The sequence below is a fragment of the Rhinolophus ferrumequinum genome, chromosome 9 (assembly GCF_004115265.2).
Source record: "Rhinolophus ferrumequinum isolate MPI-CBG mRhiFer1 chromosome 9, mRhiFer1_v1.p, whole genome shotgun sequence".
Taxonomy (NCBI): Eukaryota; Metazoa; Chordata; class Mammalia; order Chiroptera; family Rhinolophidae; genus Rhinolophus; species Rhinolophus ferrumequinum.
The window spans coordinates 16,234,198-16,294,141 of NC_046292.1; the positions used below are offsets into that span (position 1 = coordinate 16,234,198).

At 47.0% G+C, this 59,944-nt stretch overlaps 5 protein-coding genes across 5 annotated transcripts; 2 read left to right on the plus strand and 3 right to left on the minus strand.

Annotated features, from left to right (window-relative positions):
* The first annotated feature begins 3,773 nt into the window (after positions 1 to 3,773).
* PITHD1 (PITH domain containing 1) lies at positions 3,774 to 10,352 on the plus strand. Its single transcript, XM_033115675.1, has 6 exons — positions 3,774 to 4,277; positions 4,965 to 5,008; positions 5,384 to 5,461; positions 7,985 to 8,089; positions 8,779 to 8,887; positions 9,423 to 10,352. Exons 1-6 carry the CDS (start codon positions 4,080 to 4,082, stop codon positions 9,522 to 9,524), a joined length of 636 nt encoding a protein of 211 aa, XP_032971566.1. The 5' UTR covers positions 3,774 to 4,079; the 3' UTR covers positions 9,525 to 10,352.
* A 1,458-nt stretch (positions 10,353 to 11,810) lies between these two features.
* Positions 11,811 to 16,909, plus strand: LYPLA2 (lysophospholipase 2). Its single transcript, XM_033115674.1, has 10 exons — positions 11,811 to 12,593; positions 14,019 to 14,121; positions 14,386 to 14,417; positions 14,549 to 14,614; positions 15,098 to 15,145; positions 15,239 to 15,309; positions 15,455 to 15,528; positions 15,607 to 15,708; positions 15,792 to 15,965; positions 16,051 to 16,909. Exons 1-10 carry the CDS (start codon positions 12,394 to 12,396, stop codon positions 16,099 to 16,101), a joined length of 921 nt encoding a protein of 306 aa, XP_032971565.1. The 5' UTR covers positions 11,811 to 12,393; the 3' UTR covers positions 16,102 to 16,909.
* A 64-nt stretch (positions 16,910 to 16,973) lies between these two features.
* GALE (UDP-galactose-4-epimerase) lies at positions 16,974 to 21,411 on the minus strand. Its single transcript, XM_033113229.1, has 11 exons — positions 21,337 to 21,411; positions 19,550 to 19,675; positions 19,284 to 19,399; positions 19,090 to 19,203; positions 18,670 to 18,846; positions 18,301 to 18,414; positions 18,132 to 18,198; positions 17,970 to 18,055; positions 17,786 to 17,863; positions 17,469 to 17,583; positions 16,974 to 17,332 (listed from the first exon to the last, which is right to left on the minus strand). The coding sequence occupies exons 2-11, from the start codon at positions 19,668 to 19,670 to the stop codon at positions 17,274 to 17,276; spliced, it is 1,047 nt and encodes a 348-aa protein (XP_032969120.1). The 5' UTR covers positions 19,671 to 19,675; positions 21,337 to 21,411; the 3' UTR covers positions 16,974 to 17,273.
* Positions 21,412 to 22,987: 1,576 nt separating this feature from the next.
* On the minus strand, positions 22,988 to 37,771 carry HMGCL (3-hydroxy-3-methylglutaryl-CoA lyase). The gene is made up of 9 exons (XM_033115356.1): positions 37,644 to 37,771; positions 34,368 to 34,451; positions 32,163 to 32,270; positions 31,346 to 31,441; positions 30,089 to 30,237; positions 27,694 to 27,757; positions 26,055 to 26,243; positions 24,633 to 24,758; positions 22,988 to 23,681 (listed from the first exon to the last, which is right to left on the minus strand). Exons 1-9 carry the CDS (start codon positions 37,701 to 37,703, stop codon positions 23,580 to 23,582), a joined length of 978 nt encoding a protein of 325 aa, XP_032971247.1. The 5' UTR covers positions 37,704 to 37,771; the 3' UTR covers positions 22,988 to 23,579.
* Positions 37,772 to 44,787: 7,016 nt separating this feature from the next.
* Positions 44,788 to 57,877, minus strand: FUCA1 (alpha-L-fucosidase 1). The gene is made up of 8 exons (XM_033115626.1): positions 57,467 to 57,877; positions 54,704 to 54,838; positions 52,912 to 53,049; positions 51,089 to 51,194; positions 48,659 to 48,859; positions 47,007 to 47,194; positions 45,777 to 45,876; positions 44,788 to 45,554 (listed from the first exon to the last, which is right to left on the minus strand). Exons 1-8 carry the CDS (start codon positions 57,829 to 57,831, stop codon positions 45,414 to 45,416), a joined length of 1,374 nt encoding a protein of 457 aa, XP_032971517.1. The 5' UTR covers positions 57,832 to 57,877; the 3' UTR covers positions 44,788 to 45,413.
* Between the last annotated feature and the right edge of the window lie 2,067 nt (positions 57,878 to 59,944).

Genomic DNA, 59,944 nt, shown 5'->3' on the forward strand with positions numbered 1-59,944 from the left:
CTGTCTGGATTCAAATCCTAGTTCCACTACTAACCGTGTGACCTTGGGCAAGTTGTTTAGCCAGTATGTGCCCCAGTTGTCTCATTTAAAATGAAGCTAATAATATGACACCTGTAATTATAAAGATTAAAAAATAACAGAAGTAAAGCCCTTGAGACAGTGCTTGGCACATTATTAGTGCCATATGGTTGTTAGCTATTATTGTTACTATACTCTCAATTTGCCACAAAGAAGAATTCAAAAGTAACAGAAAACCAGTTAGTTTCTTCCAGCCTAATTGAGACAGGGGACAAGGAAAAACGGATACAATTCATCAGTTGTTGAGCTACCGAATTGTTTGCAGATAGAGTCTGGAAGTAAGAGAAAGAAAAATACTGGAAGCTTTTCCTAGCTGCCCCCAGAGTAGTCCTAGAAGTCAGTGAGAATTTGTGCTCAGACATCCCTGCAACATAGTGCAAGAGTAAGCAGGAAGCAGAGGCAAAAAAAAACATTATTCCCAAATCAGAGCTGAACTACCTTGTAAAGGCTGGTTTCTTCCAAATCCAGCCTCCTGAGCAATTGCCGTTTCCCATCTAACCAGACGGGGGCGCGGAGCCAAAAGTCTTGCTCTTGACAATAATAATAGACACTTTAACCTTTTCTTATCGAACAGATGTTGTTCCAAACACTTTTTCATGCACTATCTCATATTACCCTAATAATAAAACCCTACAAAGTAGGTACTTTTATTATTCCCATTTTATATATGACAAATGTGAGGCTTAGAGAAGCTAAGCAACTTGCCAAGCAGACAAGTATTATACTCTTGCCCCATTCCCCAATATTTGTGGGAATGGGGCAAGAGTATAAATGGAAGCATACTTGAAAAGTTATAAATGCACTTTATAAAACGTTAACTAAAATATAGCCTATTCTGCTACCTTGACAAATAAACCTTCACAATGATCTGGGAGGCCACATTCAAATCTCTGAGTCTCTTGGAACTCTGTACTAGGTGGTTGGTGGCAGAGGGGGGTGGGGGAAAGCAGGACCCTAGCCCCGCCTGCCTTTCTCTTCATACCCTTAAATATGTTTCCCTGCAAGAGGCCTTCTACACATGCATGCAGATGTCCTAACCTATGGTTTCTATATTGAAAGGGTCCATCAGGTATCCAGCACAATGAATGACTAGACAGCCACAATATCATCCCATTTCAGAATACTAGGGACCAAGAGAAGATCTTAAAAGCTTTCAGAAAGGGAGTGGGGGAAACCTAGACAAAGAATCAGGAATCAGAATGACACTGTACTTCTCAAAGGTAGAAGAAAACAAAGCAATATCTTCAAAATTCTGAATAATTTAATTCAATCCTCAGCCAAATTACCAAATAAATAGAAGAATAAAGCGATTTTCAGTGGTCACTTAACATGAATGGTAGTGTGATAGCCACCTCTAAGGTAACCTCTAATGAGTCCTACCTCCTGGCTTTCACACCCTTGAATATGGCTGATGTATGGGACATTGCAGAAATGACAGTATGTGACTTCTAAGGCTCGTCATAAAAGACATGTGGTTTCTATCTTGCTCTGTCTTGGATCATCTGCTCTGGTGGAAGCTGGCCACCACATCATGGGGACACTCAAGCAGTCCTATGGAGAGGTCCGTATTTCAAAGAACTGAAGCCTCCTGCCAACAGCCTGCACCCACGTGCCAGCCACGTGAATGCACCATCTTGGAAGTGGATCCTCCAGCCCCAGTCAAGCTTTCAGAAGACTTTGGGCTCATGAGGGAGCCAAGCCAGAACCGCTCAGCTCAGCCAGAAATTGTGAGATAAATGTTAATTGTTATTTTAAGCCATTAAGTTTGGGACTAATTTGTTACACAACAAGACAACTAATACAGGTATATTGGGGGGGTGGGGGGGACACAGTATTTTGCAGTTCTTCCCATCAAAAGGTGAAGTCTATTTCTCCACCCTTGAATTTGGATTTGGCCAGTGAAACTTGTCTTGGCTGAAGGGACATTAGCAAAAACTACAGAAGCAGAGTTAAAAAATGCTTGTGCAGCTGGGTCTTCCCTCTCTTGCTCCTGGAACTCTGCAACTCTGCCATGTGACTAAGCTCAGGTAGTCTGCTGGAGACGTGGCCCATTACCTCAGGTGACAGCCAATATCAACTAGACATGTGAATGAGGCCATTCCAAACTATCTAGCCCAAGCCAACCAGCCCAGAAAAGAAATTCCCAGGCAATCTACAGTCATGAGAAATAATAAATGCTTGTTGTTTAAAGCTTTTAAGTTTGGGGATGATTCATTACACAGCATAAGCTAGTTGGATACAACATATTTACTTCATACGCACCTTTTGTTTCAGGAAACTATAGAATGTGCTCAAAGCCTGGTTACTTCCTAACCTCATTTGATTTTGAGCACGTTAATTCAGCCTCAGTTTTCCTCATCTTCAAATTGGAGATGACTTTGTCAAGTTCACATGACAAAGAATATGCTTAGCACAATGACCGGCACACAGTGCTCAACAAATCAGTAAAGGATAATAATGATGAAAAAGTGACAGGAAAGAAGCCAAAAGTGAGCAGAAATCCTGGGTAAAGCTGTGTTAGTCCTGCCGACACTATCTTTCCAAAGAAAGGCTACTGAGTGTATCATTTAATTAAACAAACATTTACTAAGCTTCTACCAGGCCCCTTGCCTGAAACTGTGATGTAAAAGCATGACAATGAGCTATTATGAACCAGAACTAAGTTTGCCTATTTCACAAAGAATTGAACTAGGACTTCAAAATATTTCTGAATGAAACTTGAACATATGGTTATTTTGGTTTGTTCGGCCCCCAGTCTTATCTGGACACTCCAGGGCCAGACGTGAAGGGCAGGTGATATCCAGAACATCCCATAACTCTCTGTACATCCTCTGTCTTTTCCCCTCCCCACCAAGGAGTAAGAACACATTCTATCCTGAAACCAAAATCACGTCAACTCTAAACAGTGGCTTTCAATTCTTTTAACCTCAACCCACAATATGAAAAAGATTTTACATTGCACCTGAGTACACAAACCCAAAACTGAAACAAAAGTCCCATAAATTGAGACTTAAAATGTGTGATACATTCTGAATTTTTTATTCTATTCTACTTTATTTTTTGAATGCTGGTCACAATCCTCTAAGTGGATTTTAAGCCCCATGAATGGGTCACAACCAGCCATTTAAAAAAACTGCTCTGAAAAATCACACGGGGAGGGAACTTAAAGGTCATCTAGTCCAATCCTTGTACTTAACAGGAGGTAAACTCAGACTCAGAGAGGTCAAGTCACTTGCCCAAGGCCACACAGCTAGTAAGTGGCAGTGCTTGGATCTGAATCAAGATCTGATTCAGTTATTGAATTCTTACTATGTGTCAGCCATTGTGCTGAGTTCTTTAAGTGCATCATTTCATTTAATACTCACTGCAGTCCTATGAAACAGATATTGTCATTCCCACGTTACAGACGAGGAAACCAGGTCTCAGGATGGGGGAAATAACTTATTCAGAGTGTCATACCGTTAGCAGACCCAGGACGTGTGTTCAGATCAGGCCATCCATAAAGACCATGCTCTCCAGCGCTAAGCCCGCTGTGAAGAAAGTGGTTATGAAAAGTAGGTTTGTGAGCTCTAAGCACCTAAGCGTGCACATGTGAGGCGGTGATAACTTTGTGCTCCCTACTCTTCAGGGCCTTATCATTGCGCACACTTGGCTCCACCAGCTCCCCAAAACGAGGACGATCTGAAACCCAGCGCCACCATTTACTCGGAACGCCAGCCGAACCTCTCTGCTCTTCCGTTTCCGTATCTGTGAAGCCGGGAGAGCAACAGCACGGGTCTCCGGGACTGAAAGAAAGAGCCAACATTAATTCCCAGGTCCTGGCAGCGCTCGTCAAACGTCAATCCTCTCCGGGCCCCGCCCCTTCCTCTCTGGACGCATGCGCCGCATCGGGGCGCCTTTTACGACGCAACGGCCACGGCACGCTTGGCGGCCGGAGCGGAGGGAACGCGGCGCTAACTGCGGCGACCGGGCTGAGAGGAAGCGCGGGCGGCGGTGTCGCCATGTCTCACGGACACAGCCACGGCGGGGGCGGCTGCCAGTGCGCCGCCGAACGGGAGGAGCCACCCGAGCAGCGCGGTCTGGCCTACGGCCTGTACCTGCGCATCGACCTGGAGCGCCTGCAGTGCCTCAACGAGAGCCGTGAGGGCAGCGGCCGCGGCGTCTTCAAGCCGTGGGAGGAGCGGACCGACCGCTCCAAGGTGGGCCTTCCGGGCCGGGGGCGGGCGAGGCGGGGAACTGCTCGGGGCCTCAGGCCGTGCGTCTTCTCTGGCAGCCTCGTTCCTGAAGTTAAAAATAACGACAGCCCGATTGCCCGGCGCTTCCCCTTGCCGGTCTCCCGCCGGCCCGTTGGGAGCCGAACGGGATCGAGTCGCCCCATTTTGCACAGAGAGAGGAACTGAGGCCGCGAGAAGGAAAGGGCGCTTTGGCTTTACCCAGCCGGCGTTCTGTTCCAGGGCTTGTGTGGGCAGTGCGGGAGGATGGCCCTGAGGGCGTTTTTCCTACCAGTTGACCACTAGTACCAGTGACGGCCTGATCATATCACCTGATGAAGACCAAAGACCAGCCCAGGGCGAGGAAGTGTGTTATCCTGTCTAGAGCATTTACCATTGTGGGGTCACAGAGCCATTTGGAAGTTGTGAACCGGACAGGCCCGGGTCTTTGCACCCAGTTTCAGGAGTAGTCGGCCCTGGAACTTCGTTCATGGGCTCCCCATTAAGAACCCTCTGATTGGACGGTCTGTGGCTATGAAGTGCTGGAAAAGCCAGGGAGGCTGCCTATTTATTTGCCTTGCAGTCCAGTTGTAGAACAGGGTAGAAGATGCCTGAAATTGTAGGCTCTCAGCAAATATTTGTTGCTTTCTCCCTTCCCCTCCCCGTCCCCTCCAGTTTGTTGAAAGTGATGCAGATGAAGAGCTTCTGTTTAATATTCCGTAAGTATCTATGGGTGCTTGCCTCAGGCTAAATAGACTGTACCCAGTTGCTTTAACAGAATTCATTCATTGGTTGTGGGAACAACCAGCTGTTTCTAGACACGGGGTAAATTACCGTGGTGGGTTTGAAGAGGAGTCATCGTAGCTTTCTTGGTGCAGACTGGAAAAGATGTATTTGTTGAAAGATGACTGAGAGGTGAAGGTCAATTTCTTAGAACTCCGAATGCCAGAGGCAGACCTAGCAATTATCTAGCACAAGTCTGACTGACACAGGAGGAAACTGAAGGCCAGAAAGGGGAGGGTCTTGGCCAGGGTCACACTGCTAAGCAGAGATTCAAACCCATGTTGACCACCATCTCTTTTGCATTCTGGCAGATTTACGGGCAATGTCAAGCTCAAAGGCATCATTATAATGGGAGAGGATGATGATTCACACCCGTCTGAGATGCGACTGTAAGTGGCCAGGGCTTAGGCTCTCAAGAAGCTCCTACTTCTCTTTCTGTTTCCTCTGGTAGCTCTTTATTCCAGAATAATGTAATTTTTTCTTTTTACTGGGTCAAAAATCTCCTCTCCCCCTTAAAAAAAAAAAATCTTGGTCCTCTTTTGTATCCGAATATACCTACCTCCCTGAATGAACACGTGTTTTAGAGTAAGCGTCTTTAAGGCCAACAGCGTGTCTCTTTTCAAAGTGCTTGTTGTGGCACCATTAATTCAGAGAGCGTCCTATAAATGCCAATTGTTGATGACTTTGCAGTTTTCTTAGTAACCCAGCTGCAGATCTCAAATGGTCTTGATAGATTCCACTCCTGGGGTTAGCTTCAAAATGTCCCCTTGCTTCATACAGTTGTAATCTTTGCATGGGTTTTGTTGACATGGAATTTACCCCACCTGAATTTGTGTGGCCTTTGGTTAGCAATATTTTATATACTGTCTTGCAACACTGCATCTGTTACCACCAGAGCTAGTATTCCCTTTTTAACAACTTGCCTGAAAGACGGGAGAACGCTTTCAGCATGTTGGAGAAATGTATCAGAAGAACTTGACAGAAAAAAATTTCTTCTGAAAAATTGATCAGTATAAGAGATTTAAGAAATTGACACTATTTTTGAATGTTAGGAACATGAATTTGAAAGCAACTCCACGTATTTAATCATTTTAGAGAACCAAAGTATGTTCGAGTTGATGCTTTTTGGAGACTAATTTATGTGGGAGATGGATTGACTTGAGAAGACTAGACATTCATGTTGTGTTGTGGTAAAGAGTGGGCTCTGGAAGAAACTGCTGGGGTTCAAATTCTGGCTGTATCGCTTGCTAGCTGCACGATTTTGGGACATTTCTTATTTTCTTTAATCTCGATTTTCTCATGTTAAATGGCAATAGTAATACTATGAACCTCATGAGTTTGTAGAGAGAATTAAATGAGATAAAACATGTACAGAGCTAATAATGAGTCTGGAACACAGTAAATGCCCAATTTTGGAAGAGCAGGTGCAAAACTTACATAGCCCTTAGTTCTAAGCACTTTACACATATTATACTTTATGAATCTAAGGTGTCATTGATTGTAAAACGCACCAGTATTTTAAGTACCATTAATAAAGAAAATATTGCCTGTTAAACTATGACATGCCATTGAAAATCCAGAAAAGCTGAGACTTAAACCAGTGAACTTTGAACACAGACTAAATGTTGGATGATATTAAAGAATTGTTAATTTTTGAAAATTGCTATGATAGGTGTTTTTTTTTTTTTAAAGAAGTCCTTACATTTTAGAGCTACATACTGACGTATTTATGAGTGAAATGATATGTTTGGGATTGCTTTAAAATATCAAGCACAAACAAAATGGGGTCGATAGGCAATATCCGCATAATGTGGATTATTGAAGCTGAGTGATATGTGTATGGAGATTCATTATATTATTCTCGCTGCTTTTGTGTATGTTTGAAATTTTCCAAAACTTTTTTTAATATATGTGTCTCAGAATTTGTTCAGTTTAATCTCCATATCAACTATATGGGATATGTACTATGACTATTCCCATTTTACAGATGAGGAAACAGACACAGAGAGGTTAAATCACTTGCCCAAAATTACACAGCTGGTAAGTGACAGAGCCAGTCTTTAAACCTAGGAAGCCTGGCTCCAGAGACACTGCTTTTAACTACAGTGCTGCTATCCTGTCTCTCGTAACGCCCGCTCATAAATGTTCAATTGTCATTATTCTGTGTATCATTCTTAGAAACACTTTGAAGCAAACATTTGTTTTCTTGAATTACATGCATTTTGCTGCAGCTAACATCTAGGCCCCTCCTGTGTGGGTGTGTTAATAAAACACTCTAGATGTTGTGGGGGTGTGCAGCTTGGTCCTTGAGAATTTGTGAGTTATAGAGGAGACAGTGATTTCCTTGAAAAATTTTTTCGCTAGTTTTACTTGACTTTCCAAAAGCCCATTGTGAGTTTGCAGCCTTTTGTGCTTTCAAAACGAAAATCCCCAAAGTGTATTTTTTTAAGAATTGTAAGATGACTCAGTATACAGGATTGTTTTGAACACAAAAAAATGCTTGAGCATTGGGTTACCTGATCTTATCTCTTAACTGTATTTAGTATGTTTCAGCCAAAGTATTTCCCCCCCCATGAATAAGCTGTTTTATTTAAACATCCTCAGCTTGGTCTGAATGTGCTGAGTTGCTTGTTTTCTCCATGCATTTGCTGCATGTGACCTAGTTTGAGCTATCTCTTTGTGCATTGCTTTTCATGTGATCCTAACCCACTCGGAGATGCCATTGGCTTATGTTGCAATTCTCAGCTCTTGTTGGATTAAAGATGTTTGTGTATCAATGCTAGTAAAATGCCATTTTCAAAATTTGATCTTTTGATAGAACCAAAGGCAGTTGAATACCAGTAGGAAGTTTTGAAAAACTGAAAAATGTAACACTGTAACATTTCTTGATTTTTCTTCCCTTTGCTTCTCAGGTACAAGAACATTCCACAGATGTCCTTTGATGATACAGACAGGGAGCCAGATCAGACTTTTAGTCTGAACCGGGATCTTACAGGAGAATTAGAATATGCTACAAAGTAAGCACTGGGCCTGTCTTCTACTCTCTGGCTTCTGAGGAACAACAGGCACTCCCTCATTTTCAGTGAGCATATATGCATTAGCACTTACGAGGCTTGCAGTTTATGTTTGGCCCATCTCCTGCTCTCTTAGTATCAGAAACAAGTTAAAACAGTGGAGTAGGCTTGATCCTTGGCTTGGTCAATTTTTGGCAGAGATTTGGTGCAAGCCAGAGACTTGTTAACTTGTGAGAAATTGGAAGATCTGAATGAGCTCGTAGGATGTTCTTCGGAAAGATGTTTTCAGAATTCCTCTGTGCATAGTTGGCTTACAGCAGGCCAAGGTACAAGTGACCACTTTATTTCTTCACTAGTTCTCCCTTTTTCCAAAGGTGAGGTCAACCCTGAACTTGCATTAGAATCCCTGCTTGGTCATACAGTATTTCTGAATCTTGCACCGTGAGGCCAGGGGCAATGTACATTCTTTTTTTTCTATCCCTGTTGCCTTGGGCAGGATCTGGCAAATGCTCAATAAATGGTCACAGAATTAATTGCTTGTCCAAAGGAGAAGAATGAAACATAAGACCCCAGGAATGTTCTCTGACATTTGCCTGGGTTTTACCACAGTTGGAGCTGGAATTGTTTTTGACGTGGTGAGATACTCATTGAACTCTAACCTGTCTTCTCTCCCCATTCCTTTCATGCTCTAGAATTTCTCGTTTTTCCAATGTCTATCATCTCTCAATTCATATTTCAAAAAATTTTGGAGCAGATACCACAAAGGTCTTCTATATTGGCCTGAGAGGAGAATGGACTGAGGTAAGATGGGGTTGGAAACATTACTGTCCCCTCCAGTATATGTATATATGTGTCTATAGCTGTATGCTCTGGTGGTGGGAGCTTTAAGGAAAGGAAAAGAGCAAGTTTAGACATTGATTGCTCCCAGTCTGTTTATAATTTTTCTTGGTTTCATCACTGTAATCCGTCCATCTCATTTGACAGGCTATAGGTATTTTTAAGGGGGTGAAAATAACACAACTGATACCAATTCAGTTTTTCACTTTAAAATTGTTCCATTCAACATTTTTGATAACCTTTCTTGTTCTAGGCATCGGAGATAAAATGGTAAACAAGCTAGACATGTTCTTTTCATGGTGCCTCCAGTATAGTGGGGAATGATTCTGATAAGTTACAAGGTGACTCATTGGTAATGACGTGACAGACTTCTCAAGATAAAGTATCAGAAAGGGGACGAGATTAGATGATGACTTTTAGAAATGGACCTGAATAAGGACTACTCCAGCGTGTGGTCTGGGGAATGGCCAGGTGACCCAGCCTCTCAATTTTCTTGCAGCTTCGCCGACATGAAGTGACCATCTGCAATTATGAAGCATCAGCCAACCCAGCAGACCACAGGGTCCATCAGGTTACCCCACAGACACACTTCATTTCCTAAGGGCTGGCCACGGCTCCCACAGAGGCCCTGTGTCACTGAAGATATATGACAACCTGTTGGGAAGGACACAGAGATGGGGCTCCAGAGGAGTTGGCTGCCACAGCCTTTGCCAAGCTTTGTCTTTGGGGCTTGCTGCAGAGACCTGGCCTATGGAAGATATCACACCACCAGGAAGGGTTGTGTGGATGCCAGCAGACAACACAGGGCCCTGGAGAAATTGGGTCTTGGGCTGGTCAGCATCTGGCAGTCATGGAGAATGCCTGCCTTTCCAGTCGTTATGGCCGTGGGATTCCAAGTGTGTTGTTTTGTGGCAGGATTTTTGTGTGACTTGCTTTTTTTTAAAAAATGGAAACTATTCCTGGGCTGCAGTAAACTTTCTGAAGCCTCAGCCTTTTGTTTGCATTAGCCATCAGGAGGGTCTCCAACTAGAAGTTCACGTCCCTGCTTGCTCTTTCTCTCTGTCATCGTTCAGCATTCTTGTCAAGTTGCCCAGCTTGGAGTTGTCTGTCATGCATTAGTGTCCCATGGTTATAGCTAGACCAGGACTCTCCTGGTGATGCTTAATTAATAGCGTGAGGAGAAGGTCTTTTTTCCTCCTACCTAGGTCAGCAGTCTGGGGAGAGCATGGGCATCGTTACTATGTGGGTATCCTGGTCGAGGTAAGATTGGGACTTAGGTAAGATTCCCCTTGGGACATTCTTAATGTTTATTAGCTTCTAACTAGTGTTGTAAGCCAAGTGCCAGAATTTGGAGCTCTCATTTCTTCTGTTCATGGCTTTTTATTCACTGTGACTAATAAGCTTCCTAATAAATCCTTGCCAGACTTAATGTTTATATATTCTTTTGAGTTCTTGGTAGTACTGATGAAACTCACCTGGGAACTAAATGGAACTTTGAAATTTGTTACTGTTTTGGACCAGGTAGATTGTAAATGTGACAATTATATCAAGACCAGATCAGTTCTCCAGCAAAGGTCAAGCTTAATTCTGTACAGTAGGCCACTCCTATGGCCACCCACTCACATTTTGTAAAGAGGGAGTTGAGATTAAAAACCTATATTCCATTTCTCATGAAAGGAATAAACTTGTGGAGTGACATTTACAAAAATGAGAGAGAACAGATGCTGGAGCTCAGAAGAAAGGAGGGCGAGGAAAGTTAAGTCAGATGTGCAGTCCGTAGATGGATTCAAGACTTTGGACTCAAATTTTGCAAGTTAGGGTAGCAATTGGAGAGAATTTATCTACAAAGAGAGGATTTCAAGTGGTCAGTATTCTCTCCCTTGCAGAAAGTAGGAACAATTGATAATGGTAATTAGTGTTGAATCTGATCCTCTTGAGAGAATTCCGGTGAGGGATTGGCCCACACTGTTAGGAGGATACGCCCACTGTTTCTCCAGCCTGTCCCAGGTAAAGTCTGCTACACCAAAGTTTGTTGAGCCTCAAAATTTCTAAAATCAACCAGAATGCAAATACAGTTCTTGATGCCTTGAGGGTCCTACCCCTCAGTGACAGCCACAGCCTCTTTATTTCAGTTGGATCATTTTGGAGATCAAAGAAGGGCTATGCTTTAACTTGGGGAAGCAACGGTTAGCAACCTAAAGCAGAATAGCCCTTTATTAAATCCACTGATTAAAGCACTCATCACAGGTAGCCTCTGGGACTGGGCCTCTGAATTTGATGCTTCACTCTGAAGAATTTGCTCAAAGTGCAACAGTATCTCAGGTAACTGGGGGTGCAGGAAGACTTGTTCCTTCTTTCATAAGCAGACCCAATCAGGGATTCCATTGAGAGTGGAAGCTGCTGTGTTGTCTTCACCCAATCATTCCATTTCTGACATCTGGTCCTGGTCCTATGTCCTTGGCTTGCTGTGGTCCTCTGGACCCAAAGCTTTCCTTCTCGGATTCCTGGTATTTTAGGCTCTTTGTGGCCTGTTAAGCACTTAAGACCAAACTGCCTCTTATCCTGGAAAAAAGTGCTTTGTTGAGTTTCCAAGTTTACTGTTTTCTTTCAGTTCAGAGAAGAACTAGTGTAGGTTATGCTGAGAAATGAGCATGACTCATTTCCTGTTTGTGGATGCTCACGTGTTCTTTGAGGAACATGGTCCTTCAGCACAGTCGGCCTTCCCTTCTAGCCTTTCTGTGGACCCTGAGCCCCATTTCCAGTTTACCAGTGCAGCAAGAAGCAAAGGGTGACTCAGTGGTGCTCAAGTAAAGCTCTTTTTGTTTTTAACTGAAGCTCATTGATTTGTGGGATTTTGTGCACGGCGTGCATGGTATCGCTTCTGGAGGGCAGAGACGACACTTCCCATGCCTGTCCAGCTGCCCTGTTATGGCCTGTGTTATTTTCCCAGGGTCCTTTTAGAGTCATTAAGGCCTCACACTGATTTTACAGTGCATAAAGCATTTCCACACGACCTCATTTGAGCCTACCAGCAAAGCTGTGCAACAGGCAGGGTGGTTATTATCACCATTTTATAGCCCAGGAAGCAAGTGCCGAGGTAGCATTACAGTGTGATCCTGAGGTGGTTTCCTTCCCCTCCCTGGGCCTCAATTTCCTCATCTTTAAAATAACACTGGAGGACTAGCTGGTCTCCAGGGACCCTTTTCAGTTCAGCGTAGGAGTCCATCCATGATCCTGGGGTAGGGCATGAAAGCCGGTGGTGGATACCTAAGACCATGATGAAGTGCCGCCCGCGGGGATGGGAAGCTGGGAAATTTTATGCTCCTGTGAGGAATGCCTGTCCTTCCGGATAGCTTTCCTCCAGGAGGCGCATGGGAAGTGACAGCAAGTGGGAGTCTCGGATGCACTGTCTGGATTCTGCAAGTTGACTCCGGGGCTTAATTACGGGGAGTGGCCCCACCGTATCCAACATGGCAGCTCCTATCTGGTGCAAGCCCGACGCCCACTTCCGGGTTCCGTACCGCTGGCCAGGCTACTTCCGGCAGCGCTATGGCTGGGTTCCCGGGACTCGAACGGAAGTTCCGGCGGGGGCGGCCGAGGGGGAAGAGAGTGTCTGTGCGGGAGAAAGAGGAGACTCGCCCGAGAGGTCTCGAAACCCCAGGGAGTGGAGGTACCCTGGTCCTGGCCTGCAGGCAGAGGGAGGGCACTGGAGGAGATCGGACCACAGCGAGGGTCCTGGCGAGTGGGGAGGGTACCGCAGTTATAAGAGATGGGGGTGGGGAGTGAGATGCGAAGGGGCGCTGGCCAATCTTGGCGACTTTGGGGGTAGAGAGGGGTAAGAAGTGGGGGTCCGGGTGTGATTAGAGGGACTTTGTGTCGGAAGTGAAAGATCCCAATGTGGGGCAGGGGTTCCCCAGTGTCAAAGGTAGAACGCCCATTTGTGGGCAGGAGCGGGTCCTGGGTCAGGGTAGAAAATGTCACTAGAGAGAGAAGGCGACCCTTGGTCAGAACAGAAGTTCCCATTGTGGAGAGTGGGAGACCCTGGATTGGGGTGGGAGGGAGATCCCAGGTCGTGGGGGGCGAGGCACCACTCTGAGAAGGGGGGACCCTGGGATAAGAGATGGAAGTTGCCCAGTAGGGAAGGAAGGGGATCCCAGCTTAGGGGGAAAGGTGCATTTCCTTGTGGGAAGGTGGACCCCGGGGTCAGAGGTGAGGAATCCCACTGTGGAGAGGTGCACTCGGGGTCAGACAGGGAAGGTGGAAGCCAGTTGGGAGTGGGAGGGGTGGGCGATTCAGGGAAAGGTAGGTACTTAGGGGCCTGTAGCGGAAGCTTCTGGGGAGTTTGGAGGGTGCTAAAGATGGGGAGGAGCCAGACTGCCTGACATTCTTTTGTGTGTTTGGGAGTCCCAGAGCGTGGTCAAGCTGGGGAACCCATCTGGAGTCAGTGGGCAGAAGCAGCAGCAAGTTGTTTCATTGGGGTGGTGGGGGGCGTGGGGCACCAGTTAGGGGGTCGGTGGTGGACCATCTGTGCTAATGAGCAGCCCCCAGGGGCTCTGGGCATGGCTGGCTGAGCTAGAAACTGCTGTGGAGGCTGGGTGGGGGCTGCAGGGAGGGAGGTTGGAGAAAATGTGTGTGGGGGGGCTAAGGGCTTGAGGCATATTTCCCTGGCATTTTTCTCTTCCTTTCCCACTAGGGCTGGGGAGGAAGGGACCCAGAGGCTCTAGAGAAGGGGGATGATTGGAGAAGCCAGGAGGAGGCAGCTATCTACTAAGGACTGTTGGGGGGCGGGGTGCAGCTGAGGATGCCCTGGTGCCCCTCCCCCACAGCCCTAAGCCCTGCCTCTGCCCATCTCCAGCAAGCTCAGGCTGTGTGGTGGCCACAACCGGGGGGACTCCAGGCGGGCTACCTCGGCTTCTCTGCCCTGGAATGGAGGCAAACTTCCTACCTGCTCTGGCCCGGCCTTCTTGCCTGCCTTTTCTTTGTGCTCAGGACAGAATCCTGGGTGCAGTGGGAGGCTGATGGCCCGGGTAGGCCCGGGTTTGAGGCTCTCCCCCTGCCTGAGCTTGCTCTTGACTACTCCCCCAAATTTGCACAGGCCCCAGCCTGGAGCCCTGCAGTGTATGTGTGGTAACACCATGTCTGTGCCCCTGCTCACCGATGCTGCCACTGTGTCTGGAGCTGAGCGGGAAACGGCCGCGGTAAGGGACCTCTCCTATCCATGGCAACCCCCATACTAGCTGGGGAACTGGCTGGAGGGGTGTGGGAAAAATGGAGGTGGCAGTGAGGAGAAGGGAGCAGCCTGGAGCCTGGAGGCAGGGGGTTAATAACCTGTTTGTTGCGACCTCACTCCCCCCACCCCGAAGTCCTTGGAGGGGGGGGAGGGGTGGCCAGAAGTTGGAGGACAGTGGGGAATGATAGCAAGATGATACCTTCTGTCTTCCCCATCTCTGATTCTTTTCCAGGTTATTTTTTTACATGGACTTGGAGACACAGGGTGAGTGAGCTGGGGAGGGGGTCTCCCCTGGGGAGCCAGGGAAAGGCCCAGTGGGCAGGATTGGAGAGGCCTGTTCTGCCCTCCCTTTCTCCCTCTCCACATTGTTGCCTTTTCTCCCTTCTCTCTTACAGGCACAGCTGGGCTGACGCCCTCTCCACCATCCGGCTTCCTCATGTCAAGTATATCTGTCCCCATGCGTGAGTGTCACCCTAGCAAGGGAGGGGCTGAGGTTGGGAATAGGCTGGGGGGCGGTCCTGCGGTCCCAGGTCTGTTCTCTCCTGACAGCTGCATCCTGGGGCCTGGGCCCAGGACAGTCAGAAGTGCCATTTTCAGCCTTCACTCCTGGGGAGCCCTCAGGAATAGGGTCCAGCCTCAGCCCAAGGCCTCTTAGACCTGAGACCTCCAAGAACCAGGGCCCTCTGTTCCCAATCCCCAAGTACTCACCTACTAAGCCGGAACCCCTTCAACACTGAGTGCTGGGCTCTGCTTCTCCCTCGCTACTGCTGATACCCCAACCACAGCTTCCAGCCCCAAGTGGCACGTTGCCTGGCAACACCTTAAACACAGGCCCTGCCTGTTGGGAGGGGCCCCCCAGGGCTGCTCTGCCTGCTCCTGGACTTACTGCTATGGCTGCCTCATCCCTCTGGAGCATGATAGCCCTTCTTGCTCTCCTTCCCCAGGCCTCGGATCCCTGTGACACTCAACATGAAGATGGTGATGCCCTCCTGGTGAGTTTGGGGAGGGGGGAGAATGGGAGCTGAGAGAGCTCTAGGTGGCTGGCCAGGGTCTTCCAGGAGCTACCAGTGCCTCTGTTTTCCCAGGTTTGACCTCATGGGGCTGAGTCCAGATGCCCCAGAGGACGAGGCTGGCATCAAGAAGGCAGCAGAGAACAGTAAGGCCCCACCCCCGCTTCCTCCTCCCTCCAGCCCCACCCCCCCCCCCGGCCAGGAAAGTGTTGGGGAGTACCTCTATGTGGCCCCCTTCCCTAGGCCCCTCTAGTAGCTTTTCCCCCACCCAGTAATACCCCCTCCCCCCAGTAAAGGCCTTGATTGAGCACGAGATGAAGAATGGGATCCCTGCCAATCGTATCGTCCTGGGAGGCTTTTCACAGGTGAGGGGAGAGAGAGGGCGGTGGGTGGTGGGTAGGTGAGCTGTGCCCTCATGACTTCTCATCCTCTCTTCCCTCCAGGGTGGGGCCCTGTCCCTCTACACGGCCCTCACCTGCCCCCACCCTCTGGCTGGCATTGTGGCCTTGAGCTGCTGGCTGCCTCTGCACCGGGCATTTCCCCAGGTGAGCTCTCCACAGTCCCTGTCTTGCTCTCAGTCTCCTGGTGGCCGAGGGATTGTGCCCTCTGAGTCCTGTCTGGCCCACAGGCAGCCAACGGCAGTGCCAAGGACCTGGCCATCCTTCAGTGCCATGGGGAGCTGGACCCCATGGTTCCTGTACGGTTTGGGGCGCTTACGGCAGAGAAGCTCCGGTCTGTTGTCACACCCGCCAGGGTCCAGTTCAAGACTTACCCAGGTGTCATGCATAGCTCCTGTCCTCAGGTCAGTGGTGAGGGTCCACTTCCTGCCCTACCCCTCTCGCTCCTCCCTCCAGGCAGGCGCCTCTCACATCCCTCCTTCCTCCCAGGAGATGGCAGCTGTGAAGGAGTTTCTTGAGAAGCTGCTGCCTCCTGTCTAACCAGTTGCTGGCTCCCAGCGCAGTCCCCCAGCTCACAGGGGACCCAGCACACATGGCATCATCTTGGATCTGAGCCGGTCGAGCCCCTGCCCCCACCCTCCCTGACCCATCCTCTTCCCACAGGCCGCTGGGGCAGGCGGGCCAAGGCCTAGCCAGGCCTTCCTTCTTGGCTTCAGCCACCCGGATGTCTGCAGCAGGGGGTGGGCTGCTTTCTTCTCCCATTTCCCTGGAGGTGGCCCCCCGGCAGCAGTATTGGAGGGGCTGTAGGCAGCGGAAGAAGGGGCCCAGCCGCTGACCCACTCACTCAGGACCTCACTCACTAGCCCCGCTTTGGGCCCCCTCCTGTGACCTCAGGGTTTGGCCCAAGGGGCCCTCCCAGGGCCCACTTACACCCTACCCCCAACTGATTCTGCCCAGATAATCGTGTGTCTCTCCTGCCTCCACTCCAGCTGCTTCTCAATCATGAATGTGTCCATGACCCCCGGCCCTCTTGCTGCTGTGGGCTACCTGCCCCGGGCAGAAGTGTTGGTGAGGGGGCAGAGTCCTTGGAGGGGGCCTTCCCTCAGCCCTTTCCGACTTGGGGGCTGGGCCCTGCCTCCCCATTACCTTCCTTCCCCACAGGCCTGGAGCCTGCAGGGCTGGACTGAGGCTCAAGGTCTCCCCCAGCTGTCTCACCCCCACATTGTCCCCACTCTAGGGCCAGGGGGCGGTGGGGAAGGAGTTGTGTCTCGTCTTCTGTCTCTATGTGGATTTGGGTGTTTTTCTTGTTGTGTCCTGGATTCCGATAAAATTAAAGAAATTGCTTCAACTCTCAGGCCTGGCTGGTTGTATCCCAGAGGTAGAGGGACCGTGTGTGAGAATCTGCTCCAGTGTAAGAAAACTTTTTATTTTAAATACTTTGGAGAGGGCCTTCGTAGCAGTATAAATTAGTGAGTGTTTTGTCTTAGGACCCTGCCTCCCCCACCCTGATGGGTTCCTGGACCCTGTGGAAGAGAAGAGTTAGAGACCCCTATTCCTGGTCAGTGGAGCCCTTGGCCTCGTGCCTGGTGGGCTGAGGGGGCCAGCTGGGGTTTGAGGTAGGGCAGGCCCTGAGGCCCCTGGGTTCCTGCCAGGTGCTGGACAGCAGGTAGTTGTGACTCGTTTCCTTTTCTGGTCCGTGGTAGGAGAAGGTCTCAGGCCTGCACGCCAAAGCCTGAAGGGTTCTGCTTCTGCCAGCGCCACAGATCTTCACCTGCAATGGGCCAGGTGTGTGGTCAAGGTGCACATTGGAATACCGGGTCCCCACCACCTCGGGTAGGCCAGGGTAGGTGTGCCCAGACCAAATCAGCCCCCTCCTAGCTTCTCCCAGGGGTCGGGCTAGCACTCACACATCCTGTCCAGCCCTAAGGCTGCTGTCCAGCCCAGCTCCTGGAGGGCCAGGCTGGGGTTGGCATAACAGGCAGCCACATCACCTTCCCGGCGTGCCACCACCTTGTACGGGATCTGCAGGAGGGGGCAGTCGTAGCTTAGCTGAGCCGGCCCTGGCCTCGCCCAGCCAGCTGCTGACCGAGCCCTCAAGAAACGTGCTGGGCAGGAGCTCGCTCGCGGCACCTGGCGCTAAGGCAGCACCCATCAGGTAGGCTAGTGGGAGGGGCTAGGTCTGCTGCTGACAGTCAGGTAGGGCAGGGCAGGGTGGACGGCCTACCTTCCTCCCAGAGGCCTTCTCCATGGCCCGGACCATCTGCAGCACTGAATAGCCCGTGCCCGTGCCCAGGTTGTAGATCTGCCCAGGAGAGAACAGGGACTATGGAGGGAGCTGGCCTAACCACCCCTCTGAGCCCCGGTTGTCCAGGACTCCACCCTCCCCCGCTGCTCCTTTGTCTCCCTACCCGGCAGCCACACTGCTCCTTCAGTTTCCTCAAGGCTGCGATGTGGCCCTTGGCCAGATCCACGACATGGATATAATCCCGGACGCCTGCAGAGGAGGGGGGTGGGAGGGCTCAGTGTAGTCTGTCCTACCTCTTCCGTCCCACTCCTGGTCCTGGGCTCACCTGTGCCATCCTCTGTGTCATAGTCGTTGCCAAAGACATTCAGTGCCTCCCGGCGCCCAATCGCCACCTGGGGTAGAACTCAGGTCAGCTCTTTCCAGGTCCTCGGCACCAGCTTTACCCCTCAACCTTTGGGCTTCCCCAAACCCCCATCCTTCCCCTTCTCCCTTACCTGGGAGACATAGGGCATGAGGTTGTTAGGGGTGCCCTGGGGATCCTCGCCAATGCAGCCAGAGGCGTGGGCACCCGTGGGATTGAAATATCGCAGCAGCACTGCATTCCAGGCCTGGGGGACACAGGTTAGATGACTGGGGGCGAGGGCGCAGGCCGCGTGTCCCAGCTCAATCCAGAGCCCTTTTCCTCCCACAAAACCCCTGTGCCTGTTCTGTCCCTAGAAAGGCGCAGGGGATCCAGCCCTCCCCCAGTGCTATGACCTTGGGCAGTCTCTGCCGTTTCCTGAGCTCTAGCTTCCTCCTGGGGGGGTTGCTTGGGATCCTCAGACACAGGGCTGAGCCAGGGCTGGGTCAAGGCGACTCCTCACCTTGTCTGCCTGGCACAGGTCCCGGATCATTTCCTCGATGAAGAACTTGGATTTGCCGTACGGGTTGGTACAGCCACCTGTGGGGTGGGCCTCATCCAGGGGCAGGTACTGGGGGTTCCCGTACACGGTGGCAGAGCTGCTGAATACCAGGTTCTTCACCCCGTGGGCCCTCATGATCTGGCCGTGGAGGGGAGGCGTCAGTGGCCTCTGCCTCACACGTTATTCCCAACCCCTTACTCCACAGGTGGTTGAGGCTGAGGTATAGGCACACCCATTTACAGATGGGGAGACTGAGGCTGAGAGGCTGAGAGATGTGTCCAAGATGCTACAGCTTGGGCCCTGCCTGACTGCCCACTGTGTTGGACACTGCCTGCCTGGCTAGGGGCCTTTCCACTGTCTGTGTCCTTGCTGACGTCTTACCTCCAGAAGCTGGATGGTTCCTGTCAGGTTAACTCTGTAATAATCCAGAGGCTTCTGCACTGACTCACCCACGGCCTTGAGCCCCGCAAAGTGGATGACAGCCGTAAAGCTGTGCTGCAGGGGCAAAGCTGGGGTCAGAGGTTTCTGTACAGACTCTGGCCCTCGGCAGTGCCCGCCTGCCTGCCAAGCCCCACCTTCTTGAAGAGATGCTCCAGGGCTGCCTGGTCCAAGATGTCCATCTCTTCAAACTCCAAAGAGCGGCCTGTCAGCTCCTGAACCCGTCGCAGGCTCTCAGGCATGGAGCCCCGTCCTGGTTGGCCACATGGAGGCCATCAAAATCAGAGGAGATGGGGTCCTGGCTTCCCACAGGACAGACACACACCCCTCAAAGACAAAGGTGGAACCCAGGGTTTTACTTCTGTCCCCACCGGAAGCCCCAGCCCCCCACCCCCACACTCACCACGAATGGCATTATGAAAGTTGTCGATGACCACGGGCAAATAGCCAGCCTCCAGCAGCTCCAGCACTGTGTGACTGCCGATGTAACCAGCCCCACCTGTTACCAGCACCTTCTCTGCCATCGCACCTGGCCCAGGACACACAGTCTCAGAGGAGGCTGAGGCTGCCCACTCAGGGCCTCCACGCAATTGGAGTCCGGCCTCGGAGGAAGGCAGTAGTGTGTCCTACTTAATAGGGTGGCTCTGAGGTCAGCCCTGGTCCAAGTCTGGATACCATCATTTTCTGGCCTTAGAGACCACATACTTATCCTCTTTTGGAGCTTATTAATTGTGCAAATGCCATGTGGTAGTGTAAGGGTTAAATGAGGTGATTTGAAAGGCCTGTTACATGGTACAGGTTGGGAGACTGCCACACAGGTGCCATATTTTCTAGTCTCAACTGACTGTGGTTGGGAAGATGGAGCCTAAGGCTCCACGCTGCCTGCCCCAAGGTGTCTGGGAACTGGACAGTTCGGAGCAGAAGCAAACAAGGCAGCAGCACAGAGATTTCAAGATCCCAAGAAAGGGTCCTGTCTGCTCAGGCTCAGGCCTTCCGGTCCCTCTGCCATCGCTAGATGTAAACTGGCTCCTGCGGCCAGTGATTAATACCTCCTGCTGTGTGCAGCCCTCTCTCTCTCTCCGATTCCCTCTCCTTCAAGGGTCAGCTGGGAGGAAGCAGGAAATACACCAGATGGCCTTAGGGTGGGGTCCTTTGCCAGGCAGGCTGTGCCCAGTTCTGGGGCTGCAGCCCTGCAATCCTGGAATGGGCCCCACCCCAGGTCAGCCAGGCTGGCTCAGCCTCTGCCTATGCCAGGGCCAGCAGGATCACTCCTCGTTTGGAGCTAAGGATCCTGCCCAACTCTAGGCCCCACTGAGCTGGGCAGTGTAGACGTGGCCGACTCCACTGCCAGGTGTGCACCCAGCCCTGAACAAACTGCGGGCAGAGGGGGAAGGTGGCCCCAGACACTGAGACCTTTCATTCCGGGCGGCCCGGCCCACAGCTGCCTTCCTCCTGGCTGTCTCAATCCCCTCCTAGGCTCATCCAGATCCAACCAACTTGGCTGAGTGCCAGGCTCTGTACCGGGCACTTTTCCATTATTTTCCCGAATTTTCCCAACATCCTGATGAGGTAGATATTATCACTGGCACTTTACAGATAAGGATACTAAGATCAGAGAGGTGAAGTAATTTGCCTGCGGTCGCACAGCTAGTGCTAGTTGGGCTGGAATCCAGATCTGCAGTCTCACAGGTCAGTCCGTCGCCCAAACAGTTCTCCCTTTCCCCACCTGCTTCCCGCTGGACTCTGCTCCGGACGCGGAAGCCGCCCCCAACCCCCACCCAGCCGAAGTCCACGCACTGTGCGCATCCCCAGAAAGTGGTCTAGGAGGGTGCCCTGGGAGGCTGCGAGATTGGTGAAGCGGCCTCGCCCGGGACCAGCGGGGTGACCTAGGTCAGCTGTCGCCTGCTCAGTTTTCCCAGTCTGCATAATGGAGGGGAGGGGGTGCTAGGTCTCGGGCAGGGATTTCGGCCATGGCTTGGAGGGGGCCACGCAAGGAATCCCCAGGCCGGGAATGAATGAACCCGGCTGTCCCAGCCACAGCAGCGGGAGCTGGGAGCAGCGGGGGGGCGGGCCAGCCCCGCTGGATTCTGCCCAGAATGCCGCCCAGTCCCCAAAACTCTCCCGCGCTTCCCGCGGACCACCCAGCCCCTCGCGAGCCCGCCCGCCTGGCCCCACATTCTCCTCCAGAACCTGCTCGGGACCGCGCGCCCCGCGTTGCCTCCAGTGGCGCCGCCTCCCGCGCCCCGAGCCCCGGTCCCTTTAAGAGCCGAGGGCCCACCTGGTTCCGCCCCCTGGTTCCGCCCCCTCCACGCCTCCAGGTAACGTGTCACTCGGGAGACCACACTACGGGGCGCCGAGAGGACAAATGGCGCTGCGAGTTCGAGGCGCCTGCGCGGCGCGGCGCGGCCCGGAACAGGTCAGCGGCGGGCAGCACAGTCCAGTGCCGAGGCGGTCGCCGGGGGAAGGCGCGACTGGATCTGGGACCTAGGAGCCGAGAGGCGGAGGTCCGCTCCCTTGGTCCACGCCCGGGTCCCCGCGCCAGGCGCGAGCGCTCGTTCCGACTCCTGGACGCAGGAGCTGCGTCCCCGGGCAGGCGGAGCGTCCCAGCCGGGAGATGGGGCTTGTCAAGGGAGCCAGGCAGCTATCCCAAGGCAGGAACCACAGACTCGGGCGAGGCCGCTAGGCCTGCTCCACGGTCACCCACAGGTTTTCCCACCCTTTTTGTACCTGCCAAACCCTTTCTTCAGAGTGAGCCTGGGATGAAATACACGACTGCATGGAACGAAGGCAACAAGGGGTGGCGCCGATTGAAGGGAATGGCGGGGGTCATCCAGAGGCTGCGGGTTCTGGGAAGTCCAGTTTGCAAACCCACCAGAGAACTGGAGGGATCTCTGAAGCTCCAGTGGGAATTACAGTGCCGCCTGAGCTGAGCCTTCACACAAACCGGGGCCCCAGCTGCTGGGGATGGCTTCCACTGCCTACCACGGTGGGTTAGAACATGGTGTTATGTTTCTGTCTAAAACAAAGGTAGGACTAGGGAAGGAGGTACGTAAAGGCATGACATACTGAGTGTGGGGACAGAGTCCCAGAGGGTTTCCAGGCTCTCGGCCTCTCGTAGAAAGGTGCTGGCTCGGGTAGCAGATGGCCATCAGCTGGGACTAGCTGGTCATCAGCTATAACCAGTTAGCCAATTAGTCACTAATGTAACTGCAGGGGCTACGCTAAGGGGTTGGTTGCTTGGCAGGGAGAAAAGTGGACGGCAGATTGCGGGTCGTGTGGGTCCTACTTCATGTGTCTCACTGGCCACCAGCGAGAATATAGTGATATGACTCCCCTATCTCTGGCTCCGTGGGTGTTGCTTTTTGGCCTCACCATATCCTGCGTCCTTATGCGGGGAGAGGGAGCTGAGACCCCGCATGACACCCCGCGTGACACTGACTGATGGAACCTGAGCAAAAATAAATGTACAAGTGTTTCTCAAAGGCTGAAATGCCCTGGGCCTGCTGGGGTCCAGCAAGGATGAGTGACAGACAGCAGAGCCTGAGATCCAGAGCTAAAGGGCACCCAGACCCGCCCCTGGCCCGGCCCTGAGGAGCAAATGGCCACTGCTGCCCACGGGAGAGTTTGGAGGGCAGCCCTGGTCACAGAGTCAAGAGCCTCAGAAACAGCCTCTCCAGTCTCTCTGGCCAGCCCTGAGTAAGGCCAAAGCCACCCATTTCCAGTCACTATGAATCTGAGGCTCAGGTAGGGAAACGGAGAAAACCCAGAGGTTAACAGTCTGCAGTTTCCTCTCAGTGCAAATAAATGTTTAATTCCCCGACTCTCAGCCGTACACCTACCTGGACAGAATACTAGAATGGTTCTGTATCATTAAGCCTTTAATTACATAGCTGTATTTCATAAATCATGTTCAAAGTGGAGATTTTCCAGAGGGGTTGGAGTTGGCAGGTGGCCACCACAGAAGCTCAACCTGTCTCCATTCAGCAAATGCCCTTTGCCAGCTTGGGGAAAAACCCCTCCATGCCCCTTTGCCCTACAAGGTAAGAGAGCAATGGCCCCAAGTCCATGGCAGAGTTGAGCTGTGTAGAGTAACCAGCTGACAAATTTCACCGAGATGAGACTACAGGATCAACCCAAGCCAGGGAACTGGGTTCCCAAGTGCCCTCAGAGATTCAACTCCTGGACTTGGGGTCCATGGTGAAGGGAGGCCTCCAGAATCCCAAAGCCTCACTCATACTCAGGTCTGGCAGGGGGCGCTAAGGCCAAACAGCTCCTGTCCCTTGCCTGCTTTTTGCAGAAGAGACCTCCGTGCAGAGCTGGTGGTGAGGTACCTGCCCTGTTAATTTCATGCCCATTTCCACGTGTCCATCCGTGAATCATCCACGCATGCCCTATTCCCACACAGTCCCCAGAGCTTCAGGTGGGCCTGGGGCTCACAGTTTACAGGTAGCCTGAGCCACTTTGGAGCTGGTTTTTCTGTTAAGGGCTTGACAGATAAAGGTCCCAGCTTCCAGGAGCTTCTGGAGGTTCACACCCTTTGAGAAACAAGATGAGGGATGCAGTAAGTCATGACATGCCCTCAACACCCAGGGAAACATCAGACTGGACAGACAACTGTGATAATGAAAAAGTAAAGGGGAAGGCAAACGGACTCTTGTTCCTCTGACGATGGGAAAGCAGCCAGCTGCATGTGAGGTTGTGTCCTCCTGGCATCTGGGATCCCCTCTCTGGTTCCCCTTGTATAAGCTGCCTCAGTCTGTGGAATGCTCTCTAGTGCCACCACCAGAACAGGGATCTCGTCAGTTTTGTTCAGTGCTCCATCTCCAGGCCTAGCACAAGGCCTGGCCCACAGTGGTCAAACACTGCATACTGAAGTAACACAGACTGAGGCAGAGAGCAATCACCTCTGTTCCCAACAATAGCTCCTCTTTACTGATGTACTACGTGCTCAGCTCTGGGCTAAGCCGTCTACGTTTTCTTACTTAATCCTCATAGCGGTCCTCCAAGATAGGTGCTCTTGTTATTCCCATTTCTTAGGCCCAGAGAGGTGAAGTAATTTGTCAAGTGTGTTAAACCCAGTTCCATCTGATCCCAAAGCACAGGTGCTATACTGCTTCCAACCCACACTGAAGGCCCTTACTGACTCTGACAGAGCCCTGGGGGTCTGATTCTACAGCCCTCACTTGACACAGAACAAAACAAAGGTCCAGAGGGACCTGACCCTTTTCCAGGAGCTTTCCTTAGACCCCTGTGCCTCCCCAAACTGAACTGTCAAACTCACACTGAGAGCCTGGCCTTCTAGTGGCCTCCATCAACCATACTCTGCTATCTCAAAAACATACGCTAATCCCCTGACACCTTTCCCCTGTTAACCCTCCCCCCTTGCCCCCCACAATCCCTGAACAAACCTACCAGCTTCTGTCCTCTGCCTCAGGCAGCACTCTGGTCAGTTCAGGGAGGTTGCCACGGGAGGCAGGCAGGCTTACCGTGTGAATGCCCAAGCCGGCCAGCATGTAGACCAGGTCCTCGGTGGCCAAGTTTCCCGATGCCCCCTGGGCATAGGGACAGCCTCCAAGTCCTGCCACAGAAGAGTCCACGACACTCACTCCCATCTGGAAACATAAGGACAGTGAAACATGGCTGTCACTGTGGGGACCAGAGCCTACAAAGCTGGTCCCTGTGAGGTGCCCAGTTGTCTGCTGCCTGAAATTCCACTGAGTTATTCATTCCTTTGGCTTATGATTCTGTTAAAGTGAAAATCCCACTGGAAGAGCCAGTGTTTCTCTTTTTAGCTCTTGGAATAGTGAGTCTTTTTGGCATACGTTGTTTCCTCTGCCAGGAATACCTTCCCTCAGTTCCTTTAATGGTGTCAAGATTCCATCTCACTCAAGGTCTCAGCCTAAAAGCCACTTCCTTAGGCGGCCCTTCCTGATGACCGACCTAAAGTAACCCCCTCCCACTGCTGGGATTTCAGACCCCTGCTGTGTACTGTGGTTCAGTCATACACCCCTCCCCCACAAGGCTGCTCTCACTTCAAGTCTTGGCCTCTAACCCCAGGGGGCCGAGGCCCTGTCCCTAGGTCAGTCTGTTTCCCACTCTCCTGGATGACCCGTTGCACTTTCCGTCTCTCCTTAAACCTCGAACAGACCTTACTCTTGACAACCACAACTCTGAGAAAACAGACCCAAAAAGGAATAGAATCACCTAGCTTCAAGACATGAGCCTCTAAGGGATAACTTGAGAGAGAAAAAAAAAGAAAGAAAGGTGGCCCAGGATTGCTCCAGCTAACCTAAGGACAACAGGTTAGATTCAGACTAATGTTACAGCGAGGGAGGCTGTGGTCGGACACTCAGAACTTCCTTCTAATGGGCAGCCAGGCCCTGGACTCCTCATTTGTGGCCAGCCCACAAGAAACCTCAAGGGAAACCCAGCCTGAGGTCTCACCCTATCTCTGGGTGAACTCTGCCTATCTTCCCCCACACAGAGGCGCGGCCTGGCATGCTATCGCAGGGTGAGGGTACCTGAGTGCCCCCTGAACCCCTTAGTCTGACACCGCGGTGCTGCCAAGCCAGCCCTCTGCCCCTTGTTCATCTGCTGAACTTCTTCACATCGTCCAAGCCTTGCTCAGGCCTCTTCTGGCACATTCTCTCTAACCTCCCAGCAGGGATGGGCACATTCCCCAGCCACGTGCTTCCACCCTTCGTGGCATCTGTCATAATGTGTTAGAATGGTTCCCTAACCCCCTCGCTTTCGGGGCAGGGTCACATGTCTGTGTCCCCCATGGCCAGGCCAGGGCCCGGCACACAGGAAAGCCTCACTGAAAGCACAGATGAGACACAGCTGTCCTGGCACCAATGCCCTTTGGGAGGAAGCACACGTGCTTTCCTCCTAGGATATGCCTGGATTACCTGCAGGGCCACCAAGGTGTTGGCCAGGGCCTGGCCATAGGTGTCATGGCAGTGGACAGCCAGGGCAGCCACTGGCACCTCGTGCATGACAGCAGACAGCATATCCTTCATGATCCCAGGGGTGCCCACGCCGATGGTGTCCCCCAGGGAGATCTCGTAGCAGCCCATTGAGTACATCTTCTTGGCGACCTGGGAAGACAAGCAGGTACTTGGAGGACACCAGATTCCCCACGCCAAGGGCCCAAGCACTGCGAAGCAGGAGCCCTTAGCCTGCGCAGAACACCGCTATGTCTGAGCACTAAATTCCTATCAGGTCATAGGTTCCTTACACCTTTGAGTGGGAATGATAATCCTCATTCTACCCATCAGGGGTCCGTAAGGGAGCTGCCACCGGGCAGGCTCTGCAGCTCCAACCCCTGTGCTTTCCTCCCCGCCATGTCTCAAACGTCAGTCCTTCACTTACCACCTTCACACACTGTGTCAGACCCAGGTACTGGAATCAGTAAAATTGATCCCTTTCTTGTAGCTTTATCCTTGGTAAGAAGATCTGTGGAACCACAGATCTGAGGTGCTAGTTATATATTTTTAATAGAAGTACTAACTATTTAAATTTTTAGAAGCCCATCTAAATACTCCTAAAATCACTGCAAAACCAGAGCAGCGTATGCCCCGCCTGAGGAGATGCTGCCCCATGTCATGCTGCTGAGAAGGTGGGGGAAGGATGTGGCAGGCCAGGGACCTAGACGACACTCAGCCACGGTCTGCCGGATAAGGAAATGAGGAGCGATTGGAGTTGTGGCTGCCTGTGGGGCAGAGTGTGCAGCACAAGGAGTGGCGTGGGAGTGACCGATGCTGGATTAAAGTACCAATTCTGCTGCTCACTAGCTGTGGGACCTCGGCAAGAGACTTCGCTTTTCTGAGCTTCAACTTCCGCTTCTGAAATACAGTGATGAGCCTTTCAAGGGCTATGGTGAGGACTAGTGGCAACAGGGGCCTGAGACTAGGAGCCCAGCTGCCACTCTCAACTGGCAGTTGTGACTGTTAGTTTGGATGCTACATGGTGTGGAGGGAAGAGCGAGCAGGCTTTGGAGGTTAACAAGGTGGAGGTTGAGACCTGGTCACACCATTTGCAACCTGCGTGGCAAGTCAGTCTCAGTTTCCTCAACTGTAAAATGGAACAACAACAATACTGAATTTGCAGGGTGGTTTTGAAGACTAAATGACCTAAAGCTCTTGCGTTGCTCAACTCAATTCCTGCATGTGCTCTTCATGGAGCTGCTCAGAGCATGTCAAGTGGCGCCTCTGACCACTGCCAGGAACCACGGAACCTTTGGACGAGGAGCCTCTCCGCAGACAACTATCACCTCAATCATCACCTGTCTGCTGACCAAACCAGAAACGCAGTTGGAGGTGTTTACTCTGGGTGGACGCCAGGGGCTTCAGAGACCTACCCTCCATGCTGGGCTAAGGGGTGGGCCTCTAGAAGCAAGTGCAGGGCTGTGCTCACGGGGGAGCTTAATGAAGGAGCTGGGTGACGAATGAAATCAGTGGCCCACCAGGAAAGAGTGGTAAGAGGAACGTGCACGTGGGGCAGGCCAGGTAGGCAACCCTCACGAAACCCCCACCCTGACACACACACCTCAGCTACTTTGGCCGGGGGGATCTTGCCTTCATAGGGGCATCCAAGCACACAGGAGACGTACCTGTGGGAAGACAGGGGAGGAGTCAATGTCCCTGTGCTCTCTGGCCAGCAGGCCTGAGGCAGGGTGGCTGTTTCCCACGTTCCTGGTTAGCCTGTAATCAAAACCTGAAGCCGGGAAGGAGGCCAAGTGCCTGAGTGAAAAGCGAATTCAGTGATGGGGGGGCCAGAAAGAAGGTAGTGCTGCTTAGTCCCGGGAGGGGTCAGGGAGAGCCGTGGCAGGGAAGGCAGGGTCTACCAGGCCTGGAGTTGAGGAAGCAGAGGTGGCACAGGTCTCAGGAGAGGCGGCCAGAGAGCAGCCAGAGAGAAGGAGCTGCAGAGGGCGATCCGAGCAGGCACCTGAGCTGTACGAAGTGGGGTAAAGCAGAACGTGGGCCAGCGTAGCCGGGGCTCATACTCACAGGAGGGGACCAGCGACCCATGAACCCAAAGGCAGGAACAAGAGCGCTGGCCGGAGGGCCAAGGGATCAGCTACTCCAGTGAGTTGCCAGACGATTCACTCGCTCATTTATTCAACTGCTATTTACTGAGTCGCCCACTCTGGGCCAGGCACTAGCGTAGCGCTGTGAGCAAGACTGACAAGGTCCCTCGCTCACGGAGCTTGTTTCAAGTGAGGGAGGTAGCTGGTAACAAGACAATCGAGTAAGTGAATGAGATAATCTCAGAAAGTGATGTGCTATGAAGGAAAGACGACGGAACGTGACAGAAGCCAAAAGGGGCAACAGCAGCTGGCGTGGCTCAGGAGGACCTCTGAAGACATGACGCTGGAGGACAGAGAAGGGAAGAGCATTCCGGGCCGAGAGAAGAGCCAGTGTAGATGCCCTGAGATGGAAGAGTAGGTGTATTCAAGACACGGAACAAGGGACAACACAGCTGACGCATGGGGAACAAGGGGCAAAGAGGTACGAGATGAGGTTGGAGAGGAGGGCGCAGGCCCCATCACAGGGTCCTGCGAGCTACGGCAAGGAGTTCGGATCCTGGATGTAGGTGGCGTCTATTCCCAACCACACCACTGGGGTTGAAGCTCCACTAAAACCTTTTAGAGTCTAGCAATCTATTCTGCATACTAAGAGCCATAACAAATGTTTGCTGGTAAATAACTTCAGACTCAAAGATCTCAGTGTATGTGCCCATTTTAATTCTCCTCCTTATTTTCCAATCATTGCTGAGCAAAGAAAAGGGAAGAGAGATACTGAGGAAAGAGCACAGGCCTGGGAGTCTGGCAAACCTGACAAGCCCCTGCTTCCCCATCCATCCACCTGCCCATCGGTTCCTGAGCACCTACTGTGTGCTGGGCCCTGAGCTGGGAGATGGGCACACCAGGGACTGAGAGAGACGTAGGCTCTGCCTTCATGGAGAGCATGGTGGAGGGGGCGCGGGAGGCATGGGAAATTCAACAAGCAGCTAAGTGCTATGTTAGAGGATGTCCAAGGGACTATGGGAGGCCAGAGGGAGGGCACTAACTCCAGCTTAGGGACCGAGAACGCTTCTTGGAGAAATTGGTGTCCACAAGGGGACCAGAAGGATGAGCAGGAGTTAGCCCTGACAAGTAGGATGTAGGAGGAAGAGAGTCCTGAGTCTATGGAAAATGCGTGCAAAGGCCCAAAGGAAGAGAGAATGCGAGCATGTGACAAACTTGAAAGTTCCAGTCGGGCTGGAAGGCGTTGTGAGAGGAAGCAGGGCTGGAAGGGAGCCGTGAACAATGAAGTTGCACAGAGTACAGGGGCTGAATCATGCAAGATCTTATAAATCATATGGAAAAGTCTGGAATTGGGAGTCACTGTAAGGCTTTTACCCAGGGAGGGATGGGATCAGACATGCATTTTGGAAGGAGCACTCTGGCTGCAACTTGGACAGCTGTGTGACCTGACAGCACTCTTTGTCCTTCCTGAGCCTCGGTTTTGTCACCTGTAAGTGGGGCTAGTCCTGTCCTTGCTGGGCGATTGTAAAGTTACAGTTAGAGAATGCATGGACAATGCCTAGCACTACTGCTATTAAAGATGTGATCTTGGAGGTTTAGAGGCCTAGAAGATTCTTCAGGAACGTGTGAAGAGTTGGTGGAAGAGCAGGAGTAAACTGACCTTTGCAAACCCTGTTTACTGTCCGGTCCTGCTACATTCCTCTGGTGAAGCGACCCAGAAATCATGTCTGGAGAAAGCACTTGCTAGGATTTCCTCTGACCACATTTACTTGGGGAAAGATGTCTAGGTGTGGAGCTTGGGCTGCCTGCCCCCAAGACAAGGAGTTTGTGGGGAGTGTCACTTCAGTCAGAGGCTGGTCCTGGTCCAGGATGGTCCTGAGGAAAGTCAGGCAGCACCGAGGGGCTGTGACTCACCCCCGCACAGGGATACCAGTGGTCCGAGCTGCCTGCAGGACTTGGTCACACCGCTGCAAACTTTCGTCGATGGAGCAGTTGGTGTTCTTCTTGGTGAAGAGCTCAGAGGCAGCTCCAAACACGGACACTTCCTTGGCTCCAGCAGCAACCTGCCGACAGCCAGGGGAATTTCTTTCAGCATTTTTCTCTTTAAGGAACACCACAGTGGCAAAACCCTTGTCTTACAGTGAATTTTATAATATATGAATGTTATGGGTTAAATTGTGTGTCCTCCCTGCCCTCCACCCCCCAAAAAAGATGTTGAAGTCCTAACCCCCAGTACCTCAAAATGTGATTTTATTTGGAAACAGGGTCATGGTAGATATGATTCGTTAAGATGAGGCCGTATTGGTTCCTACTCTAATAAGACTGGTGTCCTTCTAACACAGCGGCCAAGTGAAGACAGAGAGACACGGGGAAGGCGGGGGAAGATGGTGGCAGAGATTGGAGTGATGTACCTACAAGCCAGGAATGTGAACGACTGCTGGTCGTCACCAGAAACTAGGAGAGAGGCATGGAACAAATTCTCTCTCAGAAAGAACCAACCCAGCTGACACCGGGATTTCAGACTTCTGGCCTCCACAACAGGTAGAGCATAAATGTCTGTTGTTTTTAGCCACCTAGTTTTTGGTCTTTTGTTATGGCAGCCCTAGGAAATTTAGACAGTGACTTATAGCCCACCAAAAAAGCCAACTTGGCCTTCCCCCGAGGACCAACACTGCCACTGCCATCACCACCCTGGAAGCCAGTCACTCTTAAAAGAAGCTTTTCGCCTGAGTTTAGAATCAATATCTCCAATGACATTCTCATCTACAATGCTAAGAAAGTTGGCAGATACTAGCAACTACTGTTGAAGCTCTTGTGGGGAGGTTGCCTTACCTTTCTGTAAACAGGAAATGGTAAGAACAACAAAAGCTACCATTTATTAGGCCCTTATCTTCTACCAGGCTCTTGCTAAGCAATTTCTGCGCATTCTATTCTCTGAAATCCTCACGACGTTAGCCCTGTTTTACAGGCAGAACCTGAGGGTTGTCAAGGTCAGAGGGGTGGCAGGGGCAGGGTCAGGACTGCCCCCGGGTCTGTGTGACATGCTCTTCACCACGGGAGACAGCCCTTCAGACAGACATCCCAGGACAGGCACTGAGGCCCAGGGACAAGGCAAGGACCAGTGCCATCAATCTCATCTCAGAGGCCCACGTCAACAAGCTAATAGCTTACGGCTGCCTGGAAGCCTTTGAAATTTGGGGTCAGGACTGGGTAGTTGATGCCAGGAAACTTCTGGATGCCCTTCAAGACGTCGGCATTGTCAGACATCTGGAAAGCAAGGGAGATATTGCTGAGGCATCATGGAGGGTAGGTAGAGAGCTCAGGCCGAGAAAACCTGTTTATCACAAGATCTCTATTCTCCAAAACCTGTGGAGAATGAGTCCTTCTGCAGATTTTGAGTCTCTCCAGTGCTTTTACTACCTGTTTGACTGCTGATGGACCAGAAGGCCCCTTGGTGTGGGCAATAGCCCCGATTTCTCTGTGTGGCTAATACTGGCAGCTTTACATAAGCAGTAACAGCGGTAACACTACTACCAGCAGTTTACGGAGGACACACTCCAAGCCAGGCACTGGGTTCAGCTCTCTCTGTGTTATCTAGCACTCAGTTGGAACAGGATCTTTCTCCCCCACTTGACTGTCTCTGTGAAGCAGGTGTCATTGGTCTTTCCCTTCTACAAATGCAGAAACCACAGGCCAGGCCTGGAGACTCTAGACTTCTAGAGCCAGAAGAGGCCGTCTTCAACCTGGAGAGGGGATGGCCTTAGCAAGGTCCCCAAGCAAGTTGGGGACCGAGCCAAGACGGAATCCAAGCCTCCCACCTCCCCGGGTACTGCTTTTGCAGCACCACATTGCTCTGAATCACCTGAGACCACTCAACGCCAGAGACCCGGAAACTTATGTTCCTGACTTCTACTTACTTCCAGGGCAAATGCAAACCTTTCCATCCCACTCATCCGAGAAACGCCTCTCACTGAGGGCTGGGGCTCACCTGAGGAACCCACTTGGGAGACACAAAGCTGGTGGCTTCTATAACGGGGAGTCCTGCTTCAGAAAGCATGTCTATCAGCTTGATTTTCACTGGAGTAGGTACGATATTCTACAATGGAGGGACAAACACCAGAAAAGACAGGTCAGCAAAGCTGAGAAGGAAATGGCCTCAGAAAGCAGTGCCTGTCAGTTCAACGCTTTTGCTACAGCAAGCACTTCACTATCTCAACTTGCTAACATTAAGATGAATTCACATGTAATCCTCGCCAATAGACGGGGTACAAGGCATCTTCAAGTTTTACAGATAGCGTTTTACAGTGGAGGCAGCTTCTCACCTGAAAAGGAGTTAATATTTACATGGAAACAATATCTTTCTGCCATACTGGCTTTTCTTCTTCTTCTTCTTTTTTTTTTTTATTGGGGAAGGGGAACAGGACTTTATTGGGGAACAGTGTGTACTTCCAGGACTTTTTTCCAAGTCAAGTTGTTGTCCTTTCAATCTTAGTTGTGGAGGGCGCAGCTCAGCTCCAGGTCCAGTTGCTGTTGCTAGTTGCAGGGGGTGCAGCCCACCATTCCTTGCGGGAGTCGAACCGACAACCTTTGTGGTTGAGAGGACACGCTCCAACCAACTGAGCCATCTGGGAGCTCAGCGGCAGCTCAGCTCAGCTCAAGGTGCCATGTTCAATTTTAGTTGCAGGGGGCGCTGCCCACCATCCCTTGTGGGACTTGAGGAATTGAACTGACAACCTTGTGGTTGAGAGCCCACTGGCCCATGTGGGAATCGAACCGGCAGCCTTCGGAGTTAGGAGCATGGAGCTCTAACCGCCTGAACCACCGGGCCGGCCCCCATAAAGACTTTTCTTAACTAAATTGTTTGTTCACTTATGACCCCATCATCAACAAATTAAGAGCAATGTACCAAGGCTTGAAAAGGGCAGAAATGACTAACCCTCTGGGTCTTATGAGATGGGGCCCCCAAAGTATCACACCTTCCCCTTTTCCATCTCTCAGCTGGCATAGGCTCTCATCCTCATACGTTCAGCCTAGTGTTTCTTTCTCTCCCTCCCTACCATGTCTAATTGTTAAGCAGATTCGATGGATTCCTCTTTCCAAATCTAATGTCAATTGTCCCATGTATACATGGCATGGTCTCACTCCACCAATTCCTCCCACAGGAATCCTCCTAAAACACAGTTTTCATGGTCTCACTCTACTGCTCAAAAGCCTCCCAGAGCCCCCTATACCTCCAGGATCAGGAAAAAAGTCCTAAGAACTTCAGACCCTTCTCCACCCTGCCCCATGACTTCTCGTGCACTGCTTTAATGTAATCCATTCCACAAATAATTTCTGAGAGCCCTCCACGGTCCAGGGTTTGCGCTAGGTGCTAGGGCTACAGCAATGAGCAGAACAGACATGATTCTGCCTTCATGGACCTTACAGGTTATTGTTTCCAGCAAGTGCTCACTATTAAAATTAGGCTGATCATGCTTTAAAAATAAAAAGCTTTTATTAATTAAAAAATAATTAATACATGACTATTTCTGAAACACATGCCAAAAACAAAAGAAAACCGTTACCTTTAAAACCTCCCAGATTTGTAACGTTCTAGATCTGTGCAGCCCAGTATGTTAGACACTGGCCACATGTGGTTATATAAATACGTTGATTAAAATGATGTAAAAATAAAACGTCCTCAGCCACACTTGACTAGTCACATGTCAAGGGCTCAGTAGCCATACGTGTTTGGTACCTGCCACATGGGATAGCTCACGTCTAGAACATTTCCATCTTCGCAGAACATTCTATTCAAACAGCACTATTTCAATTTTCTACCATTACCAACAGGGTTGTGGGAACATCCCCAAAGCTAATAAATCTTTGCATGGGGCCTTCATGACTTCCTTTGGATAAATCCCCTCACATGGGATTCCTGGATCTATAGACATGCCCCCACCTTCACTCTCCACTCCCTCAGCACTCACCATTCACCCCGTCCCCCTGGGCCTTGACATGGACCAGAGGATACCACACCTGTTGTACCATCACCTTACATTGTTTACCTGTCACAGGGGCCCACCTGGTTTCCCGGACCCCACCCTAAGTGGGGCAGAGTGATGTCTTGCCTAGCTCTGTCCATCCTGGCTACACGTACCACATGGAACTCTCAAGGTTCAAAAACACTTTTTTGGTTGATTTCCAACATTACCTTTTCATTTTGTAGCCCGTCTCGGGGACCAACCTCCACAATTTTCACCTGCTTTGGGAAAGTACCCATAGATGAGGTGCTGACCTGTGGTTTAAAAGAGGAAACAAAAAGTAATAAGAAGAGATTGTCACAATTCCCCAGGGAGGCAAATCTGAAAGAATGGATCCATCTTCACTACTATCACCCCTGAAGTCCAGACCCTTTTCCAACTGCCTGACAATTGAGCATTTAGGTTTCTTACACAAACCTATTTGTACTTCTCAAACTTACAAATCCCAAAACAGAACTGTTTAATTTCTCCAGTCTGACTTTATCTTTTCTCAGTAAAAAGCATCATATGCATGCTGTTGCTTAAGCCAGAAACCTGACTCATCCCCTTCCCCGACTCACCATGGTCTATAAAGTTCTTCTCATTTGGCTCCTGCAGATCTTGGTGAACTCATTACTGTCCCTACTGTTCTACATCTCCTCCCACGGGGTCACTACGCTCCATCCCACTGGCCTTCTTCCCACAGCAGGGCCTCAGTGCTTACTGTTCCCTCTGCCCAGAATGCTCTTCATCTGGCTCTTCCCACATCTGGCTCCCTCTCATCTTTCGGTCATAGACAGGCCTCTTCTGACCACCCTTTGTAAATGAGGCTGCCAATCTCCTCACCCTCATAATTTCCTATTTCAGGACTACAATTACTTCCTTCAGAATACTGCAAATAATGCCCACTCAATGTTTCCTCCAGTAGAATAGAAACTCTATGAGGGACTTTGTCTCAACTTCCACTTCATCTCTCGTGTTTGGCACTGTGCTTGGCCCAAAGCAGGCACTCATTAAAAAGTTATTGAAACAACAAATAAATGCATGGAGGGCACAGCTGTCCCAGAGGAGGGCAACTACCAGATGTGGGGAGGAGTAGTTAGTCTGGGACTTTGTGGCGTGGGGGGGCTGTGTTCTATTACAATCACAGGCTGGGTAATGACAAGGAGAGTAGGTCTGAGGAGAGATGACACCTTCAGCAGCTGAAGACATTTAAAAAAAGGCCTTGAGTCTCCTCCATATAAAATCTGCCCCAAATCTTACTGTTCTCACCACCAAGTAACACGAGGCTTTGTTTCCCTCTTTCTTCTAGTCTTCTTAATACTACAACACTTCAAATTAATTTTGTTTTAACTGATTATCTGAATAAACAGATGCAATGTGGTGAGGTGAGAGGTGCACTGTGTAACCTACTAAAGATCCCCTGAAGCTTTTGAGGAAGGAAATATTCCCCATTATGAATCAGCAGGACCTTGAACAACTCACTTGAACTGGCGTTGGTTTTATCCAGCAAAGCTTCCTAGAGACTAAGGTGATGAGCCTTCAAATTGCATGAAGTTAAACAGGCTAAGTTGGAAGGTTCCTGCAAGTTGCATCTCCCTCCAACAGGGATATTCATTCATTCAGCCTCTGCTGGTACATCACCCTAAAATGACCCACTGGAATGTAAGCTTCATGAGGCAGGAACTTTGTTTCATTCATTGCTATATTTCCAAGGCCCTAGGACTATAATAGGGGCTCAATAAATAACTGTTGAATGTGGTTGAAACAATGTAAAACATGCTTGTAAGTTCCTTTTATTAGAACACAATAAACTCAATTCCACTTCCTTTCCAATAACTCTTCTTATAATAACAATTCATATGTATTAGGCATTTAATATTTGCCAGATACTTACAAGGCCTTCTACCTTTAACCCATATCATCCTCTCAAGAACCTTATTAGGTAGGAACTATTACAATCCCCATTTTACTATGAGAAATCTGAAACCCAAAGAGATTAAGTAACTTTTCCAAGGTCACAGTTACCTAATCACTGATTCACTATCTGAGTCTGCCATGTGGATTTAGAGCACGTGCTCTTAACCCCTAGGCCATGGTGCCTCTTTGCCACCCTTTGGTCCCTCCAGCCTTCTCTTCTCTTGGTTGCCCAGTTCCTTCCCTCTGTAAAGTTCTGCTCAGAGATGATCCCCCTCTAACCACACAAGTCCTGGGCCACAGGCTCCGGAGCTTGTGTACCTCTATCACAGCTAATACTGACTCAAGACCAGTGCTAACTTCAGGCATAAGGAACTCACCTAGTCCCTACCTGGCAGGGACTGTCATTATCTTAACTCCATAGAGGAAGAAAGAGCCTCAGAAAGATTACCCAAAATCACACAGCTAGGAAGTGAACTTGAACTGTCTGGTTCTGTTACCAAGTCGATGCTAGTTACCCCAGAGAGGGCCCATCACCACCATCTCATGACACCAGGAATTTTCTTTCAAGGCATATTGATATCTACCATCTCATTTAATTTTCTTAACTTTTCAAGTTGGAATTACTATCTTTATTTTACACATGAGCAATTGGTGAAGGTGGCTGGCCTAATAGACATTAAAGTGATTTTCTGAGGGGTCTACTGCCAAGATAATATAATTTTTCTCCACTACACAGTTATAACTCCCAACCTAAGGCAAAAATACACTGATAGATCACTTCCTAAGAACTAGAGCAATGTCAAATGCTTTACCTACATTTTCTTTAATCTCCAAAACAATCCTGGGGTAATGTTTATTCATGTGACAGATGAGAAAACTGGGGTTGATAAACAACTATGCCACACAGCCTAGAAAGTGGCAGAACCATTGGACACCACAGCTTGAGCTTTAACCAACACGATTTATTCAACCCTTTTTATAAGTAGGTCTTGGACAATTTCCCCCCATTCGCAGCATGGGAGAGAAGGGGAAACATCAGATTCAAACAGGCACAAAGTAGAATTCCAAGGAAATCACAGCGTGTCCACCCGCGACCCAAGCCCTGCTGGGGACGCTGGGATTGTTTACCAAGCATCGCCAAAGGCAACTAGAGCTGGAAATGAAGGCGAAGGGAGGGGGAATGACCTTGCTTTTCCAACTCGGAACTGGAAGAGTATTTGTGAGTTAAGGAGGAGCTTGGAGAGGTCTGAAGCTCAATTAGAGGGAGAAAGATGCCAGTATCACAGGGACAAGCCTTGAACACGGAATTGGGACACGTGGGACGGCGTCCCCGGCAAGTCGTTCCCCCTCTCTGGGACTCAGTTTCCCCAATGCCCTTCAAGGGATTTGGCAAGAACAGAGAGGGTCTAAGACTTCAGGATCCTCCTGCCCAGCCAGACAGCTGTCCGGCTTCGCCTCTCAAGAGAGTAGCGGCACGAGCCAAGCCCCCGCCCCGACCGTCACGGTGCCTGCAAGCCCGCCCCTGGGCAGGTCGGGGGGGCACTTACAGCCCGGAGGGACGCCAAGCCCACCAATCTTCGCCGCAGGGACTCCCTCACTGTCGCCATCTTGGCCCAGATGCCCCAGCGGCTGAGTCCCACGTGACCGCCCACCACTAGGTGGGCATGACCCCGCCTTTGGGGCGGGTCTCTGGAGCGACGTGGTGACGTCTTACGCTGGCTCCGCCCCCAGCACTGCTTTTGTATTCCTTCCCTGGAGTTTTTCCCTTACCCGTTCTGGTTTTTTCTGGGCGCCGTTTAAATGCCAGGCAAAGTGTGGCGTTAGGACTATATAAAGATGAACAAAAATTAATCAAAGTTTCTGTCTTCATGGGCTTAGAGTCTGGGAGGTGTGAGGAGGCAGATTTTAATAATGTCCTTAAAAGAACGACCAGCCTGTAGAAAAGTCTTATAAAAGTTTATTTGAGCCAAATTTTGAGGACATGCCTGGAAGCAAAATCTCAACAGATTGGGAAAATGCTCTGGAGAATGGCAGTTTTGCAGCTTATTTTATACATTAGAACAAAGGTTAAGATGTAAGGAGGGTTACAGGAAATCCATTCATGGTAAATTGAGGAGGTGAGAGAAAGCAAAGCAGGGGAAATCTCTAGGATTGGATAGAAAGCAAAACGGAGAGACACATGCTTTTACATTGGTGTGTGTGTGTGTGTGTCTAGATAATAAACATTTACAGTACTAGAGATGGTATGTGGGCAATAAGAAAACAATGAAGGGTTCTGTGGTCTCTGTGCTGTGGTGGCAGCAGTTGTGCTTTCGAAGGTCTGGAAAAGAAAACTACTCTGACATTTCAAAGTTATGTTATCCTAGATGCACAAAGACAAGAGATAGGCTCACTTAAGGCAAAGATTGACCTCTGTCAAGAAAGCCACAGGTCTATGATGTAACTACCCACCATGAACCAACCCACTTTAGTATGGAATTTTTCTGTTCAGACCATCCTGTGTGGTTACTTGTGATTACCAAGTTTTTAAGGACTGCCATGCAGGCTCCCCGTGAACTTGTCAGGTTTAGTATGTGGTCCTTTTGTGTTCACAATGATCATACGAACAGTTGTGTAATTGCTACCTTTCATAATAATAAGATGAAGCATTACTATTTGCCATGCAATGTTCTGAGTTTTGCATGTATTAACTCATTCATCATGATCTTCGGGAGTTGACTCCAGAGAGAGAAGCAACCTTTCGTTTCATACCTTGAAGAATGAGTAAGATCTATCCAGGTAAATAGGATACAGGAATATTTTCCAGAAAGAGAGCATAGTATATGCAAAGGCCCTGAGGCAGAGAAATTGAAAGCTTAGAGCAGTGTTTTTCAAAATACATGTTGTGCCCCATTAATTGGTCACAATATTAATTTAGTGGGTGCCAACTTTTTAAAAAAATAAACAGAATAGAAAATACCAGAGTGCATTGTATAAGTACTAGGTACTGCTTTGCAAAACTTTTGTTTGTTATTGTATATGTCAACCAAGTTGCAATGTAAAATAAATTTCTCACTGTAGACAGCAATTAGAAATATTTGGAAAACATTGTTTTTAGAAAGATGAAAAGAAGGCCAGAATAATTGGAGAGCAAGGAGGGAGTGGCAAGGGGACTTCCTACTAAAATGGGAGCGATTGGCAGGGACCATACCACAGGGCTTTGGAGAATATATTAATATCAACTGTCCTAATAGCAATGCATTTGAAGGGTTTTAAGCAGGAGAAATGATCAAATTTGCAGTTTGTAAATAGTCACTGTGGCTACTGGGTGGGTGCATATCCAAAGGTGAGTGCACTGAATGGCATTCTCAGGGGAGCAGAGAAAGCATGTCCCTGCCTTCAAGGGGCTCAGATTTTAGATTGTGAGAAAACAAGAGATGATAAGTGTTCTGTTATGCTTCTGTAGCACTGAAAACTTCCTCTATTATAATAATTTAAGCCCTACATACAGAATCCTCAAACTTGCAGCTTGAGACCCAAAAAATACTAGCATGGTGTTTAAAATATAAGACTTTCAAGACTTATACACCGAAAACTACAAACCATTGCTGAAATTAAAGAAGACATAAATAAATGGAAAGACATCCTGTGTTCATGAATTGGAAGACATAATATTGTTAAGATGTCAATACTACTCAAAGTGATCTACAGATTCACTGCAATTCCTATTAAAACCCCAATGATGGTTTTTGCAGAAATAGAAAAATCCATTCTAAAATTCCTATGGAATCTCTAGGGACCCTGAATAGCCAAAACAATCCTGAAAAAGAAGAACGAAGTTGGAGGACTCACACTTCCTGATCTCAAAACTTACTATATTAATCAAAACAGGAAGATATATAGACTAATGGAATAGAATAGAGAACCCAGAAATAAACCTTTGCATATAAGGTCAGTTTTCAACAAAGATTCCAAGACTATTCAATGGAGAAAGGACAGTCTTTTCAGCAAAGGGTGTTGGGAAAATTGGATATCCACATGCAAAATATTGAAGTTGGACTCTTCTTACCTGACACCATATACAAAAATTAACCCAAAATGGATAAAAAACTAAGATGTAAGAGCTAAATCTACAAAACTCTTAGAAGAAAACATAGGGGAAAAAGCTTCATGACATTTGATTTGGTAACAATTTTTTTCATGACACCAAAACCACAGACAACAAAAGAAAAAACATAGATAAATTGGATTTCATCACTCTTGTGCATCAAAGGATAGTATCAACTATAAAGAATAAAATGGCAACCCACAAAATAGGAGAAAATATTTGCAAGTCATATATCTGACAAGGGATTAATATCCAGAATACTATCCTAAAACTCAATAACAAGTAAAACAAACAACCAACTAAAATGGGTGTGGTCCCTACATCTCCCAGTGGGAAACATTAGCTGGAAATTAGGGCGTTTGGAACTGTGAGGGTGTCTCTTGCACAACTTTTGTGATTTTGTTTTAGGTACTTTACATCTTTTGTTGTTCTGATAAGTGGAAGTTTTTCATTGTTTTCTAGTTTCTGGACTGTAGAAATGCAATTGATTTTTATTTATTGGTCCAACCACCTGTTAAAGTATCTTATTAATTCTAATAATGCATTGGAGTTTTCTGTGTGGACAATCACATCAGCTGAGAAAGACAGCTTAATTTCTTCCTTGCTAATTCTTATTTCCCTTATTTCTTTTAGTAATTTTACTGTGTTGATTAGGACATTTCAAACAATACTGACTACAGTGATACAGGGTACCCCATCTCACTCCTGGTTGGGAAGGCTTGCTTCTAAACACCTGGCCTTTAAGTATGTTTGCTATAAATTCTTAGTTTATACCATCACTTCTTGTCCTGCTTTGCAAGGAGTTTTTATTTTTTCCCATTAATCATAAATGTTTTAAATTTTATCAAACAATTTTTCACAAAGTATTGAGAATATCATCTAGCATTTCTCCTTTAATGTGTTAGTTCATTAGATTTTCTGATGTTCAAGGTAACCTTAAATTCCTGAAATGTAATCAATTTCAACATGATTTATTATGTTTTTATGACTATTGCCTGGATTCACTTTGCAACTATTTTCCTTAGGACTTTTTGCATCTTTGTTCCTGAGTGGACAGAACTATCCTTTTATTTTAGTCTCCTCCTCTAATTGTGGTATGAAAGTGACTGTAATATTAAGACTGAGTTGAGGCACGTTCCCTTTTGCTATTGTCTGAAAAACTATAAGACTTCCAACCTCTTTGGAAATTTGTGGGATTTATCTGTAAAACCATATGGGTCTAGTGTTTTCTTTATGGGAAGACTGTGCACTTCTGTCCAGTTTCTTTAAATAGTAGAGGAATTCTACTTCCCCTTAAGCCATTTTGCTTAATAATATTTTCTAGAAATGTGTTCATTTTATGTTTTAAATTTTATTAGTATAAAATAACCCATATTATTCTCTTTCTAATCTTAGTGTATAATGTGTCCTTTTTTATTCCTAAAATTATTTGTGCCTTATCTCTTTTTCTATTTGTCTATTTTATTAGTATTTCAAAGAATCAACTATTGTGTTCTGCTTCTTTAGTTTCTGCTTTTTATTTCATTACTTCGACTTTGTTGGGATTAGTGATCTGTTTTTACCTGCTTAATTTCTTTACAATGACATTAAACTCCTTAAATCTCAGCTTTTCATTTTTTTCAACATAAACTAAGGCTATACATCTCCTTTAAGTACTTTGTTTTCAATATTTTTTTATTGTGGTAAGATAAACATAAAATTTACCATCTTAATAATTTCTTTTCCCCCCCATTTACTACCGTATCTTTATTAGAAAGAAACACTGAAGAAAAAATACTAATGGACTCTGTTCACTAAATACTCTGGCTACCATTTGCAACAACATGGATGGACCTTGAGAATATTATGCTAAGAGAAATAAGTCAGACTGAGAAAGACAAATACCATATAATCTCACTTATATGTGGAATCTAAAGAACAGAATAAACGAGCAAACAAAACAGAAATAGACTCAGAGATATAGAGAAAACAAACCTGTTGATTGCTAGATGGAAGAGGGGAGAAGGTGAAAGGATTAGAAAGAAATCAGTTTTAAATGTACAGTTCAGTGGTATTAAACACATTCATGATGTGCAACCATCACTGCCATCCATCTCCACAACTATTTTCATCTTGTAAAATTGAAACTCTGTACCTATTAAACAATAATTCTGTGTCTCTTTCCCCTCAGCCCCTGGCAACCACCATTCTACTTTCTGTCTCTGATTTTGACTACACTAAGTACCTCATATAAGTGAAATCATACAGTATTTGTCTTTTTGTGACTGGCTGATTTCACTTAATGTCCTCAAGTTTCATCCAGGTTGTAGCATATTACAGAATTTCCTTCCTTTTTAAAGTTCAATTATATATATTATTTTTTTCACAGCTTGTTTATCCATTCATCCATCAATAGACACTTGGGCTTCTTCCCTGTTTTAGCTATTGTGAATAATGCTGCTATGAACATGGGTGTACATGTAATCTCTTGGAGACTCTGCTTTCAGTTCTTATGGGTATATACCCCCAGTGGAATTGCTGGATCATATGGTAATTCTGTTTAATTTTTTCAAGAACTGCTATAGTGTTTTCCACAATAGTTGCACTATTTTACTTTCCTGCCAGCAATATGCAAGGATTCCAATTCTGTACATCTTTGCCAACACTTGTTATTTTCTTCAACACTTGTTATTTTCTATTAGAAACACTTTTTGTTTCTAATAACACTTGTTATTTTTTTTTAAATAATAGCCATACAAATGGTTGTGAAGTGGTATCTCATTGTGGTTTTGATTTGCAGTTCCCTAGTGATTAGTGATTTTAGGTATCTTTTCATATCTTATTGGCCATTTGTATATCTTCTTTGGAGAAATGTCTATTTCAGTACTTTGCCCATTTCTGATTTTGTTGGGGAATATTTTGTTTTTGTTTTTGGTAAGTGAGTTTTAGGAAAATTTTGTTTTTGTTAAGTAAGTTTTAGGAAAAGTTCACTATGTATTCTGGATATTCATTCCATGTCAGATATATGATTTGCTAATACCGTCTCCCATTCCAAAGGTTGCTTTTTTAACTGATAATGTAGTTTGATGCACAAAATTTAAAAATTTTCCTAAAGTCCATTTGTCAACGTTTTCTTTTGTTGTCTGTGCCTTTGGTGTCATAGCCAAGAAATCATTGCCAAATATGTATCATGAAGCTTTTGCCCTGTTTACTTTGAACAGTGTTATTGTTTTAGGTCTTTCACTTAGGATTTTTTATCTGTTTTGAGTTAACTTTTGTATGATGTCAGGTAAGACTCTAACTTTATTCTTTTGCATATGGGTCTCCTGTTTTCCCAGAACCACTTGTTGAAAAGACTGTCTTTCCCCATTAAATGGTCTTGGTACCCTTCTCAAAAATAATTTGATCATATATGTGAGGATTTATTTCTGGCTTCTCTTCTATTCCATTGCTCTACACGTCAGCTTTGCTGTACCATGCTGTTTTGATTACTGTAGTAAATGAAGTTTCTTGAGTGTGGAATCTTTAGGGTTTTCGATGTATAAGATTATAGCACCCACAAACAGATAATTTTACTTATTCCTTTCCAATTTGGATGCCTTTATTTCTTACCTCGTTTCTCTGGCTATGACTCTGAATATGGTGAAAGTGGGAATCTTTGTCTTCTCCCTGATCTTAGAAAAAAGCTTTCAGTTTTTCACCATTGAGTATGATGTTTGCTGTAGGTTTTCTATGTATGGTTTTTATTATGTTGAGGTAGTTTCCCTCTATTCCTAGTTTGTTGAGTGCTTTTATCATGAAAAGGTTTTGAATTCTGTCAAATGGCTTTCTCAGCACCAACTGAGATGACCATACTTACTATGTGGCTGGATGAGTGTGGGAGGGATGAGTAGCTGAAATTGACCAAAATTAACCATAATTTACCCTCCAAATCTTCCTCTGGAAGTTGCAAGCCTTCGGTAGCCTCCACAGTTCCCAAATAATTACATCAGATTCCACCAGTGCACTTGTTGTCCGAGGAGACAGATCCCTGGTGCTTCCTTTCTGCTACCTTCCCAGAATCCTCTCTAAAGGCTTTTCTTTTTTTTTTTTAAAGCTACATTTCACAAGTTTCAATACATAGTATTTTCATAATCATTCTAAGTATTTTCTAACTCCCCTTATGGTGCCTTCCTTGATCACTGAGTTAGTTATTTAGAAGTGTATTTTTAAATTTCAAAACATATGGGTTTTTCTCCTCCAAGTTTTTATGGTTCTTTAATTATTTTGCTGTCATACTATATATAGTCTATATGATACTGCTTCTTTGGTATTTATATTTGTAAATGTTCCACATGTGCTTAAGAAAAACAAGTATTCCTTAAATGTTGGGTAGAAATTTCTAAATATATCTATTAAACAAAAAAGAAATAGAAAACTTGATTAGCACAATTAAAGATCACAATTGAAGAGCCTGAATTGGTGGTCAACTCAAAAGAATGGTACTGGGAGTAAGGAGCAGAAAAACCAAAGGAATTACATTTTTTGTCCTGCATTAAGGAGACTTGGCAGGCCCTTTTTAAAAACAGAAATACAAAGCTATAAGCAGTCCATATAGAAACTGGGAGAAGAAAGCTACAACATGCTTCTTGGTAGAAATGATTTGACATACAAATTTATTTATTTGACTGTATTTTAAAAAGCAAGGCAGAATTGTATCCATTTTCTTCACAGTATCACTATACACAGACTGAATTTAGTTTGCTTTGGAAACTTCTGAAGAGCTATTAGCAGCCTCGTAAGCCTTTTCTTTCCCCTCTAGGCTCTCCTGCTCTTTGGGGGGTGTTGGTGACAACTGATGCTAAATAAACAGCATGTGGTTGAGCTAGCCAAACCCTTTACACCTCCTCCCATAGGCAACAAGGAGACTTGGCTTACTCTTTATCTGAAGTCATTCAGCAGGTTATCAAATATAGGGAATGGAGGGAAGGTTCCAGTATAGATAATTCCCATAGTTAGGAATGGATGAACTATCAGAACTTAACTGTTCAGTCCCTTCTTTTCCCGATCAGAGAGAGATATGCTAGCAACGGATCTTAGATCTCTGATCCACTGAGACATCAGAGTAATGTACTCAGTTCTTCTGATTAAAATGTGTTGGAAAAGCCATCTCTGGGTAGGAAAGAGGAGTTTATTACAATGATGGTACCGTAAGAAGAAAACGAAAGCAGCACATAGCAGCCAGTGTCTCTTTCCTCTTGAACGCCAATGATCACTCTACTCCTGTCATCTTTATGGTCCAAGCAAACTCCACTGGGAGAGCAGAGGGTGGTGACGGGGGCAGATAAATGAGGAGACCCTCTTGTGGATTTGTGGACCACTTCAGATCTTTCTGGATTCCCAGCATTGTTATCTGCAGAAAGCAAGAGAATGGAAAAAACATGAATGCATTAACGAGTACAGAATGTGGCCCGAACGTGCTGGGAAACGACCATGCTGGGCCAGGGCAGGGAAGATGGTCTAAAAGGGGAATAAATATGGGAGAAACCTGGGGAAGGAAGGAAAATGGAGAGAAGATCTGACTGTTCCTTTAGAAAAAGTTACATCTCTGAAAGGACTAACTGAGGTTCCTTACCTGTGCAGAGGAGGTAGTTTTGGGAGATTGAAGGTTTAAGACTCCATTTTCTGGCCAGTGCAGGAAAATGGCATAAACAACTGATCCTTTTGAGGTATACCTGGGAAAAAAGAAACGTCATTGTCAAAGATGCCTGGCTTATAACCCTGACACATAAACTTACACATTCCCCTTTCTATTATCTACCAATTCCAAGAGCTTGGGTCACTGCCACTAGGAAACACTAATAACTCAACGCCAATTAAGGTCAGTGGGAAGAAAGCAGCCTCTTTCTGGTGCTATCTTCCATTTTCCCTCTCTATTGGGTTATAAGTTTTCTTTTAAAAAATTTAATTCTTATATTAGTTATGTCTCATTGAACCTATTTGCCTTATTATTCAAATATTTTTCCAACTCCAAATCCATGTGAAAACACCACAGGATACAACAGGGGCAAGATGTGTAATGAAGACAAATTTGTTATTCTGACATTTCACCAAGCTTAGAGAAGAGGATGAAAAATCACTAAACAGAAACTCATCTAAAACAGAGGGATGAATGTGTTTCCACCGATCCAGGGAACTATGCTTGATGGTATAACATGAACAGAGATGTTTTACTGAACACATAGTATGTGCTTGGCACACTGCTGGGAGCTATACATTATCTCATTTAACCTGCATGATAACTCTAGGAAATTAAGTATCATCATCCCATTTTATGTTGAAAACACAGAGGCCCAAGATCAAATAACTAGATCCACAATTCCAGGTATGAATCATGACTTGCCCACTTACTCGCTTTGTGATCTAAGGCAGGTTGTATTACTGCCCTGGGCCTCCTTTCTCACTTGGAACATAAGAATAACAGTATCTATTTGGTGGGCTTGTTGAGGGGATTCAATACATGGAAAGAATTTAGAATGGAGCTTTGTACATTGTGGATGCTACACATGTATTAGCTATTAGCTATTTTTAGGAGGCAGGGTAACAATGTCAAGTAAATTGCCTGGTGCCTTATAACTCCTTCTGTTTGCACCAAGCCTATCACCTCCCTCGGAGGTATCACTAGTCGGAGATATCCTGGTGGCCTAAGACATAAACTGGGGTACAAATTTAATTGCAAAAGAATAGCTTTGGGGTTTCCTCAAGACAACTTCCAGCTTGGCTTCTAACATTATAGACCCAAGGAGATGCGAGTTCAGGATGGACTGCAGTCCCATTCCTGCCCATGACAGAAGACACGACCTACCATACAGATGCGTTCTTTTCAGATTGTACCCTCCATGGTTTAGAGGCATAGACTGCTTCCCCACTGATGTTCAGCCACTTCCCAACAGCAAGCAGCCTTTCTTGGAAGATGGGAGCAATCAGTCCATCTTTGGTTGGCCCGATGTTGAGAAGATAGTTTCCTCCCAAACTTACTGTCTGAACCAGTTCCTGGAGAGAGCAGAACAATAAAATCCCAGCTATGAATGCCCAGCCTGGCATAGTGCCTAGAACACACAGATAGTAAGAGAAGACGACAACTCTAGAGCACATTCTCTCCCTGCTTCATGAATATCTTTTACCGTTTTGAAAATACTATGTATTTTGTCATTATAAAAGCCGGCTTATATGAGAAAACTGAAAAATCCTGCTACAAGATGGAGAAATATATTAATTCAAATTCCAGGGAGTGATTGTGGGCACTTCCCACGAGGCAGTGGGAAGGCCCATGGGTCAGAAGCACAAAGTACAAGCAGGAAAGCTGAAAACAGAGCACTTGGCCGCGAAGGGGTCACATGGAGCCTTACAGAAAGAACACGGGCATCGGAGAGAAGAGATTTTGAGGGGGTGTTGTGGAGACTTTGGGGAGATGGAAGAGAACTGAAGAATTTTGGGACACTCAGCTATATAAATGTATATGCTGCCCCTTTGAGGACACATGCTGTATACAGTAGCCCCCTTATCCCAGGTTTTGCTTTTCCATGGTCAACCGCAGTCCAAAAATATTAAACGGAAAATTTCAGAAATAAACAATTGATAAGTTTTTAAATTGTCATTCTGAGTCATCTCATCATGTGGGCACTGTATCATCTCAGATCATCACAAGGAAGGTGAGTGAGTATAGCACAATAAGATGTTGAGAGAGAAACCCCATTCACGTAACTTTTATTACAGGTTTCAGGCTCCCACTGGTTCGGATAAGGGGGGAAACTCACATACATTCTTCAAGGTTTCTGGAGTGTGTGTGTATGTGTGTGTGTGTGTGTGCGCGTTTACTGTGACCTCAGACGTGTACTTCAAGGCAGTCCAGAAAAATTAAGGTTATATACAGAAATTTTTGTTGTTTTAACTTTAATTTTTTTACTGATTTTTATTAAAATATAGCTGACCTACAATATTGTATTAGTTTCGAGTGTACACCACAGTTATGCAACATTGATATACCTACAGAAATTTTTAAAAAAGGAGAATTTGTTACAGTACCCCAGACACCACACCGTTAACTTTTCATGTTTCCTTTTGGTCTTTTTCCTCTGTAGTTAATTTTATGTAGTTGTGAAAACATGTGACTTATTTTTGCACTCAACCCTCTAAGCATTAACCCGTACTACACTAATCAACATTTTCGTGGTTAAAGACAATCCCCAAATGTACTTAACTATCCCTTCATGGTTGCAAGAAATTGAAACAACCCATATGTCCGGCTGAAAGTAATCCTGGGAAGCACATCTCTGTCTGTAAAACTTCCTTTTGTAATGATAATTATTCCCGCAGGACAGGTGTCTCTGAGTATGTTCAATAGCGCTGACGGGTTTCTATGAGCCTGCACTGCCATCCAGAGCGTTTCCACCACGCTCAGTCAGGAGGCTAGTTTGTCATCGTAGTTAATAAATAACGAACTCACAGGTGTCTTACCGCAATGATTTCGGCTTCGTCTGCAACGTCTGCCATCATCATGTTGCGACGGTAGCCCCAGGACTGCCTGTCGACCGTGGTGCACATTTCCCACTTATGGTCTGGCAAGCGCGAAGGCTGGAATCTATCTTCGCAGTTGTAGTATCCTCCATGTTGGCAGGAACAGTTCACGCCCCATCGGTCATTGACTACCACCTCATCCTAAAGAAGGAAGGAGTCCTGCCCTCTGAGCTTACCCCGATGACTTGCCATCTAGCGGGTGGAGGCCGGGATGCTGTTAAACTATTTACAACAGACAGGATAGGCCCATCACAACAAAGAAATATCCAGCCGCAAATGGCAACAGTGCCAAGGCTGAGAAACCCTATTCCTATGTCACCCTAGAGCTGGAAGACTCCGTTTAACAGATCATCTAGGAAACTGCTTATCCTGTTAGAGGAGAAGTCGAGAGAAGAGTTGCCCAAGGTAATCTCCCCAGGTAATTTTGGAAAGCTGGGACTACGAATCAGGTATTTGAACCCAGCCCAGGACCCTTTCCACCACATGACCTGGGTAAAGTCAGCAATCAAATACAGTAGTACCTCGGTTTTCGAACATCTCTGTTGACGAACATTTCAGTTTATGAACGCCGTAAATTTTATGGATCTATGGTATCACTAGATAGTAAAATTCATGCTAAATTGCTGTTTTAGGGGTTGATTTTAAAGGTCTGGAATGGGTTAATCCATTTTGCATTACTTTCTATAGGGAAACCGTGCCTCGGTTTTCGTACTCTTCAGAACTCAAATAGTCTTCCGGAATGGATTACGTTTGAAAACCGAGGTACCACTGTATTCTTTTCCTTCCTTCAAGGTTTAACTGAACTATGAGAAATCGTTACAAGGGATATCTAAATGTAAATGTTGGCTCCTACGATGAGGTCCATACTGGGCTATCCCGGGTGAATAAAACACAGTTCTCGCCTTCAGAGGTCCAGCTGAGACTAGCTGAGGAGACAGATATGTGGGCAATTATGACATCATCTCAGAGTTAATTACAGAGGGATTAACATAAATGGGGAACACTGATCCAGGAACACTGTTTCTTACTTCTACCAGGAAAGAATATAAATTGTCAGGAGTCAGATTTAGTTTACATTTGACCAGTATTTATTATGTGTCTAACTGGGCCATATGCTATTCAGGGTTGGGGAGACAGCAATGAAGAGACCCAGACCCCTGCCCTCATAAAGCTCACAATTTAGTGAGAGACAGATAATCAACAGTGTAAATGATATCTGAAATCTGTCAGACCAGAAAAGTGCTAAGAGAAAGAGAAAGCAGGGAGAGACCTGCAGTGTGAAAGGGGTATGCTGCAATTTTAGATAGGGTGGCGGGGACCACTGCACTAAATAGATGACCGCTGAGTGAGGACCTGCAGAAAGGTCTTCACTCACAGGAGTGAGCCATGTGCGAATTACAGACAGAGGGAATGGCAAGAAGGGACGACTCCTCCTAAAGAGACTTTCCCAATGTGAATGTTGCTCCCAAACAACCCTCTTTCCAAACACATGAGAAAATATTCCAAACAAGAGTGGGTAGACCAGGGTCTGCAGCACCCCTCCCAAGGGGCCACGTCTGAGCCACCCCAGCTTGAGGACCTTTGGGGGAGAAGGTCCATGCCACTAAAAGTCCCCACACATTTGGCAAGTCCCAGAAAACTGCTCTTCATTCGCCTCTGTCACATAGGATCTCTTTGCTTTTTCCTTCCTTCCCATTTTCTGAGTTTAGTAATAGTTCCCCAAGAAGAGGCCTATGAATCTACGAAGATAGCTTAGTTCAAACTGTTCTTATACTTAGATTTTTCCAGATCCACAACAAATCCAGAATATGTAAAATTTTTGCAGTTTTCTATAGTGAAGATTAGGACTTCTGCTGCTTTGTAAGTGTACCAAAGTCCAAACGGTAAATGGGCAGCTATTATGCATTGTAATAGTGTTGATTAAGGGGCCGAAGACAAAGTTCCCTCGAGAATTTGGATACAAGGGAAAGGAAATTTTCCCTTAAAAGTTCAACTCCATAATCAACATAGAGTAGGTAAGGTCATAGATATTTGCATTTTACTCCTATCATTTAATTTTATATGTTCAGTCTATTAATTTTAACAAGACTTAAACCTATGTTGTCAAAATCAACAATTAAAGGAGAAAAAGAAAGCTTATACTCCAAGGAAGGGGGAAAAAAAGAATAAAAGAAGAAATCTCTAACATCCATTAAATCCCCTCGTCCCTACCACCCCCCTGCTGATGTTACTATTTATTATTGCTGCTGTTGTCATTATTGTTATTACTATTATTACTATTATTGTTATTGTTATTACTCCAGATCTTGGCTCCTTACACTTTCTTTTATCACAATAGGTAAGTAAGAGATAAGTCATATAATCACATACCTTGACCGGGCTATCATTGTAGAGCCAAGAAAGAAAATCTGTCGAGTTCCAGTAAGTATCGGGACTTTCCCAGTCTCCATCAGACCAAATCAAGTCAGGTTTGTATCTGAAAGACATGCAATTAGAACATTTATTTTCTGAATCCATTCACAGTCAAGTCTTGAGGATTATTTGTTTGCAACAAAAATTTACAAATCAATTTCTCCCGTTTTGAAAGTACCATAAAATTACCACAGTGCAAAGAATGTAGAAAACTAAAGAGACAAAAGCAAGCACACACACAAAACCCCTCTGCTAATACTGTATTAACCATTGCTTAATACACAGCATTTTTGTAGACTTCCTCCCAATCTTTTTTTAAATGTCCTTTTTAGAAATAGAGTTGTAATCGGTATTATACAATTTGGTTTCCTTCCAGCAACTAGTTTCAACTAAGAGTGGTGCCCCAGAACTACAGGATTAAGGTTTCTGCTTTTAAGATACATTAAGAGCTAGAACTATTCTACCAAATTAGTCTGGACAACTACCCAAACTTTTGGCCATAAAGGATTTATAGAATCACCTGAGCCACAGGTGCACCTTTCACGTTATTACTCTGAGCCCTACGAGGTGTGAGTGTGCGTATATACCTATAAGGTAAGCATTGTTAGTCCCACTTTAGAGAGCAAGAATCTGATGCTGAGCAGGACAATTTGGTTTAGGTGACAAAGCGTGTAAGTAACAGGAGCTGGAAGTGCAATGTAAATCTGCCTGATGCGAACTCCCATGCTGTACTCCATAATTAGGATGGCAAGTAGACTCCAGGAAAAAGATGTCCTGTTTAAAGAGGTAAGATATAATACAGTCTATGGTTTACTGTGTACAAGAAACTGTACTAGGCCATTTATATTCATTACCTCATTAGTTCTTACAGTGACCCTATGGTATATATTATACCCATTTCACAGATAAAGAAACAGAGATCTAGAAAGATTAAGTAGTTTGTTCAAGGACACACAGCCAGTAAGGAAAAAAGAACTGGATCTCAGTCCAGTTCTATCTGACTCCAAGTCTCTGCTGGTCTCTTACTAATGTCCTATGTCCTTAGAGAAGTCATTTTAATGCAAGAAGGGTCCCTCCCACTCCCCCCACTCCCTCTACTCTGTCAAAACTGAGAGTCCAGGCTGCCTCTGAAGCGTTAAATGTCCACCATCCTCTAGGAGCCCCCAGGTGCAAGAAGGGCAAACCAGGAATGAAAACATGGTGAAGACTAGTGACAAATCCCAAACTGAAAGTGATAATTTTAAGAATATTGATAGTAATAATAATATTTATTCTGTAACAAGATACTTTTCACCTATTACTCTGAGCCCTATGTAGAAGGCATTATTAGTCCCACTTTACAGGGTGAGAATCTGAGGTGCAGAAGTGTGATCTGTTTAAGGCTTGTAAGTAACAGGAGCCAGGATTCAAATGCAAATCTGCCCAATGCCAAATCTCATGCAGGGTCCCTGAGACCCTGTTGCCCTCTCCAAGGTCCTGACAAAGAAAACAGCACGCAAGGAGGGAACTGACATTCTGACTTACTATCATCCTGGGTTTTGTTTGATTGTTTCATTTGTAAAGGTCATAAATTTCTACATTACGGAACTTTTGAAAAGTGGGAAGAAAAAAATAAATTTTGTTTTAATACAACCACCACTTTTATTATTTTGATGTCCTCTAGATTTTTTTTTTTTCATATTCTCCCTTTTACCCTTTCCCCCACAACATAACAGTATCCTGTAAGAAGCTGTCATTTCATTGATAAAAGTCAGGAGGCCAAAAACGTTTCTGTTTTTCACCTGTTAACAAGGTCGTACAGCTCTGGCATTGTTTTTGCAGCGACAAAATGCTGTGTTTTGAAGCCATTTTTCTTATCAAGTAGGTAGAGTGGATGGAACCATTCGAAGAGTGAGTGATAAAGCCCATACCGTATGTTCCTTAAACAGAAAAACAGGACAGCAACTGTCATTAAGCAAAGAAAAAACAGTTTATTTTAAGAAAAATCAGTGGCAGCATTTTTACACCTCACTGAAAGCCACACATAAGGGCATGAGGGGGTGGGATTGAAAAACCATCTCCTTAAGTTAGCTCTTATCATTCAATTAAGCAAAATGATTGGATTTACTATGTTTTTGATAGTATGCATAACACCCTTTTATACATTAATATCTTATCAAATGTCACTTAAACCATCTTTTAACTGTTAAGTCAATTATCTCAATAACATAGTCTGTTTTAAAAAAAATGTTTTCTCTGTCAATCATAAGAATACATATTGCAGAGATATTGAAAAATAGAGAAAAGTATAAAGGATAAAATATCCAAAATCTTATCATTCAGAAATAATCATTTGTAACATTTTCCATGTAGTTGAAATTAACGAGTATAGGTTTGTTGTTTCATTTATCTAAGATTGACTAACAGTTCTTAACATACGCAAAATGAAACTTGGTTAAAGTGACCTATTTTCCTACACAATAAAGATTGCTTTGAGTTAAGACTGGTGAGTGTTACAGAAACACTATGATGGCAATAAGAAGTAAGGATACACCGCAATGACACAGATAAGGCAGAAAGAATTGAAGTTAAGTATTTCATTGTAAGACTCAGGAAATAGATACAAAGAAGATAAAAATCAAGGAAGCTAAAGTCTGGATCTAACCAACACTGCAGAGTTTTACAGCAGGACTAGTAGCTAAGCATACCATTGGGAAACTGAATACTGAACAGGTAACAGGAGTCAGCACGCACTTTCTTAAAGGGCCAGATATTATTTTAGGCTTTGCAGGCCTTGTGGTCTCTATTCCAGCTCTGAAATTGCAACTTGGCAGCAGCATTCAGCAGCACATAAATGAATGGGCATAGCTATGTTCCGATCAAACTTCATTTACAATCAGGCAGCAAACTTCATTTAAATAGGACATCAAGTTTAGCAAATCACAATAGAATTGAGACGGGACCTGGCACCAATACCACTTTTCCTCCATACAGGCAAAACATACCGGAAACTGTAGGGTCCAAAACCAGAATACCTGGGTTCAAATCCCACCTCTGCCCCTTCCTAGCTCTTTGATCTTGGGAAGTTACTTCTTAAGTGGCAAATATTGGAGAGCATTAATTAGAATCAACCGAATGGCTCTTTACTTCACGTTTTGCTGCTTTAACTGCCCTTTTCAGTTCCCTCTCGATCTCCCATTTATCCAAACCTCCCCTGAATGCCTGCAAAGGTCTGTGCTGACAACTAGAGGGGACACAAAGATGACACCCAGTCCCTGGCTTCCATCAGACACCGGAAAAGCACCTGGGTTGGAAGGTTTTCCAGAAAGAATCCTTCGCAGACTGTAAATGGGGCACCATGGTCTACGATGGGTATCCTTCGGCTAACCAGACAGGGCCATGAATTTCTCTGATGGTGTCACCTTTGGTCACATCAAAACGGCCAAGCATCAAACACTGCTAATTCAAAGGCCAGAAGCTCTTCAGGTTACTGGCTAAATGCAAACTTAGAAAACACACAAGAGTAGAGAAGGTGTGGTACACTGGATGGCTGCTAGGTCAAAAGCAATGACGGATTACCGTCTGTAGACACACCTCTTCCTGATGGCTGTTCCCAACTCACCAACCAAATCACGATGGGGCCCCACATCCTTCGAGTTCCAGTTCCAAGACACAGGACTTGGCCAGTTAGTGAAACCTTCATGATGCTTGGCTGTCAGGACTACATACCTGTGGGCAGGAAAACGATATGAGCAAAGGAAGTGGGCAGTGGGCCATGAGCATGAATTTACCCAGCATGCCTGAAGCTTTTGAAATGGTTGGGAGGACTCGCTGTCTAACTGTGGAGTGCAGGTATAATGACCACCGAACCATAAAGGTGTCTTAAGACCAAAAAATGAAGCAGACAACTCCCTAAAATATAATTTATTATAGGGTAACTTGCTTACAGGGATATAGGGTCTAGAGTGGACAAACCTGGCAGTTGTGCAATTTATTCTCTGCTGCTTTACGGTTATTATGGTAAATGTTTTATAGTATAGCTGAACCACTAATGATAGACAAAGCAAAGGCACAAAGATAGGAATCCTACCTCCTAGGGGTGTTATGATGGATAAATAATTGCTTAGAATTGACACCAACACCTAGTTTGGTATTTGTCTCAGTTAGCTATACCATTCTGGCCGTTTGCTGATAGGAATCTTTACGGTTACGTTGTGTAGGCTTACAGAACACAGATAGTCATTAGCTACCAGGCCTGTGTTTGCTGGCCAGGGCCAGTCAGGTTAGTCAAAGTTCAAGCTTGCGAGGGCTTACAAATATGGAGTCAGTTTGTTCATATCAACCTCTACACACTCGTCTACAGGAGATGTACTGCATGAGTTGCTGCAGGAATGGAAGCAAACTTGAGGAAGTCACAGTCCTTAGGCCCCAGCCATAGAGGAAGCTCAGGGGGAAGGAAGGAGTTGGTGAGGGAAAAGATAGGCACCTTGGCTCTCCGGTTCTTCAACCCTAACGGGAATTAATGATTAGTTTTTCTTAACCTTTGGTTCTGAAGAAGGAAGAAATCTCTACTGGAAATAGTGGATGATAAAAAAAAAAAGTAAACTATCTGTTTTACCAAGGCCATATGAATTGCCTCTCACAGAGGTGACAAAAGGCAAAAGAGTTGGGCAGAAAAGGCAAGTGTTGAAGTAACCACCAAATCACTCAACATTTCATTTGCTTTCAGAGCCAAATAACAGATGATGCCTACGTGAGATAATTTAATCCCTGGCCAAGACTTCAAGGGCCAGACAGTATTTCAGGCTTTGTGGGCCACATTCCTCTCTGGCACATTCTCCTTTTTCTTCTTTTTTTCCCCACAACCCCTTTAAAATGTAAAAATAATTCTCATCTCATGGAACTTACAAAAACAGGCAGAGGACCGATCCCTCTGGCTATGATTTGCACACCCCGGTGTGGGGGAAAGAACCTTCACCCTGGAGTCAGGAGATTTGGAGTCTAGGATATTAGTTCCCTTCCTCTCGCTGGGCCAGTCCTCTCGTCCATAAAAGAAGGGGCGTGGTCAAAGGACGTTTCCCAGATTTTTAAAATTTAATTTGTAAATAATGGATCTCTAAGCCTCCTAGAAGATAGAAAACACCTCCTCTGTTTTTTCAAGTCTTATATTCCCATATATTTAATGGCAAACATTAAATGTCAGTTGTGGGTGGCTGTTTGGCTCAGCTGGTTAGAGCACAGTGCTCATAACGCCAGTTCGAGTCCCACAGGGGCCAATGAGCTGCGCCCTCCACAACTAGATTGCAAACAATGACTTGACTTGGGCCTGATGTGTCCTGGAAAAACACACTGTTGCCCAATTAAAAATAAAAAATAAAAAATGTCAGTTGTAATTTCTCTTTAGTACAAGAGAATTTAAAGTCCAAGAGAAACTAAAACCAGGAAGCTGACTGAAGAAACAAGGGTGGAGCACTGCTCTATGCCAGGAGCCAGGAGACCTCCCTGCATCTATTCTTACCCTCCTCCAACACACTTCCCTCCCAGAAGCCAGATGAATTCTTCTAGCAGCCAAGGGTGATCATTCCCTGACTTTAACATCTGGCCACACACTGCCCTCAAGGCCTTCAGGACTGGCCCCAGCCTTCAGCCACCTCATGGTTCCTTGCCTCTCTCTTCCCCACCCCAGCACTCTACACTTTCAGTTCGCTGCACCATCCACCTGCAAGCTCCAACAGTTCCCCAAACAATTCAAGCACTTCTTGAGCACTTTCTATGTGCAAGGCATTGAGAGGAGCAGATGAATGAGAATCTGTACTATTGACCAAATACACTGCACACCAGAACTGCCTTCCCTCCCTTATCCCTTTCGGAGATGTTAAAGCTGAAAGGAACTAATACAATCCCTTGCAATAACCATAAAAGGAGGCTGTAGGAAGGTGAAATGCCTAGTTCAAATTCACAGTTGACCAGACTCCATACCACTGGCTTAAAATCCTGGAATCCTGATTGTCTTGTCGACCTGGAATGGACAATTAGGTATCACCAGCTTAATCCTCACACAGGTATAGACACCGAGGGCTCTCCCTGACCACCACGTCCCACCCCACCCCGAAACGTTTATTTTCTTCTAATTCCCAACCAGATGCACTTTCTCCTTATGATCAGGCGTGCCACGTTCAATTCTGCATCCTTCAGGGGACAAAACACAGGACCCGGGGTATCTTAAGTCAGAGGGAGAGTTGTGTGACCCTAGGCCAGTCGCCTCCCCTCACCCAGCTCGGTTCCCACCTGCCTACCCCCTCCCAACGCTCCGATCCGGGGAGGAGGCGCCCCGCGCGTACCCGCGGGGACACTCACTTGGCCCCGGAGGCCTGGAAAAGGTCGGCCCAGTTTTCAGGGTCGAAGAAGTGAGCAGTGAACTGCGGCCCGAAGTCGGCGTAGCTGAAGCCGGGTGGGTAGTTGTCGCTCATGAAGCGCATGTAGTCCGGCGACCCCTGGCCCTTCCAGTGCCACCAGAACCACTCGCTGCCCCAGGCCGGCACCGAGAACACGCCCCAGTGCACAAACACCCCGAACTTGGCCTTGTCGAACCAGTCCGGCAGCGGTCGGGAGTCCACACTCGGCCAGTCCGGGGTGTACCGGCGATGAGCCCTGAACGCCGACTCCGCAGATCCGAGCACCACCAGCAGAAGCAGTGGGACGCCCATCGCCCGTGACTTCATTTCGGGAGACCGTGGCTCTCGTCTCAGCGCCTCCGCCGCCCCCTCTTAATGCGCAGGTGCGAAAGCACGGCCCCGCCCACTCTCACGATTGGCTCGGAAGGAAAAAGGGGCGGGTCAACTCAGGCTGCTAGGCTACCGAGTTTCTTCTCCTCCTTGTCCGCTGTCCCTGTAGCGCCCTCTGGCGTTCAAAGGGAAAAAGGCGCAGGGAGGCGTTGACAGCGCTCTCCGCTGACCCACAAATGAAAACTTGGAAAGAGACTTCATTACGGGTTAAATCTTGGGGTTGTGGAAGGCGCTGGGTGTGCAGAGAACTAGGAGTAGTTCATTTTGCCGTTGGGAGCCATACAGGACTTTTTGAGCTGTAGTATAGAGGAGCAAGCCTGGAGGCAGGAATACCAGAGGGGAGGGCATTGTAACAGTCCTGGTAGAAATAACAGGTGGAAGGATGATGGCAGAAGCATTATGAGGGGAGAGGAGAGAGAAAAGTAGGCGCTGCAGGTGTGACCACTTTGCCTAATAGTTATTGAACTTGCTTTGGGAATGCCGAAGCCATTCAAAGAGCATAACATCTCATTGGAAAAACAAGACCCACGTACAGGCCAACACAAAGAAACATTTTTAAAGTAGTAGGGTGAGAAATCGAGAGCCCCAGGCCCTGGGAGTACCTGTGTGAACCTCGTCTGGCAAGGAAGTTACCAATTTCTCTACCAATGGTACATGCTGTGCGTGCTCAGACAGGGGGTAAGGCCATCAGGTGTGGGAAGTCTAACGACCCTAAATAGCACAGCCAGTCCCCACATATCAGTGAGAGAACTGCAGCCTGTCAGAGTTGGAAGGGACTTTAGAGATCCTCCACGTGGTCTCCTTCCCTACTCTTTCCATTTTTGGGAGGAGGAAACAGATCTAGAGAGGGAATGGGAGTTTTTCAAGAAGTGGGACCAGAACCCAGTTCTCCAGAAGTGGAATCTATGCCTCTCAATGTGCTGCTTGTCTCTTGCGCCCCAAGGAGGGGTCAGAGCCTGTGTTGACAGAACCAAGCATTTCCTCATCCCCGCAGTGGTAAGGAAATACAATGGCTGTTGCTGAACAAGCAGCTATTTTCTTTATCTTCTGTGTGTCTTCCTCTGCAGGGTCATGATGAAATATTGTCCAAAACAGTAAGCACAGATATCTTAAAAACAAAACCACAACCTCTCCTCACACATTCTCTAGGGATCAGAGTAATGGTCTTTGATAGTATAGAACTCATCTTGGGGAAGATAAAATGGGATACTGTGACCTTCATTTCTCCTTAACCTTGTGGAAATTAATAAACAGACACGTCTTTTAGTCGTGAGGCTAGAAGAGAGAACTCTCACACACGTCTCTCAATGCATACTGTTAACCCGAATAGGAAGAGACATATCTTGCATCTCTGACAGGAACCGATACTACATTACTACCGCAGCAGGAGAAAGAAAAGATTCCTCCTTGCCTGGTAACGGCTCAGCCAACGGGAAACTGCCATAACTCAGGCAGTGAAAAGTCACTATATTTCAAACTCTGAGTTTCCTTCAATGGACTCTTCATTTATAGCAGCCCCTCCCAAGTCCATAAAAGAGCAGTCCTCTTGTTTCTCTGCACTCGAGTGTGGTTTACGGTTAGACTCCATGTCCCGAGCTGCAGTTCTTTGCTGTTCCTGAATAAACCCATTTTGCTGGAGAAATAGCTGGCTGTCTATTTATTAAAGGTCAACATCTTCCTAACCAAAATGTAAATCTGCAGGGACAGGTAAGAGGCACTGTGATAGAGTGGACAATATTGGGAATTGGGAAACCTGGGTTTCTTCCACTGGATGCCACTTTGTGGGGTCTCCTTGGGCAAGTCTTGTCCACTGTCTGGGCCCGTTTCCTCACCTAAACCATGCGGGCAGTTCTCAGTGATATCCAGGGTCCCTTTCTACCCCGGCGCTCCTCCTCTATGAACTTCAGTTCTTAAAGCTGAAATAGAATGTGATTGTGAAAGGAGAGAGGTAGAAAGTGTGGAAGTGCATTTAATTCAATGATTTATATATATATATAAATTTTATTGGGGAACAGTGTGTTTCTCCAGGGCCCATCAGCTCCAAGTCGTT

What these genes read in the sequence shown, in the direction of transcription:
- PITHD1 (XM_033115675.1), top strand. Translation starts at nt 4,080, where the DNA reads ATGTCTCACGGACACAGCCACGGCGGGGGCGGCTGCCAGTGCGCCGCC. An exon ending in CACCCGTCTGAGATGCGACT is followed by an intron (nt 5,462 to 7,984) that starts GTAAGTGGCCAG and finishes TTTGCTTCTCAG; the next exon opens with GTACAAGAACATTCCACAGA. An exon ending in GAATTAGAATATGCTACAAA is followed by an intron (nt 8,090 to 8,778) that starts GTAAGCACTGGG and finishes TTCATGCTCTAG; the next exon opens with AATTTCTCGTTTTTCCAATG.
- LYPLA2 (XM_033115674.1), top strand. Translation starts at nt 12,394, where the DNA reads ATGGCAGCTCCTATCTGGTGCAAGCCCGACGCCCACTTCCGGGTTCCG. An exon ending in TCCTGGGAGGCTTTTCACAG is followed by an intron (nt 15,529 to 15,606) that starts GTGAGGGGAGAG and finishes TCTTCCCTCCAG; the next exon opens with GGTGGGGCCCTGTCCCTCTA. An exon ending in TGCACCGGGCATTTCCCCAG is followed by an intron (nt 15,709 to 15,791) that starts GTGAGCTCTCCA and finishes TCTGGCCCACAG; the next exon opens with GCAGCCAACGGCAGTGCCAA.
- GALE (XM_033113229.1), bottom strand. Translation starts at nt 19,670, where the DNA reads ATGGCAGAGAAGGTGCTGGTAACAGGTGGGGCTGGTTACATCGGCAGT. An exon ending in CTTTCATAATGCCATTCGTG is followed by an intron (nt 19,400 to 19,549) that starts GTGAGTGTGGGG and finishes GTGGCCAACCAG; the next exon opens with GACGGGGCTCCATGCCTGAG. An exon ending in ACCTGTGCCAGGCAGACAAG is followed by an intron (nt 18,415 to 18,669) that starts GTGAGGAGTCGC and finishes TGTGTCCCCCAG; the next exon opens with GCCTGGAATGCAGTGCTGCT.
- HMGCL (XM_033115356.1), bottom strand. Translation starts at nt 37,703, where the DNA reads ATGGCGACAGTGAGGGAGTCCCTGCGGCGAAGATTGGTGGGCTTGGCG. An exon ending in ACGGGCTACAAAATGAAAAG is followed by an intron (nt 32,271 to 34,367) that starts GTAATGTTGGAA and finishes CCTCCATTGTAG; the next exon opens with AATATCGTACCTACTCCAGT. An exon ending in CCCCGGCCAAAGTAGCTGAG is followed by an intron (nt 26,244 to 27,693) that starts GTGTGTGTGTCA and finishes TTGTCTTCCCAG; the next exon opens with GTCGCCAAGAAGATGTACTC.
- FUCA1 (XM_033115626.1), bottom strand. Translation starts at nt 57,831, where the DNA reads ATGAAGTCACGGGCGATGGGCGTCCCACTGCTTCTGCTGGTGGTGCTC. An exon ending in GGAACAGCCATCAGGAAGAG is followed by an intron (nt 53,050 to 54,703) that starts GTGTGTCTACAG and finishes TTTCTGTTTAAG; the next exon opens with GAACATACGGTATGGGCTTT. An exon ending in CTGTACGACCTTGTTAACAG is followed by an intron (nt 51,195 to 52,911) that starts GTGAAAAACAGA and finishes CATGTCTTTCAG; the next exon opens with ATACAAACCTGACTTGATTT.